The sequence below is a fragment of the Argopecten irradians genome, chromosome 12, assembly GCF_041381155.1.
Source record: "Argopecten irradians isolate NY chromosome 12, Ai_NY, whole genome shotgun sequence".
NCBI lineage: Eukaryota > Metazoa > Mollusca > Bivalvia > Pectinida > Pectinidae > Argopecten > Argopecten irradians.
In genome coordinates this window covers 20289400-20361488 of record NC_091145.1, presented here as the reverse complement: position 1 = coordinate 20361488, position 72089 = coordinate 20289400, and the positions used below count along the sequence as shown (strand labels likewise).

The 72089-nt window shown below is 34.0% G+C and overlaps 5 protein-coding genes and 1 long non-coding RNA gene across 6 annotated transcripts in view; 1 reads left to right on the top strand and 5 right to left on the bottom strand.

The window, feature by feature from the left end:
* The window catches only part of LOC138336855 (uncharacterized), a 7829-nt gene extending 1075 nt beyond the window's left edge, over window positions 1-6754 (bottom strand). The window contains exons 1-7 of the mRNA XM_069286448.1: window positions 5933-6754; window positions 5018-5227; window positions 4468-4629; window positions 2185-2211; window positions 1758-1961; window positions 843-1016; window positions 456-508 (exon numbers count right to left, since the gene is read on the bottom strand). Coding sequence (XP_069142549.1) covers window positions 456-508; window positions 843-1016; window positions 1758-1961; window positions 2185-2211; window positions 4468-4629; window positions 5018-5227; window positions 5933-5987 — 885 coding nt within the window. The 5' untranslated portion in view covers window positions 5988-6754. The remainder of the gene's footprint in view (window positions 1-455; window positions 509-842; window positions 1017-1757; window positions 1962-2184; window positions 2212-4467; window positions 4630-5017; window positions 5228-5932) is intronic.
* A 5723-nt stretch (window positions 6755-12477) lies between these two features.
* Window positions 12478-16733, bottom strand: LOC138304992 (uncharacterized). The gene is made up of 3 exons (XM_069245408.1): window positions 16376-16733; window positions 15995-16093; window positions 12478-15677 (listed from the first exon to the last, which is right to left on the bottom strand). Exons 1-3 carry the CDS (start codon window positions 16731-16733, stop codon window positions 14662-14664), a joined length of 1473 nt encoding a protein of 490 aa, XP_069101509.1. The 3' UTR covers window positions 12478-14661.
* Window positions 15677-19161, bottom strand: LOC138336047 (uncharacterized). Its single transcript, XM_069285320.1, has 2 exons — window positions 18906-19161; window positions 15677-18265 (listed from the first exon to the last, which is right to left on the bottom strand). Exon 2 carries the CDS (start codon window positions 18261-18263, stop codon window positions 17163-17165), a length of 1101 nt encoding a protein of 366 aa, XP_069141421.1. The 5' UTR covers window positions 18264-18265; window positions 18906-19161; the 3' UTR covers window positions 15677-17162.
* A 3253-nt stretch (window positions 19162-22414) lies between these two features.
* On the top strand, window positions 22415-42433 carry LOC138336548 (von Willebrand factor D and EGF domain-containing protein-like). Its single transcript, XM_069286062.1, has 19 exons — window positions 22415-22456; window positions 22619-22831; window positions 26141-26302; window positions 26419-26433; window positions 30121-30368; window positions 30772-30858; window positions 30963-31301; window positions 31733-31818; window positions 32312-32375; window positions 33089-33283; window positions 33600-33856; window positions 34102-34393; window positions 36927-37079; window positions 37633-37816; window positions 38131-38324; window positions 39096-39368; window positions 40227-40351; window positions 41337-41457; window positions 42096-42433. The coding sequence occupies exons 1-18, from the start codon at window positions 22423-22425 to the stop codon at window positions 41341-41343; spliced, it is 2928 nt and encodes a 975-aa protein (XP_069142163.1). The 5' UTR covers window positions 22415-22422; the 3' UTR covers window positions 41344-41457; window positions 42096-42433.
* On the bottom strand, window positions 34576-36726 carry LOC138336967 (uncharacterized). Its single transcript, XR_011210510.1, has 3 exons — window positions 36197-36726; window positions 35512-35596; window positions 34576-35193 (listed from the first exon to the last, which is right to left on the bottom strand). It is a non-coding gene; the product is annotated as an uncharacterized lncRNA (long non-coding RNA).
* Window positions 42434-46729: 4296 nt separating the features above from the next.
* LOC138336045 (protein rolling stone-like) lies at window positions 46730-57010 on the bottom strand. Its single transcript, XM_069285318.1, has 4 exons — window positions 56297-57010; window positions 49966-50188; window positions 48141-48251; window positions 46730-47424 (listed from the first exon to the last, which is right to left on the bottom strand). The coding sequence occupies exons 1-4, from the start codon at window positions 56384-56386 to the stop codon at window positions 46880-46882; spliced, it is 969 nt and encodes a 322-aa protein (XP_069141419.1). The 5' UTR covers window positions 56387-57010; the 3' UTR covers window positions 46730-46879.
* Between the last annotated feature and the right edge of the window lie 15079 nt (window positions 57011-72089).

Here is a 72089-nt window from a genome sequence, read left to right as displayed (position 1 = left end):
ACCATATATTTAATAACACCACTTTGGTGGAACTCATAATCAGTTTTGACTGTATGTTCTATTTTGAGTATTGGTCCAGGTGAGCAAAGCTTAATAATCCGCGAAAAGTCTCATAAAATGTTACATCAAATGGACATCATGTCTTTCAACGAATTCAGTTAGATTACCATTGGGCCCTATTGTGCATATTTGATTGATAGAATGATTAGTAAGCAACGTGGCCGACAGACGGTCATCATAAGTGAAGCCCCCTTTCCCCCTAGAATATATTTCTATCAAATATTTTATTATCTTTATGAATCATTGATAAAGGAACAGATCCTTTGAATACCTCACAATATATTTTGTTGAGAGTTCTTCCTTTCCTCAATGTATCCCAATATTGATATATTGAAGGTTAGGCGAATTCATTTACACGGTTTCACTGTAATTACTGATATTTTCATTTTACTTACGTTGCTGCTTTGCAAGCGGAATCCATTGTTCCGACCAAATGTGATATCGATATCTAAAAAATTAGGATAATCCATTATTAAGTTCTTAATTTGTTGAGGATATTTGCTGTTCATAGATATTTTTCAAGATAGTGTAATTGTCATGCGATTGCTATGTACACCGCGTGTTCCTTCTTCGGATCTGTGCCAGTTGGATTTCCCCCAAAATGGCGACACCCATATGAATGGAACAGCTTATTATTTTCTCTATCTTAAGAACATTACGGATATTAATTTTTCGCCATTGAAAACCCAAATGTACGTTGTTAAAAATAATACCCCAATATTTGAAAGTAGAAAAATAAAACGAAAAAAAAACGGCATTACAATATGGCTAGTTGTACTTACCAGCGTCCCCAAAGCAATACCTCTCCGGACAGGTAGGTCGTGCCTTCAGCTCGTAGACATAATAGGATTTACAGTTGACAACCTTTATCTGGAATCTTTCTCCACAACAATCCTTTTCATTTCTTACACATGCATCTCTGGTCACAATACCGTCGTCTGGTGAAGGATGAGCGTCTAAGCCGGATTTTATAAGAAATAGAAAATCATTAAATCAATTTGACACTGTACAGTTATAAGAAATAGAAAATCATTAAATCAATTTGACACTGTATAGTTTGAGCCCTGCAGGTAGGGCGTTAGAATTGTACCTGCTGCCCCTATTGCATGATCGTAAAAGGCGACTAAATTTAGGATCTTATCTTTTCTTTTCTTCCTAACTGACTTTATCTTTCCTAATACCTTCCTTGGCACCGCCTCACTTTTGGCCTTGCGTTGAGCGTTCGCCCCTGTGAGGAAGGCTCTGGGTTCTGTCCCCTGGCCGAGACACACCAAAGTCTATAAAAGTGGTAGTTTCTGCTCCTGCTTAGCGCTCAGCAAACGGGGAGTGAGACGACTGGTTCGCCCGTTGTCAGTATAATGTGACCGGGTGGGGTGTGTTGCTTGGTGTCTTCGGCGGCATGCTTCAGTGATATAGCACTATAAAAAGGGCAATAGTTCCACTATACAAGAAGACATAACATGAATTTACCGCAGTCTCCCAAAACACGCACCTCGCACAACATACACGCAACACACCGCATACATGGGAGGCCGTCCTTACATGACCATAGCTGTTAATAGGACGTTAAGTAATCAAACAAACAAACAAGTATAGTTATTTGATTTTTCTGAGAAATTTTGACCCGACTCCGCGTAAACGATTTTATTTCTACTTATAGGGCTGTTGATAAGGAAGAAAATGTCTATTGAATGTACCTGAGAGCCAGATTGGAGATTCTGCACCACAGCTTCCGGGGACTGGGCACTGGTCAAACATCTTTAGTCCTGTGTTATCTTTCCCCGGCTTGGATACCTTGTACCATCCACTAATGCTGTCATCACACAGATCTTTCCGTGAACATGTGGTCGACCTATACTTATCACCTTTTAGCTCATCTCTGTCAATAGACTCGCACGGATCTACATAAAGAAATAAATAATGTATTTTCACTCGAAATTCATTTAAGATTGTATTCTACCTTGTAATTGATCAAGATTTTTAATCTAATGATAATGTTTCAGTCTTTTAATTGTCTATGGTGCTTTATATTCTTCAATCAGTTCTTTCTGTAATTTGTAATAATGAATCTTGATAAGAGGTTTAAATTTACACTTTTGTTATAAATGATATGTTGGTACGTACCTGTAGGTGGACAGCGCTCACCCTCACCTGTAATAAAAACAAAATTTGGTGAACGAAGGTCATGATGGCCGATAACTCATATTTAAACTGTTTTAATTGAAGCATGTTTACGAGTAACAATAATAACAAAAGCTAATTCCACTCAAATCAGAGTAAATAATGATTTTGCCGCACGCATATATTACAAGTTCTTTGATTTATTGGTATAATGATGATGAAGCACGTGTAAATTATGTAACCCCGGCGAAGCCGATTTACATACAATTTACACGGGCTCCATTATCATTATACCCTCATAACCTCAACAAAATAAAAATGTATTCCTTATATTTACAGCTTTTCACAGCGACTGTTCACAATGGAATTGCCGCACGTGTTGTACTATCCTTATACACTGATAATGATAATACTAAAAACATGGTTATTGAGTTCATGTCAGTGCAAACTGTAACTATTATTTAATATTTGAAATTATGACACCCATATACGACGAGAAACGAGATTAATGGAACAGCTGGATGACAAAGTGACGAAACACTCAGAATGTAAATATATCTATAAATCAATTAAAGCTGAAATATTATATTTTAACAATTCAATGATATTCCGTATATATTAAAATAGAACACGTAAATATGCGTGCTGAAAAACGTAAATTTACAAGTACATGACATTGTAATTTTACGTCACATGTAATAGAATAGATAAATCTGATCGAAAGCAGAGTGAAATCTAGAACTGGTTGTTTGACATTGCCCAATGTTCACATCTTGACACAAATTATTTAAAATCTAGATCTGGAACTTTTTACGGTTATTCGCACGTTATACAAGGGAAGCACCGAATGAGTAAGTAGAAAAACCACTCACACTCGTGTACATTGTAGTCAATTATTTGCATGGTATGGTTACATACAGACATTTTTGATTACCAACACATATACTTACATGGATTTGTTTCTTACATTGTACATATAACTCGGTTTCTGTTTCTATGCAGTTAGTTGATTACAATTAGATATTTAGTAAAGTGTATTTTTTTTTTTATAATTAATTGCATGATTTTAATATAAATGGGTTTTTTTCAAAACAAAAGCTAATGATCATATGATATAATATTAATGTAGTCTGTAGAAGTTTTCTCATTTTTAGTATGATATATATTTAATAAATTTCCCAATATACGATGAGCATATCTTATGAGCTAATGATTGGACACAATTTTCACAATGATAAATGTTGCAAAGCATAATTGTGCTTAAAGGACATAATCAACTAATGTAATTGTGTCTAATATTTTGTAGCTGTGTAACCTAGAAAATTATTTGCATTTTCAAAAAGTACTGTTTCGAAAACAGTCGCGATAGAAGAAAGATGTCTATAATACATTCGGAAATTTATGATGAAACTGTTGTACAGATTTATAAATATATCAATATCAAATTCACGTAAAGATGCTCCTCCGTCAACAAAGCAAACTAATGTTTAATTTTTGGATACAATTGATGTTTAATCGTGTGTTTTATATGTCTAATTAACAGAATATATATATAATTTGTTTTCTGTTCAATTTGCACCTCTTTCTATATAGGGCATAGTGTCATGGATTTTTTCGGTGTGCAGTTAGTTATTTTTTTAATGACGTAAAATAAGAAGCTTAAACTTTTCAATTATAGTAAAAGTTTTCAGTAAATAAATTTTGTTACTGAATAAAAATACTAATTCGTCTACTCTTGGTTTTAATATGTGAAAAATATCATTCGTCGGCGGTGTAGCATCTTTAATATGCTGTATGAACATTGATTTGAAAGATTATTGTATAATATTTAATTTTTGTTTATATATATATCACTTTCATCCCATAACTATAATTTACCTAATCCTAATAATTTGTCATTCAACATGTCTCCCCAGTACTGCAGAAAGTTGCCTAATCGATTTTTGACATAATTGATATTCTTATACATACGTATTGGTAATATACATCTCCACATTGTGGAAAACATCTAAGCAATTGTGGATAAAAATAAATAATGACGTTATAACTTAATAACTGAAAATTTACTTTTAAAAAGTGACACATTGGTTACTATAATAAGGTAAAGCACTTTACTGCATAGCTCTATACATTGATTTGTTAAATAGTTCTATTATGTTTACACGGATTGTATTTCCCCCAAATATGATAACACACAATTTTTAGAATTTAAAACAACAAAATTAGCATTAAAAAGTAATATTCCAGATGTCTGAGTATTCGGATATCATTATATAAAAATCTTACCAAAGCAGTATGCCATTTCCAGTCCGCGTGTGGTTTGTAGTTTGTAGACATTAAAGGAACTGCAGTTTTTCACCTGTATATTGTATGTATCTGCACAATCTGACTGTAGACCTCTCATACATGCTGTCCTGTTCACTGTTTCACCAACGCTTGGATGTGTACCTTCAACATTACAAATGTAGAATTTAATAATAAATAGATGACTAACATATCTCTCAATATATAAATGTCATTATTAAAAAAATGTTCCATAATTTTCATGAACATTATCAATATTAAAAGTTTTGATACCTGTATATCTCAATGAATGAATTTACAATTTAAAATCTTAACAGCATTTTTTTTATAATTTCATGATAATGTACTCAATATTAATATTTTTTCGAATATCTATTTATCAAAATTAAAAATATTGTAATTTCATAACGCCTATATTAACATTTGTTATATTTTCTTTCATAATTCATTCTTTTTTTCTTTCTTGCTACAATGATATATTGATATATCTCTTTCTCATTAACCTCCATTAATTAGGAAACTTAATACTTACCATTCATCCAGATAGGTAACTTGGTACTACAGCGTGTTAAGTCGACAGGGTGTGTTGCCATACTTAGGGGGCCGCTGTACCCCTCCACTTTGTACCACAGGTTATTTGTGATATACCTATCATTGATAGCCTTCCCTGGTTTATACTCACACTCTGTACCTCTGTATTTCCCTTGGTGGAGAGATACATGATATACGCACGGATCGTAAACTAAAAATAGATAAAAGGAAAAAATATTATTGAACATTACAAACTGGATTCACTTCTTCCTTCAAATAATTTTGGATTACAGTTCCTTACATTAATGCTATATGTAATTTTCATACTCTCGAATCAAGAATTCATCACTAAACGTTACCTACATTTTGAGAATTGTAATACTTACAATTTTTACATATACAAATAAAACTCTTATTGCCAAAATCAATATATTTACGTATAAAGTGCGGTGAAATGAGTACATATGGTCAAACCATAACGTCATGTTGTGATCTACATTTTCATTTCACATTTACATAGTGTTATTAGTAATTGTAAAGTGGCTTTTGTGTTTTCATCTAAAATGCCTAAGGCATAACTTTTACAGTGCATACATTATTTGTTGTAACTTATATTTATAAGGCATTATATATGTTTGTCTGTCCATTTGAATTATGTTCATAGTTTAAAATTTATCAATCCTTATGGTTTTAACGAAAAAATAAAAGTCAAAATTTATGGCACGTTTAAATTTAACTTTCATAACACTTGTTCACCCTAACATAATACGGTAACATAATGACACAATATACAGATATAACTATTAAAAGGTACAGTATGTAGTATTTTACTTGTTACAGTAAACAGGTTATATTCAAATCATTGTGATTCTGTAACTGTTACATTTTATGTGATAACTATGATGATTTTACCTACCTGCATTGGAATAAGAATGCGACACCGAAATGATTATCACCAATAAGGTAATCATGTTCGACCTACTCTCGCTGGCTATCAACGTTAGAATGCGTTTACATGATATGCTTAAACTGCAAATCAACTGATAACAATTCCGTGGCACAGACGTTCTCTGATTGGTCAGAGTTTTTTATAATGGAATACGAATTACTTTCACAAATTATATATGTACTCAAAGAATGACAAAAGTGTGGTATTACTGGTAGCTTGTTTCTTTTTTGCTTTTAACATTATTTTCGATACAAACCGTTAAATTGAACTCAGATGTAGATTATTAAATTCAAATATCAGATGTAAATTATCAAATTCAAATATCCGATGTAGATTATTAAATTTAAATATCAGATGTAGATTATTAAATTTAAATATCAGATGTAGATTATTAAATTTAAATATCAATTCCTGACACAATAGGTTGTTTTCTACTATCAATAAATCGTTTATGGTACGGTTGAATATAAAGGTATATTTTGGGTTTTAACATGTGAAAAATGTTATTTTTCAAGAAAGTAAGGAATTGGAATGAACTATTATCATAATGAAAACATGTTACAAAAGCTACATAGAAATTTCGCGCTTGAATGAATTATTTTCAACAAACAAAATTAACATTGTTTAATAATATGGTCGCACACAGACTAATCTTCTGGCAGATTCAAAGCATGCAAAAAATTTCAAACATGTCTATAAACACCGTCTAAGAGACAAAGAAATATATTTTAATAAGCAAGTATTTTTGATAAATAATGTCAAAAACAATATATCCCCGATGTGTGATGACTTATTTTCCATTGTTCTACTCTTCTTTTCTTCATTTTTTGTGGTTTTAAGTTTTTCCTACAAAATAAAATTAGAAAGTTATGTTCTGTATCATCATTTATGATAGAACACACTTACGCGTGCGGGTAATATTTGTGAAATAATCAATCCCATTTGTTTTACATCTGTATGTGTAATTATAAAACTAGAGTATCTCGTTATATTGGATATGAAATTAAATATTAACATGAAAGGATATATATGTATTTCATGAAGAGCTTTATGTGTGGAAACATTGAGTTGTTAAATCAATAATGTCAGGTGGCACCGCTTTGATCATTTCTTTTCTAATTTTCAGATTTATTAGACTTTAATTGTCATGTACTGTTGTGCAAAGATGGAGTTGAACATTGGTCTTGTTGACCATTTTCGTTACTAAAATATAAATCGACATATTCAAATTAAGTACAAACATGAGCTCTACTTAAACAAAAAATGGATAAAATGAATATATATATATATATATGCCACATTTAGTTGGAAATTATTTATTACTTTGCTGATCTCAACCTAACACCCTTTTTAACTCCACAGCTGGGTATCAACTCGATTTCACCTAAGTCATTGCATTTCACAATTGAAAGACTAAACTTACAAAACATATATATATCATCCAATCGAAAATGTTTAAACAAACAATTAAGTTACACGTCAATGTCTTTCTTATTAATCAGGAAGTTTGCTTCCAAAATTCCATTACTTTTCTGATGCGAGAATAGCTATGGATACACTAACGGCTTATTCATTTCTTTGTTCCGTTGAAGTGGATAAAAAGATTTCAATGACCGTGATGTTTTTATCTTTAATCGATGAGATAGCCTGCTGTTATCATGTTTACACGAACATAAACTTCTGAAAATGTCAAGACCTAATGCCATTGCTACATTATGTAAACTTGATTTTATAATCAAGAGTATTAATTAAGCAACACACTATTACAAGATTGGACATACAGTTGATATGAAGCCCATCCGGAAGGAAGATAAATAGAATGCTGCCCGAGAACTAGCATACTGGAATCATGAACATGAAAAGACACTTTATATAAATGTCTTTTAAATCCTATATATGTTACAGACTTCCCCAAGCGTCTTTGCCATTGTACATTATTGCGTTAACACGAATAAAACAAAAACCATCTGTATATAATCACAAGAATGCAACGAAAAGACTCCATTTCATTTTTATATTATTATAGGCTAGTAGTCAAAAATACATTTGAACGTATTTTTATTAATAACATACTGCCTTAATGTACTCAACACTCACACGTGGAAATATTACAAAATAACTCCTAGATAAGAATAGTTTATTATTAATGTTTCTATTCATTTCTTATTATGTTTGGTCGTTTATCGAGGGTCCACTGTATATCTTATACGCACAATACACACGTAGCTCTGCGAAAAGAGTCGCATGCGTAATATAACCAAGTTTCATAAAGACTTTAAAATTGCTTAGCTTTATTGAATACTTTATTAGTATACTAAGCCTATAGGCAACTAAATGTGTGTCTTATATAAATGAGCTTTACAAAGAAATTTCGCCACACGTTTGACGTCACACGTAGCACGTTTTCAAGTCACCGCTCATATTGTAGCGTTCTGCCGAACATCATGGCTACATTTTGGTAAATTCGGGCTTCGTCTGCCACTTGCCGAAGGGTAGATTGCTGTTATATATTTGTCTACTTTCATTGTCCCCTATAACTGTTCGTATCATATTATGTAATCGTGTTCGTTTTATGTGTCTTGATAAAGGGGCAGATCGCCTCGACAATTTGGCAAGTTTTTTTTGTCCACACGGTTGGAATTACTTCTTTGTCTCATATATACTAAGCCTTTGTTAGTCAAGTAACCAGATCATGGATTTTGCGTCTGAAGTGCATTTAATCTGAAATTATCCCTAAACAAAATTGAACTCATCATAGGAATTTGTGATGAAACTGATATTTAATCATACTGACATCATAATAATCTATTTTCAAAGGTTTTATTTTTGTTGCCGTGGTGATGAATAAGTTAGTCTTTTAACTGGGCCAATATTGCAAAGTTAAATACTTATATTTTACCAAATGCGAAAACGCTGCAACAATTGAAACATACTAATTATGACGCAATTAATTTGATTTAATTTAAACAAGACAAATTATAGCACAATCAAATATGTTGCTTGTAGGTTAGGGCACCATGTGTATATGTTACATGTACTGCTGTAAACCTCATCTGTAATCTTTTCGCTTTCCTTCCTCGGTCGATTAAACGGACAAAATGGACAATAAATTCTTAAATGCGTATTAACGCTCGAAATGAATCTTTACTGTTAACATAATTTATGCAGGAAAGCTGGCATTTGTTCGGTGTTGTAACATCATCTTAGGTCACTGGTATAAATGTTCTTTTGGTATTGTTATTTTTAAGAAACTGGTTTTTTTTGGAATCATAGTGAGCCTTTATGAAAAATGTGTATTGAATAAATATGACAAAATATGCGTCCTTTTTGTTGAGTTAGGACTTTCAAAGATCAAGCACATGCGAAATATATTCACCTCTCAATATTTTTAATAACATCACGATAAAAATGGATTTACGCTAATACAATTCATAACGATTAACGACAGTGTTTGGAATGGCATCTTGGTCAAATAGTTTTTAATTTGTTTACATTATTATTTGTAATGTTACTGATTATAGAACATTATCTATTGGTACGTTCATAAAATTTTATTTGTTTCTCTACCATATTTATTCAGAAAAATCGAATGTCGCTTGACAAGATAATAATCGCTTCACTTATTGTTCAGATTTAACGTCACTGGTTATAACATTCACTCGATTCGATTAAATGACAGTTGTGTGTAGCTTGCCCAGAACAACGAAACCTGGGAGTAGGCATGTACTTAATTCCTGGAAAAATGATAAGGCACTTCCTAGTAACTGTCAAACAACATTTATCCTCAGTAAACACAAAAAATATTAGCATTGATTAAATAATGTTGTTAATGTTGTATACGCGAATATACTGTGAAAGCATACTAAATAATAATAACGTTAATTTAAGGAGAATTTTCGGGGAAGTTAAACTGGCTTAATGTCTTCTATGGTGTTTCAAAACGTTGTACAGCAACACCGCGGTCGAGTTACAATTGGATTGTCAGGTCTTGATCACTGAAATCCGAGGAAAGCCCAATTGCATTTAGCGCAAAGTCACGTGCTTGTTGAAAGTGAGGCTTTGCAAATCATAAACAGAAACACGCGGATTTAAACTATTTTCATAAAATACTAAGCTTAAATATTTTTGGAAGTAAACCATTAAAAAACATATAAATTTAATGTGTGTAAATATATAGTGAGATAAATAGAGCACGAGGTGGTCTATTAATTTTTTACAGCAATCCCGTTAGGTGGCGCTGCTTTGACATTATTTGTCAATTTTCATTTTATTGTCCAAAATGACCTAAAAGTTCGCTACGCACCTCCTCCTTTGCATGTATACAATACCATACGATAATTAATTGAAAGTTTAATTAATGAGAGAATTGCATAAAGAAATAAGTCCATTTATATTAAATATATTCATCCCTGAGGTGTACTTAAACAGAAACCATAGATGAAATCTAGATATATAATTATTTAAGTACTATGTACTTGTGAAATTATGAATTACTTCACTAATTTTTATATAAATACATTTTTGTCATCTCCATATATAGGCATCAATTCGATTTAACCTTGCATTTAACAATTTAAACATTACACTTACCAAAACATGATCCTATCGAAAGTGTTTGTGTGTAAAATTTTCTTTTGATGGGAAACAAACAATTAAGCTACTAGTGAGTGTCACTCTTGTCATTTACCTCCGGTTTGAGATAAGTATGCTTAACTGAAACAATGAAGTAGGTGTCTAACATTGATCCCATTATGCGTGAGTATAAGCTTTCATACATTTTTATAATATAGTTTGATGTTGTTTATAAACAAAGTAACGTTTTTGTTATTAGAAATTATAATATTATTACCTATTCGCTTCCCAGTGACATTTTTAACAATTATAACAACCTTAATGGTTGGATTTGTTCTCTTTACTTTTGATAAAACTCATGGTTAAAGCATCGATTTTCTCAGCTGGGTCATAAAAATGCCTTTTCAACAATATGACATATTTGATGATCTAGCAATGGGATTAGGTCTTGACCTTGTCAGCAGTTCGTGTTCGTTGAAACATTATAACAGCAGGTTGTCTCATACTCACTGAAGTCATTTTATCCGTTTTGACTGTACAAAGAAATGAATAATCCGTTTGTGCTTTTCTCGTATCAGAAAAGGAATTTATGTTTTGAAGCAGAACTTCCTGATTGATAAAAATGACACTTCAAAAGAAACTTTTACACTTAAATTAACACTATCGATAAGATCATATTTATGTTTTGTAAGTGTAATGTTTAAATTGTCAAATGCAAGGTTAAATCGAGTTGATACCAAGATATGGAGATGAAAAGTATTTATGTAACGATCAGCAAAGTTATTCATAATTTCACAAGTACATTGTAAAAAGTTATCTATGTACCTAGATTTCATCCATGTTTAAGCTTGATAAATAGACCTCATGGATGTCTATGTATTTGATATAGAAATTTAAGAAAATAATGATAAAACGTTTAAACAAAAACAAACAAAATACTTAGAAATCGTTTAACCAAGATGCCATTCCAAACACTATCGTTATGAATTGTTTTAGTGTAAACCCGGTTTTATCGTGATATTTTTTTGTGAGAGGTAAATATATTTTGTATGTGTTTGATCTTTCAGGGGCCTAACTGTACAAAGTATGTATCTTTTGATACATTTATTCAAGACTCACTTCCCTTAAAGGCTCACTTCGATTCAGAAAGTTTTTTTTGTAAAACAACAATAATAAAAGAACTATTATATTGATGACCTAAGATGAGATTACAACACCGAACAAATGCAAGATTCCCTGCATAATTCCAAATTTTCCTGCATAATCTATGTTAACAGTAAAGATTCATTTCGACCGGTAATAATCATTTAAGATTTTACTGTCCATTTTGTGTCTTTAATCGACCGAGGTAGGCGACTTAAACAAGTACAGATGCAGTTAACAGCAGTTCGTGCAGCAGCAACAGAATTGATTGTGTTTGCAATATGTGAATAATATTGCAAATATGGATCTTGTTGAAATCAGACTGATTGTTTCAAAATAAGTATGTTTTAAGTATTGCAACATTACTTGCACTTGGTAAGACATATGCTAATTGTTTAACTCACGATAAATTGCAGAGTACTTCAGACGTAAAATCCATGATCTTGTTACTTGAGTAACAAGGGTTCATTATGCTTATAAATATTCAATAAAGCTAAGCGATTTTTAAGTCTTTTTGAAACTTGGTTCTAATAGGAGATTTCAGAAAAGATGGCGATGACGTCACACAAAGGTACATCCGGGCGCTCAAAGGTACAACTCTTATATCTGTACACATAAACATTGTGTGAACACAGCCGCTTGTGATGTTTGTTTACATTTTATTGTAATAAATAGTACGCCAATCCGAGAACTATTGCGTTATTTACATTTCAAAAAGTGTAAATAAAAATATTTTACAATAATATATAAATTTAAACATATAGTATTCATTTATCAAATAGAAGACAAACACAAAATTGATATTTACCACGACTAAATTTTAATTGAAAATATTCAATCAATATTCAATCAATAACAAAACCTACATTTGAATACTTAGCCTTAAATGGTATATTAAACTATATCTGAATACTTTTAACCTACTAAAAAATGGCAGAAGTTGGCCAAGGCTTCAACATGAGAATTAAAAACAGCTAATATTAAAATGGAAACTGGGAACAGGAAATTCCATTAAATAGAAGCTGATGTATATGATAGACTTAGAAATTATATATCGGCATTTTCTGTTGCTCCAAGTGAAACACCGCCTTACACGGAACAATTAATTCCACGACAAAGTTCAGATAATCATTGCTACCGCAATCTGTCACAAACCAATCGCTGATGTCCTGGAATAATTATCACTGCACTTTGGGTCATGCTGAAGCCTCGACGACGAATCTTAACACAGGAAGTGATGAGCTGAAAAATACAAATTAAAAAACCGACAGCAGAAATGCAAGATAACAATCAGCACTCTAGCACTAGATAAACGGGTGGGAAGGGTGGGTTTTTCTCCAAACAATCTATGGGATCAAATATTGTGCGCCTTCCCTGTACGTAAAATGGATTAAAAAGGATTTATCTACCTCCCAATTGGAGAGTTCACAGTTATAGAAGGACAGGGGGCATAACTCTAATGTCTTCATCCGATAAATTGAACTAATTGAGATACCATTAGTTCTTATTATCAAATAGAAGACAAACACAAAATTGATATTTACCACGACTAAATTTTAATTGAAAATATTCAATCAATTTTCAATCAATAACAAAACCTACATTTGAATACTTAGCCTTAAATGGTATATTAAACTATATCTGAATACTTTTAACCTACTAAAAAATGGCAGAAGTTGGCCAAGGCTTCAACATGAGAATTAAAAACAGCTAATATTAAAATGGAAACTGGGAACAGAAAATTCCATTAAATAGAAGCTGATGTATATGATAGACTTAGAAATTATATATCGGCATTTTCTGTTGCTCCAAGTGAAACACCGCCAAATGACAACATTAGATGTTGTCACCGCCAACAGAAATGCGTTACAGTCAGGACAATTCCAAGTAAAATGGTCAAAATATAAATAAATTTGCTGCAAGGGCAAAGCCATATCAAAAATTGGCTCAATAAGAAATGTTAAAATAACAAGATGCACCATACAAATAAGTGCCAAAATAACAAATATGAGGAAGAGCAGATGTCAAAATGAGCCAATTGCTCTGCTGGAAGCGTAACCAAACAAATGTACGCACAAAAGTTATGCAAATCGCATAAAAGAGGACACCGACCCAACCAAAATTTGGGCGTATTAGGGCGACCACAAATAAAACCAGCAATATCAAACTCTTCCTCCAAAATACACAAAATTGCAGCATAGCAAAAACAAAATCAATCAATAAATTTTGTTAACAAATATTCATTTTTTTTTTTTTTTTTTTTTTTTTTTTTTTTTTTTTGTCCTGACTGCAAGCACAAACTTAACTTAACTAAAGCAACCAAGCCCAAGGGCCTAATTCGCCAAAAGGGGGAGAAACTCTTTCTGCGCTAGTTAAAAATGCCTGCAATGCTTGCTGCAAACGATACAAAAACAGATTACTGCCTAGCTGACTCAAATGAACACCATCCGAAAACATAGCTTGGTTCTTATCAGTTATTTCTGGATATCTTATATAACAACCACCTCGCCTAACAATGTAAGATCCAATCTGGCTATTGATTCTCACCGGAATCTGTTTAACGGTAGAATGACTTTGCTCACCCCGCCAATTAACGCGAGGTAAAATGGCTGACCACACCAGTCTAGTGTTAGGGAACATATCCTGTATTTCGTCAATAGCCTTGATCATCATATGCCTTAACTCACATGAATTAACTTGTGCTACATCATTCCCCCCACAATGTATCACTAATAGGGCTGGTGGCTCAACAATTGGTAACAGAAGTTTCAAATGAGCCATTAAATCTCTCCAACGTAATCCCCCTTTTGCATGCCATACAATACTAAAATTGAAACGTCCCATATCCAAGTTGGAGGTTTCTCTGGATGCCCTGGCCTGACAAAAATGCTCGCCTGATGATGGAAGACCCAACTATCCATATGGTAGAACTGGCATCTGCAACTTAAGCTTAAGGTAAGCCATGCGTGCAAAAACCATACTTAAAGAAGCTCGTTAGTAGGAATTCGAATATAATTCTTAAAGGCCCTAGATTCCCAGCGACCCAATTCTTTAATTTTCTCCTCAGAGAAACCTTGCATGGCGGCAAAAGTTGCCGCACCTACTCTAAACGAATGAGACTTGTAACGTTCTGACCTTACCCCCACAGCATTCAAAGACTTTCGTAAAACAGAAGAAAATTGAAATCTAGTAACAGGGGAACTATTTACATGGCAGAAAAACACACCAGGGAGCTGCTTACGTAAAGACAGATATTGTTTCACTAAATACACTGGGCATGTAAGCGACTCATTACTAGTCAAAGAGATAACAACACCCTTTCCCATTTGATCGGTTTTAGAATGAGGGAGCTTTATTTGCACCATATCCTGACTATCACAAACTGAGACATTATGAGCCAACAAAGCATGACCAAAATCAGACTTATTGGCCACCACCAACTCACCAACACGTAGAAAGCCGTAGTATGCCACTGAAAAAAGAGCTGCAAATAATGCTGACTCATAAGATGAACTACAAACCAACGGTAATGTCTGTATTATCTTAACTAACAACTCTGGTGAGATAGGAAGACGGCTATCAACTCTATCATTTAGTCTTGACAAACCACTTATCATTTTCTTAACGATAAAAAACTGGGTAACATCAGCAAAACCATTAAGCTTACACTTAAAACTAATGCCAGACAAATAGGATTTTACTGTTGAAGGCGCCATTTCTTGGGTAGACAAATAAGCTACAAATTCTACAACACTACGCAGGGTGGGCGGCCAGTCACTACCAGCATTACAAGACCTTCGAAAGTCTTCAAAACGGTCCAGTCCTGTATCATAGACCCTCTTCGTGGCCTCTGAAACCGATGCATTCAAAAGTCTGCTAACTTCAGCCTGGACACTAACCGAACAAAAGCCTCTGGGATCACTGATGGTTCCAACGCTGCTTGAGGGGCCAACATACGGAAACGCACCCACTGCTGTCGAGAGATAGCATCGGCAATACCATTATCAAGACCATCAATATGGACAGCTTTACACTGAATGTTGAGAAGCATACAGCGTAGCACGAATGGCCTAATTAACTCCATAACCCTACTAGATCTAGACGTCTTCTTATACTTAGAATAGCAACCAAGGCCTCGTTATCTGTATGCAGCAAAATTTTTTTTTATTCCTCAAATCAGAACCCCAAATAAACAAAGCCATGACAATTGGAATAAGCTCCAGGAATGTAATATCACGAATAACCTCACAATTAGCCCATTCACTGGGCCAGGAGAAAAATGCCCACATCCCTTTGAAAGAATCGCACCCCCACCTTTGGAACAATCGCCACCAGCACTGTCAGTGAAAAGCTGTAACTCACAGTTGTTGATCCAGAACCTCTCTGGAAAACTACAATAACCATTGAACTGATCTAAAAAATGTAACCACATTTGGATATCTTGTTTCATACCACTGGAGACCCTAACAAAGTGATGACACTTGCGAATACCCGACATTGCGTCATAAAAACGCCGAATAAAAGCACGAGCCGACGGGATTGCCCTAACACAAAAATTCAAAACCCCTGTTAATGACTGAAGTTTGCGAAGCGTAACTTTGCTCTTCGAATATACCTCAAGTAATAATTCTCTCAATGAACTCAACTTCTCTTGCGGAATGCGAATTTGCATTAGAATGGAATCTATTTCCAAACCTAGGAAAACTAAAACTGGTGTTGGAAGTACAGTCTTATCTTCTGCAATAGGCACGCCTAACTCTTTACACAATTGTTCAAAGTTGTACATAAGATTGGCACAAACTGAAGTATTTTCCCTACCAGCAAAGAAAAAATCATCTAAGTAATGATCCAGCCCAGCTTCATGCACACCCTGAGTTCTATCCCTGACTAACCATTCTATGATGGAGGAGAACTTCTCAAACAAAGAGCAAGATATAGCACAACCCATTGGTAAACATTTGTCAACAAAATACTGCTCACCTAATTTAAACCCCAATAACTCAAAATCCGAAGGGTCAATAGGTAAAAGTCTGAAAGCTGACTTAATGTCCATCTTGCCCATCAAAGTCTTAGGACCTAGCTTATTAACAATATCAATAATATTATCAAAACTGGTATAATGAACTGTGCACAAGCTCTCATCGATAAAAAAAAGTTAATGCCCTTTCCTAAAGGATAGGATAAATGGTGAATAAGTCGCCAAGTCCCATCTTTCTTTGGAACTAAACCTATAGGGGAGACCCTTAAAGATGGTAAAGGGAGATAATCAAAAGGACCTGCTACCCTGCCAGCCGAAATTTCTTTCCTAATTTTTTGCAAAGCCGCCTCCTCGTTACCAAAAACAGATTTAAGATTCTTGCAAGACATATGGCCACGTGGCCCCTTGTAATGTAAAGAAAAACCTGAACGAAACCCTGAGACAACCGTGTTAACTAACTCCCTATTAGGATGTGACTCAAGATATTTTTCTAAAAGAACATTATTAATTGGCGTTTGGCCGAGAACTCTTAGATTGGAAGCTTCCGCGTGTCTGGTATTTGAGGCCTGAGTTACTGCCAAGTTGTTGAACACCACCTGACCTAAAAGTAGAATTAACACTCGAGTCAGACTGCTGCGCTTTGACACAATTTAACCTCTTGTGACCACCCCCACAAAATAAACACAGGTGACGGAAAAAACATGGGTTCCTGTTGCATGAACCATTATTAAAATCGTAGCACTTTTTGATAATTGCATTAGATTTCACGACATCTGTTTGTTTTTGACCAAACTTATTACCTACAACTACTCCCGAATTACCATACATATAAAGGAGCCACAACTCCTGGTCCACCTGATTCCATGGCAACGAATCGTGACGAGCCTTTTTAAGGCGAAACTGTTCATCATACGATTTCCATGACAGACCCCCAGTTCTCCTGGCCCCTAACCTAACTGTATGCATATACTTCAACAACCCAGAAGTATCCTCAGGATGGGCAGATGAATAGACAGAAATGAATATAGTAAAAGCATCCGTCCACATATCTATGTCATTGATTTTCACACTCTTTTGTTTTTCTTTCATTACTAACTGCCCATTAACAACAGAAAAATGTTTGTCTTCAACGATTGGGGCAGGTTTTGACAAAAGCTGCCCAAGGTCAACAAATTCCTTATTGATTATCTTTTGTCTTAGAGTGCAAGAAACTGAAACGCCCAAATCATCACAAACACTTTGCACTTGATGTAGCATTGGGTTAAAATGGTTCACATCTAATGCAGGAGATTGTAAAGAATTCGAAATTGTTCTATTACCTTCAGGTTGGGGCGTAACGTGCACAGGCTCAATTGCCTGATGAACCGCTTCAACGAGCTGTGGGGCAACCCTGGCTGACACCTGCTCGACAACCGCCTCCAGCTGATCCGCTGATAAAGGACCCTGTTCTCCGTTACCCCCACTGGCTACTGCTGGAGCCGTCACCCTTGCAGTACTGGGGCCACTCTCACTCTGACTGGCTGCACTGGACGCCCTGGAACCACTTCTGTTCCTAGCATAGGGGCTGGTTGAAAGCCTCGAGGGTCGCTTTCCCTTACCACGCATGACTGAAACTCAAATAAGGACATATAGAACAAATCGACAAAATCCGACAAACAAACATGCCATTACATCCTTGGTAACTCGGTATTGAAAAATTTACCTATCAGCGTTAGCATATAAACGCCCGGGTCACCGAGGATGACAATAGATCTAGGCTAACTTAAGTTCACAACACTTATACATGAACAAAGGGGAGCAACTCCCATCAACGAACAATATTAAAACACAATTAAACGAATTATTAAATGAAGACTTTCAGTTCGAAGAAAAAATATCATGATACGACTATAAAAAGTGAATACTCCAAATCACTAATTTATATCCCCGCTAAAGGGAACACCGTTTACTATGCACTAATAGTGCAAAATTACTCACTTCTACAATTAAATAAAATACCGAAATAAATTCCGATATGGGATAATGAAGTAAAAATTCTGGCAAATTATTAGCAATGATGCCAGGAACTAGGCATTGTGTTATATATATATATATATATATATAAATTATCTATAAACTGTATGAGCAACTAGAAACGGGACAACCACGTGTCCGAGGGCAGGATGGCCGCACGTGGTGACCATGCGGTACGCATACGTCTGACCACACAACATATCAAAATCGAACGACATCCGCTTCAATACAAACCAATGCTGTATAACAGTCACACAAAGTATATCTGTATGACTAAATAAACTGTTGACACCACAATTCTTCACCAAATGCCTTTTTTTCTCCAAACAATCTATGGGATCAAATATTGTGCGCCTTCCCTGTACGTAAAATGGATTAAAAAGGATTTATCTACCTCCCAATTGGAGAGTTCACAGTTATAGAAGGACAGGGGGCATAACTCTAATGTCTTCATCCGATAAATTGAACTAATTGAGATACCATTAGTTCTTATTAATTATACACTGTTTATACTCCATTTTCTACCGCTACGAGAAAACACGGTCGCCATTACGTATAAACATTGACAGATATATTGCAAATATCAACTTGAAATTACAAATTAAATTCAAAGTCCCTCAAAATATAATTATAAGCAATTACTGTTTTCGAAGTGTTTCTTGATAAAACACTTTACGATGTGTGATTAGTGCAAAATTAAACATTTGCTTTCGTAGATTACCCCAAGCCCACGGCAGCCATTACAGTACAGCCGAGAATCCGAATTTCGTCCATTTTCAGTGTCATTAAATTACGTATTTTGGTTATTTTTTGTCATCAATTTTGGGATTTAGTTTATAACATACAAATGAGTCAGTTTGTAGGTTCTTTTTATCATATTTTTAAACAAAACTTTGAGTATTTAGGATTCTCGAAGCCGTGCTCAATGTATCGGCATTTACAGTACTACGATCTGTAATTTATATCAATTTAAATGAAGTCTACCTAATATGTATTCCAATTATCTAAAAGTAATACCACTTCAGTTTGAGACTTAACATAGCAGTCCATGGCATAAAAGCGGCTGAAAATGAAATATTGAAAATGAAATCTGCAGCATGAAATTCACCATATTATTTTACGCGATCGGCAGCCATACGTGTACGTGTAAAACAGTAGTTTAATTACTATTCGTAATTTTGTTATGATACAAGAGTATTCCATTAAAACAACATGTACATATTAAATAACGAATATATATCTTAAACAAGTACTTTTTGAGATAAAAGTGTTGGTATTTATAAATATGATTTATTTCCCCAACAATGCTGTGGCCTGCGGTGATCTACCAGCGACGAAGCCATACACGAGCGGCCGTAGTCTGGTCAGGTGGTTCACGTTTTGTTTATATCATATCGTATTGTGAACAGTTTTTCATGTATAACAGAAACATTATACATTGAAATAGATCATACACCTTTTCACAACCTGAATTTATACGTATGAACAAAATCGGGTAGGCCTACGTGTGATGGCCCGGCAGCGCTTCGATAGGTGGCTTCGACACTAAAATTTAGCAATAAACAAATGAAAATATAAAAATGTTAACATCCGTAACCTGTGAAACAATAAGAAACCATTTCAAAATCAGAATTTGCAAGTATGAAAGCGTAAACTTTTGACAAAGTATCGATTATGAAGCAGGGATGTACGTATCTGTTATTGTTTTTATCAGTCGCCATACTGTGTTTGTACCTTTGAGGACCCGGATGTAAACTTTCTGTGACGTCACGCCATCTTTTCTGAAATCTCCTATAATCGACCCTGTATGTACTATATTTCGTAGAGCTACGTATATATTGTGCTTCTAAAATATTGTCAAACGAGAACAATTGGCATTGATCTATAAGCAACAGAATAATATGTACATAAACATATTTTTTGCATACTATCGCATCATAATGTCAAAATGAGTTGCAGTCTTTTCGTTGTATTCTCATATTTATATGCAGCTGCTCTTTGTTATATTCGTGATAACGCAATAGAGTACAATTACGAAGACACTTGGGACTTTCCGTAACATATTTAGGGTTTAAAAGTCATTCATATAACGTTTTCATTTTTTTCAATTCCGGTTAGAGATAAGTAGGCTAAAAATGAAACACTGAAGTAAATGCTTAATTATTGGTAAGTGAGATGACCAGTTGGCAGAAATAGAGAAATGAATCTCCATTTTTAACATAGATAACGCGGAAATTGGAATTAGTTCAGTGTTGTAACCTCATCTCATGTCACTGCTATAAATGCTCTTATATTCTCTTATATAAATTAGTATATCCACCCATGATCTTTTCATTTATTATTGTTATCTTTTGCTTTGCGTTTTTGCTCTGTGTTTTTGTATTTGGATTTGTCTCAGCATATTTGGTAAACCCCTCTCATGCTTTTCTTTATTTACAAAGTGTTTTCTTTGTTTGATAGATATAATGCTATGCCTTGGACACTATGACATTTTATTTGTTTGTCTATGATATTTTTCATGTAATGTTAAATTTCACCATCCGGTAATCATTTCACTTAATTATATTTTTGTTGTTTATGTGACAAGATAGAGAATGCATAAATGCTCTTATCTTACAATTGATAACGACGGTATTTGGAATGAGATCTTGGTCAAGCGTTCTTTAAATGTTTTGTTTTTCTATTTATAATTATTTTTAATGTTACTGATTATAAACCATTATCTATTGGTACGTTCATAAAATTTTATTTGTTTCTCTACCATATTTATTCAGAAAAATCGAATGTCGCTTGACAAGATAATAATCGCTTCACTTAATGTTCAGATTTAACGTCACTGGTTATAACATTCACTCAATTCGATAAAATGACAGTTGTGTGTAGGTTGCCCAAAACAACGAAACCTGTGAATAGGTATGTTCTTAATTCCTAGAAAAATGATAAGGCACTTCCTAGTAACTGACAAACAGCATTTATTCGCAGTAAACACAACATTATTCGCATTGATTAAATAATGTAGCAAATGTTGCCTACGCGAATACATTGTGTAAACATAATAAATATCAAACAGAATGAACCATATAATTGTGGTGATTCAGAGTTTTTATGCTAATTGTTAACTTATGCAAATGAACTCACTTTTCGGATGACTCTAAGACGTGTACCGTTTCAGAAATTTTTCATAAACAATTCAAAATTGATGCAAACCTGTTTTGGTGGAAAACACAAAAATAAACCAAAGCTAGTTGTTGTGTTCCTATACTAAGAACGTAATGTTAAGTTATGTAGTTATAATATTCAAACGGACTTTTGTTGTGGTGGATATGATGTGTTATGAACTAGAAAAAGAGGATTTTGATCAGTATTTACCAATACAAACGTCCATAAATGTCTTACATGGCCAGAGAGGTGAAATGAATAAAGCTAAATATTCTGAAATAATATATAAAACACACATTGACGAAATATTTCAAAACTGTCGTCTTGACTACTTTATGTAGTATGAACTTTCTGTGATGACTACAATATCAACATGAGTCATCTCAAACTAAAAGAAACGAAAGTATACGTTGCCCAAATGAGCAATAATACTTGTGTCCTCTTTATTGGTATTTTAACGAAAGGAGTGGCTTCGATATTGATTTCTATACGTCATCATACAAACGCAATTCATTGGGTATAGTGTTGTGCAATGTAGTATAAAAGACAACTTATCTTTGTAGATACACATTTCAATCGTCACAAATTCAAGATGAGGTTCATCCTGATTTTTGCTTTTGCAACAGGTATAATTTTAATCAAACCATAGATAGCATATCATGTTTTATGAATTTAGTTTACGGAACATGTTCTCTTTTAATTCAAAGTTTGTGATTAATTCATTAATGATGATTGCTTCTGTTAAATACTTTTAGTGAAATAATATTATGGATATTTCACCATTTTAGGGTTTCATCTTGGCGGTGCCGACCCATGCAATAACTATACAGCGTTGCCGTTCGCAGACTTGAGATTTGTGCACAATATGTATAACCCAGCAGATGTCCCAATAAATGATCGGTACTTGACACAAGCCTGGTATCGAGCAGGGGAGGAAGATATGCCAACTTCTCCACCAAAGCTAATGTCATGTGGAACAAAGTTGCCCATCTGGCTCAATGGTAGGGATTTTATTTAATTTCCATATCTTCTATCTATTTTTGCAATATTTATTTTATTTATTGCAATCAATAATACTTGATGTTAATGTGTGATTATTAGAATATTACAAATATTGTTCTTTGAATAATGGAACGGTGTAATAATTATGTTTGATTTGTGTCATTTCATTTTTTTTTAATTTTTAACGTATGTTTAATTATTATGACTATATCTTTTTTTTACTTGTGTTTGATAAATGATTAATGTATCTGACATTCAATCACTTGCTGTCATCTTCTAATCATAGATAGAGACGACCACTTAGCCACGTTTGTTATTGACAGTACTTGCCTTTTTGTAACAGTTATTGAAAATGAATTAATAATGATACTTTGGATGTTATATTTTGACGATTTTGACGAAGGATATATAACTATGTTCAGAAAGCGCAAACAATTGATACACATGCACCAAGGCAGTTAATACTGAATCTCCATTTAATAATGACGACAAAACCTCCCACTTTGAAAATCTATTCTAGTCTGTGGATAGCCACACGGTAAATCACGTGGCCATATAAACAGTTCGATGGGAACAAAAGTTTGCTATTTATTTTTAGGAAAACAGATAACAATTTATACATTATTCCATTCATTATCATTGATGATGCAAAAAAGATTTTCAACAGGGATTGGACACCAGTTTTCCCAAGTTAGTGACATCCTCTTCCGAGTACATAATATTATATAAATACTACCTGCATTAGAGGGTGACCGCGCCAATTATTATACCTCAAGTGAGAATCCTGCATTCTGATTGGTCGAAAGATATTTGGTATTTTACACTATCACACGGCAGGTAACATTAGAACAATAGGAAACAATAGACACGTAATATTAAATAACGGAAGCCATCAAATTTCTATTTAAATAAATTTTGTAGTATATATTGGTATAGCCATATAATAATACGGGCAGCATCAGTTTGTAAATTTTCAAGATTATTGAAATTGGCAACACCGCAATTAACAAATGAACCCGATGTCAGTATTATTAGCAAGATTGGGACAAAGGTTTAGTTAACCTGTTCTCAATTGCGAGAAATTGTTTAAAGGCTCATGAACTTGCTGAATCCTGGCTGAGAGGAACTTGGAACTGGAAGCTCCTGAACTGGCTGAATCACTTGGCTGAGAGGAATTCGAAACTGGAAGGTGACTTGAGCTGTCATTACTGTCCTTGGTTTTCCTCCTTTTTGGCTGTGTAGCCGAAGATTTTTTCATTTCAAAATATTTTTATATTTGATTTAATAGGGATTCGGCAGCAGGCTATGACTATATAAGCCCTCTCGCTGTGGATACATAAATTTACATCTCAAAATCATATAATTACAATTATATGCAATTTTACAGACAATATTGAAATTAAATATATAATTAGGATACACTTGTAAGTAATACTATGATCACACCCCAATAATGAGCAGGTATAAAAAGCATGTTAAGTAGATACATATGTATACCTATGTTATTGTTTATAGTTAAAACGTGGATACTGTATAGCCAGATAATTATAAGTTGAAATTTATAATGGGGTCATATCAGTTCAATATATACAGTTCCTTGATTTAAATCAGTTGATATTGATTTGAATTTAATTTGAATTTGGATCCCTCAATATCACTCCCACACAAGCCATTCCTAGTGACCGGGCAGTACTATAAAGTCCATAGTGTTACCACTAAGTACTGGTCCTAGTCAGGAATGTCCAGAGAAAGAGCCATGCTGAGGGAGTATATTAAAGCATATGCATATATATTAATTATAACATTGGAGAAAATGGGTTTATAATATAATAATATGAGTGTTATAAGGGTTATGTACCCGAAGATGAAGAATATTTCTTCGTTGCTTTGGGCATTTTGCTCATAGAAAAAGAAGGAATCAAATATTATTATTGTAGATAGTTAAAGTCTACACTTAATCAATTTGTATTATATGAATGAATTTTAATGCATGAATTTGAAATTATAATTATTATCCTCATAATGAAAATAAAAATTGATGAACACATATTAATATAACTATTCCTTAATTAGAAGCATTGAAAAAAATTGTAAATGAATTTTAAAATGTGTGAGTGTGTATTCATGTCCTCACCAGGACATACAAGCCGACAAGATCACAGGAAATGCCAGTAGTGCATATCAATTTATCTAATGTAAATAAACCAGCAACAAATGTTTGCGTTTTCAATTATCGTCACAACAAACACGGATTCATCAGTATTTTTATAATAAACAGAATTAATTTTAAAAATTAAAATTAAAATTAACAGCCCCTCATGGCAGGTCTCGAATGTCTCGTTTCATGTTAAAAAGACGACCGATTGTGGAGTTGTTCTGCGTTGTTTATTTCTCTGAGCCGACACTACAGAAAGTCATAAAGAGCTAAAGACCATCCAATAAAATGATTACAAATGACATTCAATATTACGACCAGGCCTAAGTAACGATAAATCCAGCAATACTAGGTGGCACTTAGAATGCGAGATTTACTATAGGAATAAGGCAAGATTAATCGTTTAATCGATAATACTTCATCGATCGTAATAACTGCCGAATAACTATAAATATAATTCGTGCTAAATAAAATAATTTGATGTAATCTATTTCTAATCTTAATGAAGACAGATTTGGGCAACAGCAGGTATGTTAAATAATATATGATGTAACATTACGTGTGACGAGAAGGCTGTGGTATTCAATCATATCAAAAGCCAACATCAACACACTTACGAGCAAGACATTGAGACTAATGTTTGAAATAACAACTGTTTTTAACGGCAGCACAAGTGTAAATGGCAATTTCAGCAAAAACAGATGTAGATGCCGTGGATTTACCACTTGGATTCAATCAGTTCATGTGCTGCCTCCCTTCTTCAAGCATTACCGGAAGTGTGTTCAGGAGAAGATAACTCATGTATTACATTAGTGTCCCGCGTTACCAATATAAAGGAAAGTAGCCTCATGTGTTTGCATGCCTGCTGATAACTTAACGGTTTTTCAAGTATCCAATAAAAGAAAGTGGTATCAAAATAATGTATTTCTTTCGATAGCCCTAAATCCTTTAATAATAAACAATAAAGACGTTTTCATGATAAAGTCACCAGTCTTGATTTCACCGTCTGGGATACTCATGATATTGATTTAAATTGCAGTTTTTGCTGTTGATATATATGACGAAGAAATGATAATGATATGTTAATTTAATCCAGTACCACTTCGTTATATTTATTGGTTCTAATCTCATTTGCATTTTATTGATTATAAAGGAACTATACCACCTGTCTCTGCAAGCGCAGTTTCACGATCAGCGTGTCTTGTCACTGGGCCAAGTTGCACAAAGAAATACTCAGTTAAAGTTAAGAATTGCGGTCGATATCGTGTTTATTTTCTTGGCCAAACCGTTGGATCTGGACAAGCATATTGTTTCGGTAAGGCTTATATACACTACCTTATTGAATTCGGCTTCCTGAATTTGTTGAATGCATATTGATATTGGTAATAATTCCTTATTGGCTTTTGTAATATTATGTTTATTTTTTTCTAGGAGTTGGAGAGTCAGGTAAATATGTCATTTTGTAATATATATGAATTAATGCATTTGATGGTGGGTGTCTTGTGTACTTTTGTGTTGCCAGGATTGATGTTATGACCCTTGTTGCTAAGTATTCATAAATTGACATGGATTTGGTTAAGTGTTCTATTGATCTGATATCCAATGATCTACCAGTTTTCCCCCGCGTCATCACTGTAGCACTGTTCACATTGATGTAGTATACCAAAATTGTTTGGATGTGCCACGTATATATGTATATGGAAAGTCGATATTGACCTTCTTGTTGTTTGAGAGGGGGCTTCTCTGTTTCCGTAGGGATCGAGAATATCGATATCCATATTGCTGTTTTAATGTGTTATACCTCTGAGTTTGATCTTCTTTGTTAATGACTAATCTCTACTAGTGTCAGGTGACTGTCCATCTATTCTCTTGACACTACAACGACAACTTCTCAGTAACACATTCGGCTGCATTCTCGATATTCCAGGGGTTCCGATCACTTACGATCTCTACACCCCTGGAATATCTCATAGTAAAACTGGAGGCAACAGAACAGAACAGGTAACTTAGTCATTTGATGAACATCAAAAGAGCCGTATAACGGTACACCGTGGTTGACTCTGTGGCTTTGATGTTAGGCGTCGCTCTCTCTGTAGTTTTCAAATGAAATATTTGCTAGCCTGTGATTGGTCAAATGTTTTCCGCTGAGCTGCCTTCAATTTCACTATGAGATAGTCCAGGGGTGTAGAAATCGTAAGTGATCGGAAGCTCTGGAGTATCGAGGATGATTCAGCTGTAGAAGACTGCAATACAGAATTCTAAAGCACTTCCAGAAAAAGAGAACAACATCTATAGTTTATCAAAGACAAGATTTTTTACTGTGCATAAAGTATATGTTGTTAATAATATCTATAGAGCATCATAAATATTTTTTCTGTGCTATTGAATGACTTTTGTAGTCAAATTCATCACAACTTGTGGTTTTCACTAATTTTTTGAAGAAAAAAATAACCAAAAAATAACCAATCAATTTTTTCGCCAAGTTAGTGCAGTATAAAGGAGGGCTATCACTTTGGACCGTTTAACGATTATCCGATTTTTTCTGCGCTCATGGTCATTTCAGAGGTCAAAGGTCAAAGGGTGAAAATTCATATTTGTATTGCATAAAGATGCTTCACCGCTGACAAATGGTATTTTTTCACTATCAAAAACAGGAGCAGACGATTTAGTATTTTTCTTCAGTTACAAAAGTTACTTACTTTACACCATTACCACCATTGAAAAGTTTGAGCTTCTTATTTTCTTCTTGTTAAAAATATGAAAAATAATTAATTGCATCCCGAAAAAACTCCGTGGCACAATATCTTATATGGAATGAAGTAATGATTGCGCATGCACCAAAGGCGAAATAAATTAGTTTATGTTAGTTTTTTGTGTTAATTAAGCAACCAATTATTGTTCAAATGATGAATATCATTTATGCTCTGTCGGCGATGGAGCATCTTTAAGTCCTAATTATTTAAATATTAGAATAGAAATAACATTTTTTGCAGGTTTGGCTGTAAATATTAGGTTTGCTAAGTTCAGTTCAGAAAACTGATGAAAAATAGGTCACAGTGACCTAGTTAGCATTTATTCTGTTTTAGCCATAAAAACTTTAATATTTTTGCTGAAAACTAGGATTTTTCAAAGATTTGCTAGCTTGAAATTGATGTTTAGTACTGCATAAGGATCTTGACATGATCTGCTGAAGATGATTACATCCTAGGGTCACATTGGCTAGGTCACGTGCATAAATTCGTTCAATGAATGGTATCATCTGTCCACTAAGCATATGCTGTTTTCCCATGTTTAAAGCAGGATTTTAAATCATTTAGACTTGTTTTATGAGCTTGATTTTTAACAAAGCCTTCACTGAGGTAGAATGTTAGAATTATAAGCAACTATAAATACGCCAATATATTGTTTTTCGTAATGCGCGCTAGAGCATTATGAATTGATTGTTGCCAAACTGGCATCTATATAGACTATAGTTTCTATATAAAGAAGATAGTTTAATGCTTATATTTACATTATTTACTCATTTCGGTGCTCAATGCATAAAACTGTGGTTGGTTAGACCTGCCAATTTTGACGATTATCAGCTGATGTTACTTGGGTAACATTGATGGTGTCATAATGGTCTTGTTTTGGATATGAATTATACCCACATAGACTTCACTTTGACTTGGTTAGTTTGTATAGTAATTGTGACAAGCGAGAATATATTTTTTCTGTATTTTGTACTTCATTAGACAGTTTAAGCTATATGGTTTCTATACATATTTATCATTTCTAAGCGAATAAATAGTCAAGAAATCTAATATCAGATGTGTGATAGGAGTTAACTCTTTCTAAATTGGATATTTTTTTAATCTGTGACATCAGGTGATTTTATTTTCATCAGTCATCCAAACTGCTTTCATAGCGACTACATATATTTGGAAATAGGTTTTTGCTGAACTATTGTGCTCTCAAATAGGCTCTTCCGAAAAACTGTATTACCGAACTATGCTCGAATTTCGAATTGATTTTGAACATTACAAAGAGGGTACATCAGACAGCGTCAGTACCAAATTTGCAGCAAAATTACATTCTGCATGGGCTGCAAGACAAATGTTCAAGCTAAAAATTGTGCATGTTATGTCATGGTCTGCTTTTATTAAAACAAAGAGCAGATAATGCCAAATGCAGCTCGATTTTGTGTTGCGTGTTTGCGAGTATAGGCTCAAATCCCGATGCAGTTTATAAACCTTCTGTAGCAGGTTTTAGTTGTACATGGTGATTCGGTCGCCTTCTAGCTTTGCACTAGGGTGAATTACTCTTTAGCTCAGTCGGTAGAGTGGCGGACCAGTAAATACGGGGTCGCGTGTTCGGGCCAGACTGGCGACACATGCCTCTCGCCCTGTTACATTTGGTGCGGTAGACAACTCTAAGTGAAAGCTATACGAGATTGAGAAGATGGAGAGATAACCAGGGTTGGTTTGTGTTCGGGACGAACACGTTTGAAAGGTTGAGTAGTGTAGCAGATTTTAGTTTTTAGTAAATAGGGTACATATTAATACGGGCCCAGTTGTGTAAAAGGTGATTAGGCTAATGCCAGTTTAACGATTTTCTAATCAAGATTAAATAATTTCTGGTAATACAAATTTCACAAACAAATAAGTGATTCTCAAGAACTTCATTCTTAACCTGCTCGCTGATTTTGATGATATAATCACTTATCATGTGATTAAGCTAATCATCATTTGAACAACCGGACCATGATCGCTTTCTAGCTTCGCGCTTGGGAGTTTCCCTTTAGCTCAGTCGGTAGAGCGGCGGACCAGTAAGTCTGGGGTCGCGGATTCGAGCCCGGCGACTGCACACTACTCTCGCCCTGTTACACTTCTAATCCTATTCTTACTCAGTATAGGAGATGTATGTCTATAAACAATGTCAACGATGGCTGACTATACGCACTTTTAAAGAGCAACCCTTAGCTAATTCTGACTTAAATAGATTTACCATGATAAAGTTTCACTCGCATGAAAAAGAAAATTATTAATATTTGAGGAAATGGAATAAGTTTGCATATTAATTGTATTTGATATTTGACAACAATCAAAGATGGTACAATGTATACTGTATTTTGTTTTTACATTTAAATTGAAGGTGTTAGACCGTCGTATACACCTCTAATAGCTACTGTCATACTAGGCCTTACACCTAAAAACGGAACCGAAGCGAAACGCTATACAGGATACTGCAAGTTTGACAAACGCATCGAAAAACCGGAATTATTTTATCAGGTCACATGGTATGTGAACGACGTTTTTCTGACTTCGATGAGGCCTGTGCATTACATTAGCGTCAGTCACATCATCTTGGATGAAAGCAACTTACTTACCCTTGGAAAGAACGTGTGTACATGGTGTTGATTTGTCATTTTATTCTACTTTTTAAAGATCTAATAAACAAAATTTGTGTTAAAATGATTATTCTAAACTCTTTTCCCTACTTCGATTGTCAAATTTAACTCCCTTTCATTGTAGAAGTGAATATTAAAATCCGTAATAATAAGTTTACGTATGTAATGTAAAGAAATGTTCTAAAACATTGCTGTTGTAATGATTCGTAACAGCTACATTAAAACAAAATTTAACAACATTTTATATGTAGACGTTCTCATACAAAATATACATATATATACATATTTCATTAATATTACAAAGAGAAATATGAAGAGTTTGTTTTCTTTAACGTTATATCATATTACTTGTTAAATAGTTCAAAAATGGGTATGACCTGTATTTTTGTTTAAAGGTGTCTTGTTCAGTGAGAGCAAGAACAACGGCAAGAGGTCCTCCAGGCTTATCTGTGAGAAGTGAAGAGGTTTTCATAGGGATAAAGGTAATTTTGTTTCAGGAGTATACCTTGTTCACATTTGAACTGTTTTGTTATTTTACAAGAAAACAATACTTCATACTTCAATAGTTCATCTGATTATGTTTAAGGTTTTGACTCCGTTCATCACCATTTTTAGAGGACAAACCGGTGTTATACGCCTTCAACCTACAGCTCCAATCGGATGTTATCGTGGACAAAAATGTGAACTTAATATAAATTTGATGGAAATAAACCATGATGGATGCTATGGTATTACAACATTAGAAAATACCTTTTGTGGTACCACGATTTCAACACAAAATACAAGTGCTGTTTTAGAAATAGAAGTAGCAAATGAAGAGGACGACAGACGTGAAAGGATGGACAGAATCTTCGATGTCAATTTACAAACAGACCTTTATCCTTTTCATCAACTGTGGTCATACTATAAGCTTCCTGTGATCAAGGTAAAACATAGCTAGAATTCACGATGAATATTTTCGCTGCATTTGTAACCATAATTTAGAAAGGCAACTAATTTACATAAATGTATTCATTTTGACAAGTTGCTCAAGATTTCCTCCTCCACGTTTCTAACCTGACACGTTTTTAATTACTCTGGCTGTTAAAATGATATATATCATATAAATATATTATATCAAAATTACATATGTATACCATATATACCTTGCAATTAAGAATCTTTGCTGATTACGAAGATATAGTTAAGGGCTAAAGTAGAGAAGCAACTGCTACATTTATAGCCTCTGATGTTTTTTGACCAGTTGGCACCATTAAGAGCCTTACGGAAGTCATCAAAATATTAATTTCGTTTCGAAATTATAGAGCAAACATTTTTGTTAAGATAGCGTAAATAACTTTTTCTTTATCTATTGAGATTCATGTACGAAATAGACCTGATGACTTACCCCCTGGTGTATGTTCGGCCCACAATGATCCGCATATGATGACATTTGATCAAAGGTAACGTAATCAACAACCTTTGTTAATGGTTTATTTAATCCTCAGACGAAAATTTGCTAATTTGTCTATTCATTTGTTCTAGCACATGATTCCAAAGTCGGATTTACGCGACTTTAATGTAGGCTTATTACAACTATAAAAAATATTTAATGAACTTAGGTTAGTGTCCTTCTTAAATCTTAATAATCTGGAAACCAGTCTATACCCGTAAGATGTGCTTGTCCCGGTGACATCCTTTGATTGAAAACATATGTGGATCTTTTAAAACAACATTTCAATCGATGTTGTGATTGGTACTGTAAACGTACTTACTTTTTCCCAATCAAATTTTAGCACAAAAACAATATTAAGCATAATTCGTGCATTCTAAATTTTGTACATACTGGCTGTATAAATTATATACAGAAATAAAATTAACGCAGTCATATTTTTAGTCACAAGCGCTAAAATCAGAACGCTTACAGTATTTTTTCGTCTTGATTTTCCTTTAAAGACCATACGACATACAATATTCGGGGGACTTTATAATGTACAAACACGCTGACTACCCAATACAGGTTTGTAATGTATTACTTACGCTTTTAAATATAGAAATATCCAATCATCTGCTTACCAGATAAATTTCGATTGTTATCTTTCTGTCAAATCATTATTAGTTATGTAAAAATAGTAAGATTGTGAATGTAAATTTTACTGTGATTCGTAATTAATTTGTTTTCACCATTGCTTATAAAATATTCACTTTTTACATGGATTTAATCCCATTTCTCAACTATCTGCCAAGGAATATTGTCATCATGACATGAAGCTCATCTTTATTGTGTAACTTGATTCTTTTATATTCGAAATGTTTTTGTTTTTGTTAATTTTTAACGGAAGAAATCCTTCCAAAATACACTTTTATTAACTACCAATCCATCCTAAATTCCTTGTGGTCCTCACATTAGGTTCTGTCAATGGCTCACATCAAAGCGCTTATGTATAAAGCAGACGTTCAACGAAAGTCACAAACGGAAGTTCAGCACAGTTTATGCAATATTGAATGTAGTAATTCAATACAGTTTTTAACAAGACAATATGTCGCATTGATTATTAAGCATAATATTATCCACAACCATTAAGTGTGATTTACTGATTAAAATATTTGGCATTCTTTCTTTGTTTTCCGAACAAAATTAATTATAGATCGATTAAACATATACATCCTTTGTAATTTTCATTATAATAGTTTCAATGTTCTTATCCATCATGACTGCATCTTTTAATGAAGGTACAAACCAAATTTAGACCTTGTAACTTCGCTACCTGGGGTATACATGGAGGAAAACCTTACTGTGTTTGGGGTGTAGCCGTACAAACTGGAAGGGATGTGTTTGTAATTGACAAAAAGCACGGTTATGCAGACTTCAGGGTTTGCAAAGATGCAGGTATTGAGGTTTGGAGAAAGGGAACGACACGGTACAGGGTAAATATGCGATTTCAGATATTATTGAACCGAATGCTTCTTGAGGCCATGATTAATTAACGTCACTGTAACTTGGGTTTTCAAAATAGTTTGTGATGCACTTCTTTATTTTATCGTTGTCCAGAAATGTTTTATCGTTGTCCAGAAACGTTGTCCAAAAACCTTTCAATATATAAATTGCATATAGATTGATCCCAGTCTGGTTTGTATACTTAATAAATAATCAATGGTAACGGTCGAAGTCCTAAATAATCAATAGCTCACTGTGAAGTGTCGATATTTCCATTTGATGTTTCAAGCTTTGAGTTTATTTAAGATTTACACTCCTATCGGGACCAGAATTGATGTGAACGTTGTCGGTCCACGTCTAACAGCGGAAATCTACCCATCAGTAAGAGACAAACAGAAGACCGAAGGACTTTGTGGGACATTGAATAATGACTGTCCCGATGACTTCAAAAAGAGTGACAACACCTATTTTCGTTCCAGCGATACAGCAAAACGTTGCGCTGCTTTGAAACATATGGACTACGACTACGATTTCCAACCAAAACCTTTCTCGGACTCATGGTTGTAAGTATATGAATTCCAACAAATAGGTATAATCCATCGATTTTCAAACATCTTCTTTAAACTGCTATTGTCTTATACAATACCAGAACATAGCTTGCAGAGATTAACCTGTAAATTGGATGGTATGGCAACAGATTTCTCCTCATAACACATTGCATCCGATTTATAAATCACAAACTTCCAACCACTTCAAAATATTAACAATATCCAAATTTATTGCAAATTAATGATTTTCTTCTTTTAAGAGTCAGTCGTGTCCCAGGCGCTGTAAACTTGTTTGATCCTCATCTGAATGTGACTTCACTTAAGCCATGGATCAAAGCAATTAGGCGCTGCATATGCACCACAACGGATAGCAAAGAGACGACAAAGATAAATTGCACTGCCGGTATGGTTTCCACATGTCCAAGACTAACCAGAGGAGAAAGCAAAGTCGACACTTGTAAAGTTCACATAAACACAGACAATACTCGATTCAAGCGAAGTACGCAACTAACCCGCAGTAAAAGAGATTTATACCATCGGAACAAAAGGAAGGTCAGTATATGTAAAAATGTCATTTGTGATTTGGTTTGAAGTAATGAACTATAAAGTAAGTAAGCACGAATTGCTAAGGTGTATTCTGTTTTGGCAATATTAAAACCATTCAATCGGATGGTGTCAGACAGGCCATGAAACGGTGTGAAAATAAGAATCTAAATCGGATTACAAATAAAATATTTTATAGAGAGCAACCAACTAAATGATTTTACATAGACCACAGTGTTAAACTTTGTTAAAGTTTTGTACTGTATTATTAAAACAAAGAAATATTAGTTAGGTATTGTGTTCTATAATTAAAGTCTAGGTTCTCATATAACACTAGATAGAAAAAAAGTTTGGGTCCTTCTGCTCAAACTCCAACCAGGGTAGCTTTATTGAAATCAGGCGCATTTTGCACTAAAATATCCGGAAATTCTAATGTTTTTACCTATTCATTATCAAAATTGATATTTTGAACCTAAATCTCAATATGAATTTCCAAATTGATATTATGGTTATCTAGGAATAATTACCTGTCAGAAAACATTTTTACTTTTGAAATTCATAATTAGCCAGCCAATCAGCGGCCGGGTTAAAATTCTATCCTGGGCTCAATCTTGTATACACAGGGGCCATTTCGAAGGTCTTTTTTTATTTAGTTGGTTGATCCCTATAGCAGAAATTAAAATTCTAATACTCACCTATGATGTAAAGTGTATTTCGGCTGTATGTCAAATCTGTAATATTAACTTAATCGGTCAAGTGGTTTGTCCAGGACAGGGCTTCACCTTCGGACAGTCACCCGCGGAGTAATTCTGAAAACATGAAATGTTGAACTTACACACTGTGTTGATTAATTGCAAATTATGTATTAAATATTGAAATAGTATTAATGTTGTTTAAGTTAATTATTGGTTACATCATTAAACTTTCTGAATATAATGAAAAAATAGGAAAAGTCCCCAGCCAAGGGGAGATAATCCATTACATAATCAGGTACCCCTATAATATAGAAAATGTCAAGATTTTGGAAGAAAACCAGATATACCAAACCTTTTTCACATTCAAATTTACCAGGAACATGGTTCCAGAGCCTTTCTGTTTAAAATAAACAAATTAAACAAAGATCAAACCTGTAATGAGCACGAAAGATGCATGTCTTTGTCCATGACTGGAATCTGTGCAACCAACACATATTTCCGGAAATCTTGAATGACCCTGAAACACCATTAATATGTTTCATTAAAGGAAAAAATATTCACAAAATGGTATTTTTCATCATTATAACATAAAATGCATACTTTTAATAAACTAATTAGCCCTAATATTACAATTAATCAGTACAATTAGTTAAATTAGCTTACCTGAGATGACTCCCCCCCCACCCCCCCCCCCCCTCCCACCAATGATACCTGGCAGGTCTAAATACCACACCCCAAACTAGACATTATGTAATACCATGTAATTGTCTCCCCTTAATGTTACCAATTTCAAATGTATAAGCTGTAACTTATGTTTTATACCTTTATGGCTCTCGGCACTCCAATATGGCAGAGATGACTGACCCCCCAATTCCTGGTTCACCTAAACTGGAACATGCATACAGTTCTGTGAACTAAATTCTGACAACTGAGGAGACCATGCACCGCGCACCCATGTGATCGTACCCATCTGATGTTAAACGCACATGTCACACGTTTACAGCCGTGCTAATTACCTGAATCTACGTTATATGTACCATTAACTTACTGGCCAATTCTAAATAAACTGCATGCATAGTCACAGTGACACATATTATTCTAAAACTTGGCGACTTACCTTTGTATCCATGGACTCACTCGGCTCCAGTGACTGACTCTTATACTTCCGGTTGCGTTCGCTATAGAGAGCAACCAACTAAATGATTTTACATAGACCACAGTGTTAAACTTTGTTAAAGTTTTGTACTGTATTATTAAAACAAAGAAATATTAGTTAGGTATTGTGTTCTATAATTAAAGTCTAGGTTCTCATATAACACTAGATAGAAAAAAAAGTTTGGGTCCTTCTGCTCAAACTCCAACCAGGGTAGCTTTATTGAAATCAGGCGCATTTTGCACTAAAATATCCGGAAATTCTAATGTTTTTACCTATTCATTATCAAAATTGATATTTTGAACCTAAATCTCAATATGAATTTCCAAATTGATATTATGGTTATCTAGGAATAATTACCTGTCAGAAAACATTTTTACTTTTGAAATTCATAATTAGCCAGCCAATCAGCGGCCGGGTTAAAATTCTATCCTGGGCTCAATCTTGTATACACAGGGGCCATTTCGAAGGTCTTTTTTTATTTAGTTGGTTGATCCCTTTACTCACAAAATGTATGAAATCGACTTCAAACTGGTTTGTTACTCCTTCATCTTAAAAAAAGCTTATTATGATCTTATTCTTTGCACTGCCATCGTGTTATTTTATAAACCATGTAGCTAAAGGAACAAATCCTAAAATTTAATTGTGTTGTTTCTGCTAACATTTAGTTAATAAGATTTTTTTTAAACCGTAGTCAAAACCAGCCGATGAGGTTCACATGACAGAAGCACAGGCCCGAAGTCATTGCGAATCTGCTCTTGGAAACTCCAAGTTATTCCAGTTATGTGGCAATGTACCAAACGTGAATCCACATCATTCTGTCCAGATGTGTATTATGGATATCATGGTAAGAGTTTCACAAGTTGATAGCAACTCAAGAATAAAGAAATGATATTGCTTCGAAGTTCTTATTAAATGAATAATTTTAAAATAACATTTCTGTAAGTGTATTAAAAATTGATAAAACCCATGGTTCTAAAGCCTGTATTCCAGATATAAGTGCAATATTTGGTCTTTGGTATTATGAAATATAATCTGGCGGAGAAAACCTTAAATTCATAACCGTGGCTGCCGGGGTTACATAATTTACACGGGCTCCATTATCATTATACCCTCATGACCTCAACAAAATAAAAATATATTCCTTAAATATATGATCACATATGGCAGAATGATCTACAGTTAGGTGACAGTAAAATATCTCATATCAAATGGGTAGTCGTGTGTGCATTTGTATTTCAAAATTCATTGAGCGGTTTTATAATCATTAAGGAAAATAATATCTATTGTCGAGTTAAAGAATTGCTCCAAATGCTTGATGATTTTTTTATATAGAAAAGTAAAAATAGTTCAATTTGATAAAAATGTAAACTTAATATTTTTAATATTCATTACATTAGCTGTCTAATTCAACTGTTTTCACCGATTCCTCGCGAGAGGCTTTACAAGGTAGTTGTTTGGCAGAATTAGAACTCAATACGACCTTGGAGACAGAAGGCGTACCCGGACATCCCTCAATTGCTTCAGCCATCAAAGAAATAGCATGTCCTGGGAATTGTTCAGATTCGGGTATATGTGTTAATGGTAAATATACTTTACACCTTGTTAAATCTTTTAGTTAAAATATCAAATTGACATTATATGCATACACTATACATGATTTTCATTCATCATTTTGTATTCCTGTTAACAGGTAAAATTGTCTATTTTCTAATGATTGATTTTTATGATGTTACGTCTTATTAACAGACATTGTCATTTTTTCAAATTCTAATAAAGGTTATAAACATTGCCTATATGCGTATGTATTTATGTAATATGTTATTAAGATTACTATGAAGATTGAAGTGATTCCAAGAAGTTCGTCCGTACATTGAGAACGAATTTATGTCTTCTAGGAACCTGTAAATGTGATGATGGATTCGGGGGACCAGACTGCTCAATAGACCTCAGTATATACCTCCATTGTTTGAGGAACTTCAGGATGGTGGCATGTGTGACAAACAGGGCTGGGAATGTGATGCTGCTATGGCAAAAGGTGATGATTTTTTTGGCCGAAGGACATCTTAAGTGTAATATGACTCCATTCTGGGTAAGAGAATATTCCTTATTTTGAGAGACAATGTTTTAACAACACAGGCAGACATGATGATTGGTTGAAGACATTTTGAATATCTTATTTCCATTCATCTAAAAAAAAACAACCAACCTCGTAAATGGAAAATAATATCACTTGTGAATACAATATGTACATTAATTCAGATTTAAAATGCACGCTTCCTATAAAAATGAACATATCTGGCGTTGAAACCACTTTATTGAAGTCACAATATCCGTATATATCGGATTTATTTCGCGATTTAGAAGAATTTTGAAAAAGAAAATCCTGTTGTAAATCATGCAGAGATAGGACTCAATCGAAGTCAAGATAGGCAATAATTATTCGGAAAACTTTGATAAAATTTAAATTAAATATTGAACATAGCTAAGTGTAAGCCGACATTGTAACATTGTTGCCAAGAACGCCATGTGACTACCGTAACTACGTGACGTCTTTCTGGACTCTCTCAAGAACGGGTCATGAACTTTCCGACTTTCGGCAAAGATCGTTGCTTCTACGGTGACTAATTTTGAATGAAGGCATGTTTACAAGCAACGACTTTTAATGGCTTCTGTACCAAAGTTGAAATGATGAAACCATTATAGATATTCTTGATATAGCTGAATTGTAACTACATCCACTAAGCTAGTTACGTATATTGTGACTTTAAGAAACTATTTATTGCAATATGTATTAGATAACTAACCATTGTTATTTTTTTAATCGAATTCAAAAGTGTGAATAATAATATGTTTTAATCAGTATGATATCGAAGGAGTAACCCATGGAGAAATTGGAACTATTGTGACTGCCGATATCCAAACCTTCATGAACCTTTTCTGTCCATTGACCTTGACAAGACGGAAGAGGGATACCTCGGGACACCACGCCGACAACACCACTTTCATAGAAGGATACCACGTGTCCCTCAGTAACGACGGAATCCACTTTAGTGACGTACATACCTTGTTTATATTCGACTCCAAGTGCCAGACACCGGTATCGGACGGAACAAAGCAAGTGTTTGTTCTGAAGGTACATAATATGATTTATTGTAGTTAATGCGGTGAATAACTTTTTTTTTCATTTGTAATGATGGTCTGCACAAAATGACAGAATTAACATTTTAAAGCAGTTTAATGCTTGGATTTACGTTTGAAATGTGCCTATATCTTTTCTTGTTTATAATTAATAAACAGAAATATATCGTAAAAGATAATAAAGTCATTTTAACCTATTATGATTGATTGCTCGACAATTATTATTTTATTCTGGAATGAAGTATTGCCGATCAAAACACTTGCCATAGATACAAAGGACATTGTATATATACTCAAGTTAAAAGCATTTTCACGTTTGATTTCGCTAGATCTTTAAAAAAATCAATAATGGGCACTGTATACTAAATCTAATTCAATAGGACAAAATAAAATTTTTATACAAATACAGCTGTATCTAGTTATTAAAGTAAAATTTCGTGTCAGGTGTTCTTACTTACTTATCTGTAAACTTTGTCATTGACTATTACATCATCTAAATCAGGTAAGTCCCGGCTTTATCATCAGATTCATCTGTTGTTTACAATAAGTCCAAATTTTAAAATGATTATATTAATCATCTGCCTGAATTTGCGCTCAAAAGGTCAAGTTCAAAAGTCACTGATGCTAAGAATAGATATCTTTTAAATTATTCATTTATTTTTTAATGTTTATTTTATTTATTTATTTATTTATTTATTTGAGTGGGGGTTTGGTTTCCAGACAATACCTTGAGAACATATTGGCGGAGTTTAAATTTCATAAAATGTCAGTATAACGTTTGTTTGGATTAAGTCTTCATTTTAAACAAACTGATAACGATAATCGTTTTCTTTATTTCTAAACTTGTTCATAGGAAGGCTATTGTTTCATAAACAACCAATGTGTAGATGAGAATGACATTAACCCTGCGGATGTATGTCAGACCTGTAATCCAGCGGTGTCGGCTTATAAGTGGTCTAAAAAGGACAGCGATGGCAGGTAAATTTTCATATCACTTTAAAAGATTCCTTTGGTTCTTCTTGTTGATTATATTTTGAATGTGAAATATATGCACGACATTGCATAAAGAGGTTTATTCAGTTAAAACATTTAAGAGCTAATATTTTAAAAGAATAATTATCTTTCTGAGGCATATCAAATGATGTAATCATCGATAATTAAAATATGTGTTTTTCTCGTTTTGGAATTATGTAACCCTGTGATATATTTCTTTATTTGACAGTATGTATGTTTTCGTGATGTTTTGCTAACTACATTGTACATATTTCGTTATTTGACAGTATGTAACCCTGTGGTACATTTCGTTATTTGACAATATGTAACCCTGTGGTACATTTCGTTATTTGACAGTATGTAACCCTGTGATATATTTCGTTATTTGACAGCATGTAACCCTGTGATATATTTCGTTATTTGACAGTATGTAACCCTGTGGTACATTTCGTATGACAGTATGTAACACTGTGGTATATTTCGTTATTTGACAGTATGTAACACTGTGGTATATTTCGTTTGACAGTATGTAACCCTGTGGTACATTTCGTTATTTGACAGAATGTAACCCTGTGGTACATTTCGTTATTTGACAATATGTAACCCTGTGGTACATTTCGTTATTTGACAGTATGTAACACTGTGGTATATTTCGTATGACAGTATGTAACACTGTGGTACATTTCGTTATTTGACAGTATGTAACACTGTGGTATATTTCGTTATGACAGTATGTAACACTGTGGTATATTTCGTTATTTGACAGTATGTAACACTGTGGTACATTTCGTTATTTGACAGTATGTAACACTGTGGTACATTTCGTTATTTGACAGTATGTAACACTGTGGTATATTTCGTTATTTGACAGTATGTAACACTGTGGTATATTTCGTTATTTGACAGTATGTAACACTGTGGTATATTTCGTTTGACAGTATGTAACCCTGTATTATATTTCGTTTGACAGTATGTAACCCTGTGGTACACGAGGAGGAGAGTAATTACCTCTGGGTCATTGGTCTAGTGGCAGGTGTAACAGCGGCAGGCGTCGTGATAGGGCTCATCATATGGAGGATCAAAGTCCGCAAGTCAGTATCACATTAGTAATTAAATATATTCACAATCACAATCACAAAACTTGAAATAATCCAAGTATGTGTGTTATGTGTGCTTGAAAATGTAGATACACTTTTGATTAACACGACAGTCTACAGACTCAAGAGAGTGATTGAGTTATGTAAGTTCGGCTTACAGAGGTTCAATCAGTATCTTTGTTATTTTGTTATAAACGTAAACAAAAATATCGAAAATCGTGAAAACAAATCCATACTACATAGGTCATTAATAAATACATGTCTTATAAAATAAATCTGTTTAAGGTAATTGGAGTCTTGTACTATAGAGTCCTCCAGTCTTTCTTTTCCTGTGAGCAGCGCATTGCTATTAACGTCAATAGATTATTTTATTTAATAGTAAAGCTACATGTATCAAATCGTTTTGAGAAAGAGTAATTTTCTCACCTTAATTGAAATAACGGTCATTAAGCTTATTGTTATACGTCAGTGATGTTCACTGTCCAATGTAACTATGATAGGGATAGGAAAGACCGATATCGAAACTGAAAAAGTGAATAAATCAACCTATGATATAATTATGAATTTGATTTATAATAATCCAATTGTCTTGAGATAATACCACCTACATTTGGTTCTGTTTTCATTTTCAGAGTAAAACGAGTGAGCGATTCCACTGTATTCACCGACACAGTGAGAGGACGACCATCAACCTCTTACAGTCCACCAACTTAGCATTGCACACAATAACAATTGTAGTACGTTTTTAGTTTGCTTGACCTAATGTATTATAGCTTTTATTTATCCAGAATTCTGTTACCATACCTGTTACTAGCTGAGTGAATTGTTGTAGTTATTTCAAATTAAGGTATAAAATCAAAATATAAAAATAAAAGATGTTATGAAGTTGACTAATGAAGATTTACAGAAATCTTTATTAATTCTTTCTTTTTATATTTATCCACATACACTGTCTGAAATATGTTTCATATTAAAATAGTTATTTGTCATTACGAAGTTTTTATCCACATGCATTCATTATAATTATACCGAAATGAAGCAATAAACAAATAAATAAAATTACATCATACAATTGTTCCTCGTTTTTTATTTGTGAATTTGTTTTATTTCCATTTAACGGATGGATCCATTTACAATATTGAATAGACTTGAAGAGTTATCTCTCTTCTGCCTACATTTTCAAAGAAGTCTGATAAGTTTTTCCATATCTTATAACGACCATTATAACCTATGTTTGGTAAGTGAATATTTGTACAGTTTTTATCATACAGAAATATCTTTCATTGAAACAGATACACTCCACATCAGTTATATTGATATGCAGTGTTCTCTCTACCAGTTGATTATTTTTATGGTATTCATAAACAGATGGAGTAGCAATAAATATCCTGTACAGTGGAAGATATCTCTGTATGATGAAAAATGTACAAATATTCACTTTTGAAGCAACCAATTTCGTTTCAAATTGACTCGTCAATGGTAGAGGACATCATTCCAAAATGCGAAGCTGTACATACCTTGTATTGTTTTTCATCTGAAATATGCAAACTTAATATAGGAAGACTTTAAGGCGGACAAAAATATGCTTTCATACAGATTTTCTTTTATCAAATTTCCATCTTGGAGTTATTCAAGATTGGTCAATTCAAAATTCCTTATACATCTGGTGAATGGTTGTGTGTTTTGGGAGACTGTGGTATATGTTCGTTATGTCCTCCTCCAATATCGAGTGATTGTGGACAGTTTAAAGGCGCTACTTCACTGAAGTATACTGAGAAAGGCCAAACCGATCGTTCCATTCCCTATATGTAGAATACTAAGCAGGGGCAGTAACTTCCCTTTGACAGACTTTGGTTCATCTACCGTATACCAGCGGATATAATTCAGAGTCTTCCTCATATGAAAACATTCAGATTGGAGGTCAAATCTGTGGTAGCATCAAGGCAGACAACAAGAAAAATAAGATAAATTAGACGATAACATCTCAAGTTTAGTCAACATTCAAACAATGAAGGCAGTAATTGTACATGAAATGCCCTACAAAAGACGAAAGCAAAATTCATACAAAATGTTTGAAATCTTATATGATATTCATCTGGTAGTGTACTGGTATTGTTATATATATTCCTTTCTACTTTATGTTATTTGTATGTTATGCTAATGAACATGGACTATTATATTATGATCATATACCCGAAAATGCTTTAACATAAAATGTTTAAAAGCCACACTCTGTAAACGTTTATGTCCATTTAAAGTATGTCTTTTTCTGATTTCATATCTTTCACGTTAGATGAATTGAATTACAAATTTGCCAGTTTACATATACCACGCGTGCCTACCTTTATGGTATGTATTTGATCGAAGTCATTTATAAAGCAATAATATACAGGTGTAACAATAGACAGGTATTTCTGTGATGATCTCTTTGTGATGTATCACGTTGTGCACCAGAAAACATAATATTGCTATGTTTTGTAAGTTGATAACTTAAATATACAATCAAGTGAATACTTGGCGACTAAGAAATTTTTAATCAGTTTTAGTTCATGAAATACAAGACCACTGCTTTCATTTACTTACTTGGTATTCAATGACGTTTATATGTAATTGTTAGATTGACATCCAATGGATTTTATTAAAGCGACTTCGCGTCTTTCTCCATTTTATCATGCGACCTATGCTCATACCAATCATTTAAATGCTACAATTATACGGGTTTGAACTCTGGATAATGAAACGATGATATCAATAACCTACCCTGAAACTAAACGCACATAAATACGTGTTTATATCGTTTTATGGTTCATTACGAATATGAAAGGACTTATGTCCTTCAATAAGTTATTATTTAACGTCGTGTAGTCAGACGTATCAGTTACATTGTTTTGTTATAAATATTAATACATAACGTCTGGATTAAATATCGACTATATCTGTTGGTTGAATATGCTCATCCATCAATGGGCTAAAACTGCAATATCATATTCACTTTTTGGCTCCCATCTCACAAATATCACGATAACTCTACTTGCGAATGAATTTAACTTCATTAACTTTCGTATATATGAATTTTTGAACTATGCGAACATAAAGTGGAGGAATTCCAAATATCTGAATAAGAAAATTTGGACAATTTCCAAGGTCTATATCACCTTCATGACTTGATTGTTTGAAAATTACTTAATGATAAGCTATTAACCTTTTCATAAGATTCCAATTTTCAATGGTTATCAACTACCTACTTAAACATATAAAAACACCTTTTCACAGTGATTTGGTATAATTTAATTTTGAAGAGAAGAAAAACGAAAAATACACGTTGAAAATAATTTCATGACATTCATTTTAAATATTTGACCGGTAAGTTAAGCGTTAAGCCTCATTATCTACTTTCGAATAATTTTATATGACCATGTTTTACTTCATGCAAACAAACATAATCCTCAGAGCAGAACAAGGTGCATTAAAATCGGCTCATCTGTAAACTGCTTAATTTACAATGACTAAACACGCTTGACACACTTACACGGTCGCGAAAGATGAATCGGCATTAAAAAGAAGGAGCAACGTCAGTATCTACTAAATGTACATATTAACATTTCCTAAATACACTAATGTATTTAATATTGATTAACAATTTATTTTAGAATCCCTAAACAAATGTTATAGACGAACCGTTAAAGGACATAGATCAGTATTTTCCCACAAAAACATATTTTAATAAAGGATACCAATATCACATTCCCTAGAAATTTATTCGAAAAGGAAACATTATCGTTTAATACTATATTATTGGGAACACTTTTACAATTTTAAGTTAGTAGAGTGAGAAGACGTACGTACAAAACTTGGTTCATAGATTAAGGACGCAACAGTAGAAAGCAGTCAAGAATTTCACATGTTATTTGTAAAGAATAAGCTCACTGAGGTGATATTATCCTCATCTAATACTCATTTGATATCATAAACTGGCCCGATTTTGACCTTTTTATGTCGGTTGTCGTCGATGAAAGGAGAAAGCTTACTCTTTAGGAGCTTCAGACTAAATTCTCACATCTTATTAGGTTCGATACGTTTCTATGTTTTGTTCATTTTCTGTATTTTGCTTAGTTTCATTTTGTGAACAGTCAGGGCCCGTTGTTCAAAGGATGATTAATTTCATCTTGATTTGAAAATTGTCGTTAAACTGTAATTGGCCTGATCACTATTTGACAAACTGGGCCCAGCTATTCAATTGTGGTAACATCTATATCAGGATGTTTCTACTGTCTCGGTTACTGGGTTGGGGTTTTCACGTGTTGATTAAAAATATCCATATTCATTAACGTGCTTTCCTATGTATACTCTTGTTTAAGTATAGATACAAAGAAACAATATATTTTTTAAGTTCTAAACCATGTATTGTTGTACGTATCAAGGCGTAAAGATCTCGTCCACCGAATTTGTATGGATGATTAATCTTGTAGGTATCTTTGATGTGGATGATTACATAGAAACTATTGTCTGTGCGGGTCACTAGGGCTGTGGGTGAAAAAACACGGTAACCTGGCCTATAATTTCACCACAGACTACACAGGATTAAATTCCTGTTAAATACGGCGTACCTTACACCCATTTATTTAAATTCTTATATACCCCGAGCTTTAAATCCACGGGGTTCGCATGTACTTATTGAAAACGTTTCATTAGCTATGTTGAATTTTTCACACTCCTTTTGTCTGCTTTGAAACAATATGTTTGTTTATATGATGATATGTCAATACCTTAAAGCATAACGACGGTATTGTATCCATGTTTACATGTAGATGAAGCTAGGTTAAGGTTTTGTGTTTATGCTGTAATGTGTTCGTGGATTCAACTTTAGATGATATATATCCTTTCGTTGTACAGAGCTATCTTCCCTTGAGCGCAGGGAACAATTATTGGGTCATTGGTTTGTGAAAGCGTCATTTTCTTAAATTTGTGAAGTCTTCTTGACGATAAGTCGGATCAACCAATCAATAATGGGCCTGAATGACAAATCAGTGGAATATATATGCTTATAAACCAACTGTTTGATGTGAGATAGTCAAAATGTACGAAAAATTGGTATCAATGAACACTTGAGAAATCAAATGGCGGAAATAACCCAACTGAAATTGATTACGAGAAATAGGTGCATCGACGCGAATGGATGTCCTCAAATTTAATTTGATACTGCTGTGTTGTTGTGTTGAAACTGCATTATCTCCATGTCTTGATGATATCTACAAAAACTACCACCAATGGATCAACAAATAATTTATTTTTAAGAACAAAACACGGTCGAACTGACCATATGCCAAGACTTTAACAAGAAGTCAATGTTGTCAGTTCAAATATAACAGAAACAAGGAGGAAATCGTTTGTAAGTTAATCAAAGAGAGAACGGTAACTATGGATCCGGTTCTGTTGGGTTGTTAACAAAGCCAAGAACTGGAGATGGAGCGATGGAGACGTTGATTGACCTTTGAGTAGTTCCAGGTGTAAAATGTAAGTTAAATGTCTCATTATCCTTCGTAAGATCATCTACAGTCACTATCCTTGGCGATTCGTCTTTCACACATTCCTTATCCTCATCTTTCGAACACTCCTCCTCCACAGGCTTCACTGTTGACATGATACCAGTACAAAACTGCTTAGCAAATGATGTCCTTGCTTTGTAAATACCAAAAAAGCACAAGTGCGATAAAGGAACGGCTATCAATAGAACCGGAAGTGTCATTGCTATTGCCGATCCGGGTTTATCCCAGTCCAACATTTCATATATTAGTCCTCCTCCTGCCTTTTGATAGATAACGGAGAATATGACGTAGATGAAGGCCACGATGAATGGTTGATAAAAGTGCCACAGGCGAATGGGCGTGGCGGTGAAACAAATGTTGAATAAAACACATATGAAGTTTAAAGCATGCTTACTGATGCTTTCCGCATTAACAGCTGGAATTAAAGCAGAAATATTTTATAGTGATGTTGTATATATATAGGATATATTAGATGCTGAAATAATTAATTATCAAACAGTGATCTTGACTTATTGTTAGACATTATTATTATATTGTAAAAAGTACGACAGTGTACGAAGATCTAATTTTAATTAGATTGACCATTTCTCCCTACAATTTTAAAACCATTTTTTATTATTTTTATGAAATATATATTATGATTGCAAACATTTCAAAAATTAGATCGTTCACATATATAGATCGAATTCCTCCGTCTATTAAAACACTTTTTTTATAAAGCGTCGAACTCGGGACCAGGTTTTTGGGACACCCCGTAGATCACGGATATTAACGTAGTATTGATAAATAGTGGATATACTTGTGATATTAGATAAGACTACAAATAAGTATATCAACATCGATATACAGTGCATCTTTGACATAAATACGCATATATTCATTTATGAATATTGTATTGTGAATAACGGATTAGAAGAGTTGTTGAAAAAAAAGTTTAAAATTAACAAAACATACTTAAAACTAACAGGTTTATTAACGATTAATTCAAATTTTTGTAAACGATTGATAGAAAACGCTATTCGGCATTTTTTCATTATTTACCTTCCTGCACGTTATCATAACAATGCAAAGAAAAATTAACTATAACTTAAGCATCTAATGACATCACACAATATGACTTGACCTACTTACATGAACCAATCAGCAACCAGTACATCAGTGTGATGATGACGGCGAGAGTGTTACTGGTGTTGTACAGAACCCAGATGACCTTCAAATACCAAGGCATTGCGTCATGGCCACCTGCCGAATAACAAAATATTATTATTATATGCTCATTTTTGTTCCTCTGCAGCTCTAACAACAGGAGGACCTTACTTAACTTGAACATTCAAACACAGGTACAATATCATTAATTTGGTTTGTTAAACTTAATCTCGTGCTAACGGCTACGAACTTTTAAGGATGGCTTCACCTGTTTGTGACCAATGTGTTGATATTGTGAATGTCTGTGTTTATAGAGACTGTGATATAGCTATGTTGCTTCTTCGTGTAATGTTGGCAATCCATTTTATCTATTACTTAAAATTTACAAAACAAATTATTGGTGTGTCTTTTAAAATAAAACCAAAGGAGGAGTGTCAATTTGGGCCCTCTGGTGGCCATGACCGATAAGCATTATTTTATGTTTACAGATACCCGGGGTTTAGGACATCATGATATGACATATGATTAAGGACAGGTCGGAGTCCCTTGTGAGTTATTGGGAGTTAAATAGGAGGGGCATCATGAATCATAATGCATTTATATGATGAAAGCAAAACATTTTGGAAAATATATAACTTAGGGTCAAAAAAGGTCACAGTGACCTAATTTTGTTAAATGTCGATTATTCAAGAATAAAGTTTATCTGGTGCCATAATATACCAGAAAAAATGTTAAATATATTATATTAGGCTATATTATATTAGAGATCTACCCCACTGTTTACTGTAGGCTGCAGTCACATGTTTTTCATATATTAAGTTTTTATTGTGTGGATTAATGCATTATGTATTAATATTAAAACAAATTTGTCTGTCGATGTTCAAATAAAATACTTGACACATTGATTTTATCTCGTGTACAATATATCTGTCTATCGAATGAACCTGACGACCCTTTACATAAACATAAAACCGGTTAGCAAAGGGAAGTTATGGGAATATTAAATATTCATGTAGAATTATGGCGCTTCCGACAATAAATACGCTGATGTTGCATACTGTTTGGTCTCTGTTAATATATTGTTATACCCTGATTACCTTCATGTAAATGTAAATATCTTCTTTTCAACAGTTTATGATACAATTCATTACGATATCCTTAAACAATATTTGGCATCGTGGTGTAATTGTTAACTTATAATTACATTTACGCTATAAATACTTTGTTATATTTTTATTCCTCTCTAAACACATTCTTCCATCGTCTTTAAATCCTTAACAGGTTGCATCAATTTTACCATTATTTCTGTATAGGTGTACATTATGATATTGCCTTCTAGATAAAAGCGAATCATCGTCAATCATTATCTCACATATTTATATTTGTGATGATGATACAGTACTCTTTAAAATGGTTTGAACTAGATCTTTGGCGGAGGCAGTGATTAAAATGTATATAACATTCTATGTTACAAACTAGCAAAAGGAATAAACACAATCATGTAAACAAAGGATTATTCTAAACATAATACATGTACAGTAGTTAAAAACAAAGACATCAATAAGATGTATGCTTACTTTTTTATATTTTAACCAATTAGAGAATTCGTTCCAATGTTCGAATATTATTTTATGTTCACTACGACGACATGAAAGCAGATTTAGGATGACAAAGCATGTGTGATAGAATAGTGAGAGATATCTGTATCAGTCGCTGGGAAGTACTGAGTTTGTTTATAATGCTCTTTGAGAGTTCCTTTTCAACCCGATTGGAATGAAGCCACTAATCCCCTACTAAACTGACCACTGACCTTTGATGAGATCCCTGCGACGGAGATGGACATACATTGCGGCCACAGTGTCAAGCCACTGGTAACTGACCAGGCACAAATAACCCCAATTGGTCAAGAATTTGAAGTAGCGACCTTCATCATGTTCGTCTGTAGCGGCTATGTAGATGTCCACTATAATCCAGGCTAGATGATAGAGTGACCATACCAATGACCATATCGGGTACAGGTGTACTGGCCCAAACTAAAACGAATAAATGAAAATAAAAAATATAGATGAAAATAAAAAAATATTGATGAAAATAAAAAAATATTGATGAATATAAAAATATAGATGAAAATGAAAATAACGAATATAGACAAAAATAAAAAATGATCATGTGTGTGATGATCAGAAGGAAAATGCATTGTGCTTTCATTACTATCGTTTATATTACAGTGCTATCTTACTGGAACATACTCTGGCATGCAGGACGCCGAGCTGATCACATCACGAAAATAACCACCGGTTATCAATACACAAGGTTTCGTTTCTAATATAAGTATATATATATATATATATACATAATAATGTATAATAATTCTAAGAAAGGAATATATATATTGTTATTTACATGTAGTTTTAAATATAAAAAATGTGGGGAAAAAAGAAAACAATTGATTTAAAAGATTTGTCCATCGATATGACGAACCGTGGCATCGTTATGTCGCCTTCGTAAAGCAGTTAACTGTTAAAAGATGTATAAACTGGGTCAGTATTAAACTAAAACACGACAGTTATAACGAACTTCTGGGGACCAACGGATTTACTTCGTTATAAGCATTGTTCGTTATTCACACAATACAGATATATTAAAGGAACCTTGACGAGGAATGGAAATTACTACATTATAACCAGGGATTCGTTATAAACGCTTTTATTGTATATAACAGTAAACATATACTAATTTTATATTATAGATAAAATATGTGGTGAGGGCAAATCTTATCTCATCATAGTAAATGAATTACAAGAAGAGCAACCTTTTGATAGATTCCTATTTCTGACAAGAAGTAAAGAATTCACTCATCAAGAACGAAGAACAGGGAGTTTGTTAAATGTTAAATTAAAGAGAGGGCAAAAGGATAAGGTCTATTATTTTAGACACTTTATTGCTGGAAGCACCTTACCATCGATGATTTAACAGAGAACACCCATTTGTACATTGAGTAGAAATAGGATAATACGCAGAGAAGTCCACAACAATCCACTTAAAAACTTTCGAACATGTAATGACATCCTATCCATTTTAGTTCAGGTTCAGTACAGTGTCATGAAATAGGAAGAGAGTAAGTTCCAAAAAAGGAAAGTGAAATTGCATGTTTATATGCATATATTTATAATACGAATAAGTTTAGTCAAAGGCAAAATAAGTGGAACATTTATTTAACATGAGTAATCCGTGTAAAATACAAAAACATATTTCTCTTGCTACCGAAAGCCTTTACAAACAGGTTTGATATCGTGATTAATTAAAATGTCTAACAAAAAGAAAAATTGTCGTGTTCAAGTAAGCTATCTGAGACATCAAATCCAGGTCGTTACATTTATGTTATTACGTTACGTGATTTCGTAATGGAGCCTGTGGGAGAGGTCAGATTGGAGACAGTCGATTGTTAACCCCAGGTAACTTAATGGCCTGGCTGGTACACAAGCTATTATACTTAACATTTTTATAGACTTGCACTCAGACAAGATACGTGAGACAGCTGTATTTGTATAGTTCAACATCATCAAAAAAGTATAAAAAAGATAAATTTAACCAAGTATAAAATGCCTAGAACGAAAGTAGACAGTGTAGATACATAATATCTATACGTTGAAAAAATATCAAACAATTATTTAAGGAATCTATATATTTACACACAGTCACACCCCGAGTTTCAATGGAAGGACAGAATAAACGGCGACACAGCGAAATTTCAAATTATGCTTCACCATGACCATGCTGCATGTTCTTTACTATTTATCTTACCCTTATACCCACAAAATTTAAATGCGAAACATAAACCTAAGCAACATTATACAACAACAAAAGCCACTCTCAATTTTAAAACTGAAAAACAAGCAGCAAATCATGATACAATAAGGAATGTACAAGGTCTCTAATTTCTTTATGACATTATTTTGGCATTTACTGCTAGCATAGTTTCATAGCTACTTTAAATTGCTTGTTCACTCTTACTTCCTTCTATTAAAACATTATTACGTTCCGGATCGTAAAATAGAAGAGTAAAGTTTATTCTCAACAATATCGGGTAACGTGTGAAAAGAATAGCCGACATTGTATACTTGTTGTCATTCAAATCAGGTTAAATCTTATTTCTATATACGTAAACGTTACGAGATGTTGAATTATCTAATTGTTATAACTTTCATGAAAATGATTTTTAACGTGTGTTATCAAATTATCATGCACATTTACCCTTTGCAACTATCATGCATTAATTAACGAAATTATGATTGTCTCTTTCTTCTAAATTGAAATTAATTCTGACGTGGTTAAACAATTCGTTCAGTGTCTCTCCGATTTATAGAAGGTCAAGGGACATATGTTACACTTGTAATACCCTGGTTTATCCCTCCTTACAAAACCTAAACTACCCTAGATATTTATTTGGAGTAAACTATCTGCACATGAATCTTATAATGAACATAAAGATGAAGAAAGGTGTTTTTTCCAATGACTAAAGATACATGCATGGCGACACAATGAAAACGGCGGATGGAGAAAAGTTAATTAACATTTCATAGCTTTTTTGACTGGGAGTTAATTTTGATTATCGGATAAAGCTTCTTTATGTTCCTTTAAAATTGCAATAATAAAATTTGATATTGTAACGTTATGATTTTTGAAAATAAAATATTTTTCATTTCAAAGGCGATTAGAATTGAGCATGTTCAACATTTTAAAAGTTATAAGAAATAATATAAAAAGTTGTTCCTTATAAACCCCAATTTAGATAAAAACCTTCCTTTTTCCAATGACTAAAGATACATGCATGGCGACACAATGAAAACGGCGGATGGAGAAAAGTTAATTAACATTTCATAGCTTTTTTTGACTGGGAGTTAATTTTGATTATCGGATAAAGCTTCTTTATGTTCCTTTAAAATTGCAATAATAAATTTGATATTGGAACGTTATGATTTTTGAAAATGAAATATTTTTCATTTCAAAGGCGATTAGAATTGAGCATGTTCAACATTTTAAAAGTTATAAGAAATAATATAAAAAGTTGTTCCTTATAAACCCCAATTTAGATAAAAACCTTCCTTTTTCCAATGACTAAAGATACATGCATGGCGACACAATGAAAACGGCGGATGGAGAAAAGTTAATTAACATTTCATAGCTTTTTTTGACTGGGAGTTAATTTTGATTATCGGATAAAGCTTCTTTATGTTCCTTTAAAATTGCAATAATAAAATTTGATATTGGAACGTTATGATTTTTGAAAATGAAATATTTTTCATTCCAAAGGCGATTAGAATTGAGCATGTTCAACATTTTAAAAGTTATAAGAAATAATATAAAAAGTTGTTCCTTATAAACCCAATTTAGATAAATACCTTCCTGTGTTATCTTCTTACTAGTTTTAATATAAAAGTTTCATACCATTAACATTTTAAAACTTAGAATAAGGAAGACAGCTGTGTATCGGCGCAGGTGCTAATTGTTCGTTCTCAAAGGTGTAAATGTCTTATGTGATCCAACCCATTGTAATTATTGATATCTCGTACAATATCATTTCCGATAAAAATTTAGTTTTGTTTTGTTTTATGTCCTATAAACGTCATTTAAGATGACCTCTCTTGTATAAAATGTGTGTGTAAATGTCTATGTGTATGTTTTTGGAGGCTGTGGTATGTCCTTTTTATGTGTAATAATGAAACACATACCTTTTGTATAGTGCTACCTCACTGAATCGTATGTTTTGACTGAAGAAAATTTTTTAGTTTTTTGAATTACAATTGTAAAAACCAATTTCATTTTTACCTCACACAACTGTTATAACTGCTGAAAGAGTTCAGAAGGTGATGATGTCCCCAGAATGCTACCTATCTTACAGCTTGAAAATGTTTCCATTATATACCTCATATAAAAGTTTGCATGTCGTAAACAAAAACCGCATGGAAAATATACCTTGTTTAATTGTATTAGGTACATAATTTCTATAACATTAAATAGATGTTGTGTGTCTCGATCAGAAGTTTCTAAAATATATCTTACCAAGTTTCACTAGTATGTTTGATTTATTTCTTCCTGAAAGACATGATCAACTCCACAGAACAGTTTCATTAACATTCCTTATCCAAAAACATCTCCGTCTGCCTATGGACAATTTTAAGTGAACATAATCCTTACAATTAAGGAATGATAATGAAACTTAGCCGAGATACAGTAAAATTACACATTTTTGTAATGCGTTAGACTGCAAAGTTCAATAAATGTTCTTAATAACTTATAGATTCAGTACAGTAGAGTAACAGCTGTATTTTATATATTGAGAACAACAAGATACATGTATGTGTGTATATGTACATCAGAAACATTGCCTGCAGACATACATATTATCTGACATCTATATTTCAGAAGGACCGTGACTTACAATAATAGCACACATAATAAAACACTAATTTTTCTATTGTATTTTAGCTAATGACATTATAACCTGATCCAATATGCAGAACGAGATGCACATCTCACCGGCTTGTCGTCACACTCCGACTTAGGATTAGAATATTGTCTAATTACAATACACTACATTCGGGCACAATGACAATGTCAGAAGTTCATTCACATATCGGAACATCGCTGGTCTATATCTATCATAAATACACGCCCTTATCAATGGGTTTGTTTCTTGGATGAATGGGTTTGTCATATCTCAAAGTAGAGTTTGACTTAATAAATGTTGACATTATGTACCCACCATTGTAGCAAACTGTTTTGATACATGAAAAAAAAAATTAGATTATTATTTTTATCTAAGTTCAACTTAATTTAATGACGATTGATATGTATATGTATAATATAATTGTATATTTAGTTACAAAATTATAAATATCACCCGCGTTTATTACGTCAGTGTATATTGTTTTGACCAGAAAGGATAATATAACGTGAACTCTTAAATATTTGATTTATTTCTAAGGAAAAAATATCGATATTCGTATAAATAAGGAGATTTGAGATTAAATGAAATGTTTATGTCTGTTTTGTTTGAGTGTTTATCCAATCAAATGAAATATACAATGGTAAAATATTCGTGAACATTTCTTAAATGTGAGATAAATAAATCAAAGGTTTCACAAAACCTTAATAATCTACAATAACACATCAAAAACATTTACAGTAAATATCCTGTAAATTTCAAAACCCTTTTTTCAATATGTTTTATTAAGTCTACTTTACCTGATATTTAGACTTTCACATCATTAATATCAATGATGTCTCCTAGATATCAATGTGTCTTTTGAAAATATAAAATATATTTATGTTAATATAATAATTGTTATAAAGATGATTACCCGACGACTATAAAAGTCTGATCAATCGTGATACAATTTATGTGGTAACCAAATACGGGATTACATCAAAGAATTAAGCTGGCACAATTACCTGATGTTAATGTCAATGTTAATTAAAACCATGACTAGGATAATTTTGAACGAATCGAATTGTGCTTTATCATGTTTTAAATTGGCATTGGTATAGATTATAGATATTTATAACTGCAGTCTTTTGTTGTTCAAAGAAGCACAATCAAAGACATGAGCACTGATCATATATGCATATACCACCTTCGGCTCGATCCTTGTCGACAATAATGACATATAATTATTCAGCATTTTGTAAGCCTAAGGTAATTTATTTCTATTTTTCATTTTCTGTTTCAGTATAAGTATATAGATATAATTGTATGACTTAATAGTTATAGCGTTCTCAATAACAAAATTAAAAAAAATAGATAACTTTTTCAATTTTGTTTTTATTATTTTTAATTTTGTATGTATGAATATCATGCATTAAATGAATGAACAGTAAATCTAAACATTCTATTGTAATACAGTCAAAACTGCTTTAGCGATCACCTGTTTATTAATGCCACTTTATGAGGGTCCCAAATGGATATTTACAACTCAATGCAACCTATGTGTAAAGACCACTACGCTGGAAACACAACTTTTCCTTTTCCATTGGATAGCCTTTATAGGACAAATATTGTATGCAGAAAAACAGAGTAAGTTATAGAATTCCAATAGTGTCCTCAAACACATGTTAAAAAAGATAAGTACAATACATACCTGTAACGTAACGAATAGGTGTGGTTCCGGGTGTGTCATCATTATATTAGAAACCGAAAACTCGGATTTTATTTTTTCCTTAAATCCCATTTTAAATTGATGACGTAATATCAACAAAGTAATATGTCTTCCTTAATGAAACATTATTTTATCCATCTACATAATCTTTGGATCCATATCCATATTAATAGTCAAGGGGTCAGCAGTTGAATGAAGATGCATGTTGCTTTCTTCGACATTTTTATAACATGTTGGACCCTTAATTCATCCGGCGTAATTCAATGAAGTTGCTGAATTGTTTCCTAATGCTGATGCGTAGTGACCTTCCACTTCTGGTAAGTTTCACCCGAATTACAGAAATCAGTTTCACATGTGGTAACCATGGCATTAACACACCCACGTGTCAGGCAGTGGTCTCCTCTCCATGTTCACCTGTCGTCTGCTGACAAAATTACCCGGGTGTCTGTCTTCCTCAAGTGTTGTGCCTAATACCCATTCACACTGGGTGTGTACCGTGTATATAAAGCTACCTAACGTGGGTCCTTGATAACTAGTGGAATGTTCTCACATTTATCATGTAGCTTTCAATACGAATGCACCTGTCATTGTTATGTTGAGATATATGAACATAATTGTTTAGGTTTATATATTATATACACGTGCTTACACAAACCCGATATTTAATTATAGGTACACACGCACGTATATCAGTTACCGACTAAAGGCGGGTATGAGTGGCGTTCTATATACTACCGGGACAGAGCGAAGACACCGGTTAATATTCATTCTTATGAAGATTCCCAGATTTAACAAGCGTTACCTCTGCGGTATGGTGATCACACAGCTGAAATCTATACCCCCATTGTAGTTATATCTCTCATGCAATTTCCCTGTATAATTCAGTTAAAGTGTTCTTGATAAAATCTTGGTTGCTGTCTAATATTCAACCATGTGTCGATTTTATGATCAATGAACCCCGTAACACACATTTATAATGACCATAAGTTGCATTAATCGACAAAGAAAAACCAAGCACCATTTTCATTTTCCCAAACAATTTTGGGGACAAAATATATGATTTTGTGTATTTATCTGATTGCCACGGCAAAGGCTTCCTTTCACCGGAAATCTACAAAGGATGTGAACTTCCCAAAATATTTGTGAATAACAACGACATAAATAAAAGGTATATATTCAAATGGGAGTTACTATCATATAACCTTCTGTCATGAACTTCTAGTATTGTTCATTTGCGATACGTCAAAATTCAAAAGACTGTCACACATACATGTATATGACACAGAAATTTCTATAGTTTTGTGAGATCTGAACAGATTGTTTGTTTGTATAATAACATATAGCCACCCATGGTGCAATTGTTATGAATGTGTACTCCTTTAAGCGTGCCGCGGATTAGTCTCCTTCGACTACTGCCCTGTACTTTAGGATAGCTTTGGAATGATAAAGATCTTACTACAGTATTATCTTCTATTATGTGCTGAAGTCCCCTTTTCTCTATCTCGGTTAATCTCAATAATCATGAATGGTTTCTTTTAAAATGTGTGAAGATGGAACCTATAGTTTATGTCACAGGGTGTTTCACTACAACAGGCGAGGAAAAGGCGACTAATCCTGGACTCCTGCTGGTTGGAAATGCTACTTACGTTTAAGGGATAATGACAAACCGTACAATTTCCCCTGTATGTGATATACCAATAATACTGGCCTACCTGCTGGTCGGGGTGGTTATCTAAGATTTAGAGATAATGACTGGCTAAGGAGTGATACACATATCAGTAGCATTAAGTGTTAATCATTCGAAGTGGATATATGTTGAACCCTAACCTTTCTAGTTCTTTCTCGTCCTGATTTTTTTTCTCTCCGTTTACCAGTTTCTTTCATACTCCTCACATAACATGCACTTTGTTATTTATTTTAAACTGTGCCTTCAGCTGTACTTTTAGGGTATATTATTTGTATGTCTCACTTTATTGTTCCGTTCACGTAATAACTTGTTTACTCGATCATACAAGGAAATAAATACATTAATCATTTAACTACATAAACCTTCAATCGTTACTTATGATTATCGAGTTACAATTTTCATTAGCAATAATTTTTCCTATTTTCTGCAACAACGAAGTGGTTCTAGATTAAGATAAGATTAGGTTTTCTTTGGTCTATTACATTTAACGTCCTATTAATAACCAGGACAACCTCCTATGTGTGCAATATGTATGAGAATGTAAATGGCTGAATGTCTCTATGTTTTGGGAGGTAAATTCGTGTAATATGGAGCAACAAGCAAACCAGTCGTCCCACTCCATTTATCATGAGTGCTAAGCAGAAGCAAAAGACCGGTGGTAAAATGTATTTGAATAGGACTTCGATTAAAGATAAAAAAAATACGATTGGTTTACTATACATGTATATGTCCCCGAAAACAGACCTAGACAAAGATGCGCATGTCTGGGGTTTCCCCATTTTTCTCGGCTATAAGGCATAATTGACATTTTCTGACAATAGATATATCTGGTTTAGATCGGATTTATTCTGACCTTTAAAACAGACATCCTAACTCTAACTAACAGACATACATGTATCCGAAGTATATAAGACATTAGCAAGCCCTTATATATAATATTTTGCTTTTGTTACGTATTTGCTGTTCTCCTTTTCACTCGTATGTACTGTGTCCATATTAAACTGATTAACACCGATGTTGTTAAAACGTTCACTAAGCAATGAGGCACGTGCTAGCTGGGGTGGTTAGAGATAATGAGTGGCTAGAGAATTCGCTCTATTCTAGATACACGTATCAGTAACATTAAGCGTTAATCGTTCAAGGTGGATATGTTGATCCCTACATTAAGGCAGTTAACCTTCTTGTTCTTTCTCTTCCTGGTTTGCTTTCTTCGTTTACCAGTTTCTTTCATACACCTCACATAACATGCACTTTGTTATTTATTTTAAACTGTGCCTTCAGCTGTACTTTTAGGGTATATTATTTTGTCTGTTTCACTTTATTGTTCCGTTCACGTAATAACTTGTTTACTCGATCATACAAGGAAATGAATACATTTAACCTTTAACTACACAAACCTTCAATAGTAACTTATGGTTATCGAGTTACAATTTCCATTAGCAATAAAGTTTCCGTTTTTCTACAACAACGAAGTGATTCCAGATTAAGATAAAATTAGGTTTTATTTGCTTTATTACACGGCCTCCTATGTATGCGATATGTTGAGTTATGTGAATGGATGTCTGTCTGTATGTTTTGGGAGGCTGTGGTATATTCGTGTAATAGTAGAACAACGAGCAAACCAGTCGTCCTACTCAATTTGTCCTGAGCGCTAAGTAGGAGCAAAATACTGATGGGAAAATGTATTTGTGTAGGACTTCGACTAAAGATAGAGAGAATATGATTGGTTTACTATACATGTAGATATCTCTTCACTCCAAAACAGGTTGAAATATTCTTAAAACACATCTGATGTAGCCTGAGATTACACTGTCGCTGACACTAGACTTGGACATAGATTCATGTCGTGTGTTTCCCGATTTTCCTCGGCTATGAAGCAAGATTTAGATTTTCTGACAATAGTTACTCTGTTTAGATCGGATTTATTCTGACATTGAAAACAGACATTCTAACAGGCATATCCGAATTATATCAGGTATTATCAAGCTACTTTTCACTCGTATGTACTTTTTCCATATCTTACTGATTAACACCGATGTTGTTAAAACTATTACTAATCACTATAGCACGTGCCAGCTTCCTCGATTATTTATATGGCGTGACCTTTAACACGGTTTCATATATCTGTGTCAATTTATATCCAGAGATGAATTCACGATCTCGTTAATCTGTCAATGGTGTTTTATATCTCAAATGACAATACATGTTTAGCTAAGCTAATAATCACAATTCATCTCCCTTACGCAACCTTTCAAATTTACATAATGATAAAACCTAAGGTAAAGGATGACAATGCACAGTTACCATACCTACTTTATATTACAACTATGTAAATAGTTTATTGAATGGCTACTTCACCTTTCTTGCATTAACATTTTGTGGTAAATTCCAGAAATACATATATCTCATTTATTCTATTAGTACGCAAATTCTAGAAATATAGACATCTTATTTAGCCCATTAGTACAATTATTCGATAAATCATCCTGCTTTGTGATGAATTGAATATTTAGAAAAGCTTTGTCAGTAACTATCAGACCGTATACCATCTGTTTTACGGACTCATACCTGTGGTTAAATGCCTTAATGACCAAAAATAACACCTGTAGCGAAAATAATTAGACGTAATTTCAGCATAAATTACGTACGTTTTGAGCCGTAACACAAAGAACGTGAAATATTAATTTAACAAAAAATGACATCCAGGTATTGACGCTAGGCTCAGCAAGGATGTATTTTTCTTTGTGTGAAATTTTGGCATACTTTTACAAAAATTCAAATAAGATATGTCTATAACACGGTGTTTATATATTTAACTGTGTGGTTTCATACGGTTATATACAGACCGATTACATATTTTATAAATGTGTAAACGAAGTAATATAAATAAAAAAGAAAATAAATAACCGTGATACACTGAAGATATGAGACCAGCGATAGACAACTTTTTGTGATTCATTTTAAAATCTATAAAAGTGATAGAAACTGTTTTCTTTTGTCATTTATCAAAATGATAAATAAATAACATATTTTAGTTTCATACAGAGTGTGGTTTTATGTATGAAGTTATTCCAAGTTGAGTACATCCTTTATTCGATGTAGTGCTAAAATGCTTTAATTGTTGATAAGGGGTTTATTTAGGTCAGAAGGGCGAAAAAGTCGCACTTAAGAACACAGGGACCTGGCACGATTTTTTTAAACTAACAGTTTACATATATATATATTATAGTATCAAGGGTATGAACTCGGCGTAGCTCACTGACTTTAACCGTCACCGCCATGTTCATTTTTCTCTCGGAACGCTTCTGGACTTTACATATCGTGACTACATTATGCAAATTATGTAGTGTTGTGCTTGTGGGTAAACACGAGAAGCGTTCCGAAGAGCAAATGAACATGGCGGTGACGGTTAAAGTAAGTGAGCTACACGATGTTTAAATGGAGTTTCTACAAAGTACGGGTCATGACACCTCCAAAGAAGATTGTGGATGAACACAGTTATGGGTACTGTTTACCACCACAAGCGTAGATTTTGTGATTTTGGCTTGGTTTTTGAGGTACCCATTAGAGCCGAGACGACATTTCGACCGGACAGGGAAATGTCTACATAGCACATTTTTCGTAAATTTCCCGATTCATCAAGCCATAACGTCGTCAATACTTGGCCAATTTTGTTCATCAAGCACTCAATGGAAAGATAAATTATTTCTCTTTAAGGTAAGATATTCGTCAATGCTGTATATAACCCATTTATCAAAATAATCACGGTTTAAAAAAAATAGGTGCGTTTTTCTCGACCGCCGAGTTCATACCCTTGATACTATAATATATATATATGTATACTGTTAGTTTAAAAAAATCGTGCCAGGTCCCTGTGCTTAAGAAAGTCACATTCTTGCAAACATTAGAATCTTCAATGACTACCTAAAATAATGCATATATGCATGTAATGATGTTTTGTCGTCGAAATACATTCAGTAACTGTATATTTGTTTAATTTCGTGGTGAGAAATCTCTCGTTTTTCCATTAATACATAAGTATTATGGAGAGAATTGTTGCGGTACTGCCAATTTCTAAAATTGATAAACTATACATTTTATCTTACTCATTATTGTTTCATTATACTAGCAGGTAATTAAGCTCGCGTGAATCACATTGACTGTGAATACAGCGAAATATATCAACTCACGAATAAAAGCATGACAACCATTATAAAAAGTACCTATGCATCCGTCTTAACCTTCATTAAAACATGGCTGTGATGTCATCTATTGTTATAGCTTGAGGTATAGTCGGAGCAAAGTCTACTTTTATCGTCTACTACTGTTACAATAGTTACCTTTTTCTGTGGAATAGTTTTTGAACTATTCCACGGGAAAAGGTAACTATTCCACAGTTGAAGGTAAATGAAAAGACCGGTGAACATTGCTTAGTATGTAGTCAACAAGAGGCCCATGGGCCTTAACGGTCACCTGAGTTAGAATATATAATGAAACAAATAATAAAACAAATTAAAGTCATAAAAACACTATATGCTTTATTGCTGGGCCTTGAAGTTGGTCAGTGATTTATAAATTTGACCTTTTTAGACTATGAAGAGTATTTGCTTCCATCAAACCTGTGAACTTAAAGGTATTTTTTGAAATTTTAATCAATTTGACCCTGTTTGGTCCTGCCCCTCTGGTCCCCCAGGGGGTCATCGAGGACGGATATGGATGTTAAAATGCTATATCTTATGCTAATAATTCTAATCAAGTTTGACTAATTTCCTACGAAAATTGGGCAAATAATGTTCACAAATATGTTTTTCCTATATAAACTAAAGTAAACTTGACCCCTCCCCAGGGGGTAACGTGAGACCCCAAGGTCATATAATTCACAGTTTTTATAAAACACCTGAAGACCTTTCCATCTATAATTATTTGATTCTACTATATCCAGAATTTTAGAAGATTTTTGAACTTTTAGCCTATTTGACCCTTTTTTAGCCCCGCCCCTCTGCCCCCAGGGGGTCGGCCAGGACCAATGTGGATATGATATTAAAATGCTATCTCAGGCTAATAATTCTTACCAAGTTTGACTCATTTCCTATGAAAATTGAGCAAAAAATGCACATTAATGTGTTTTTCCTATATAAACTATAGTAAACTTGACCCCCTCCCCAAGGGAAAACAGGAGATCCCAGGGTCATATAATTTACATTTTTTATAAACAAACTTTAAGACCTTTTCATCTATAAAGTGTATTTGATTATACTATTTCCAGAATTTTTAAAAGAATATTTTTGAAGTTTTAGCCTATTTGACCTTTTTTGGCCCCGCCCCTCTGCCCCCATGGGGTCGGCCTGGACCAATATGGATATGATATTAAAATGCTATCTCAGGCTAATAATTCTAACCAAGTTTGACTCGTTTCCAATGAAAACTGAGCAAAAAATGCTCATAAATGTGTTTTCCCTATATAAACTATACCGTAGTAAACTTGACCCCCTCCCCAGGGGGAAATGTGAGACCCCAGGGTCATATAATTCACAATTTGTAAAGGACCTTAAGACCTTTCTATTTATGAAAAGTATTTGTTTCTACCACTTCCAGAATTTCAGAAGAAGATTTTTGAAGTTTTAGCCTATTTGACCCTTTTTTAGCCCCGCCCCTCTGCCCTCATGGGGGTCGGCCAGAACCAATGTGGATATGATATTAAAATGCTATCTCAGGCTAATAATTCTAACCAAGTTTGACTCGTTTCCAATGAAAATTGAGCAAAAAATGCTCATAAATGTGTTTTCCCTATATAAACTATACCGTAGTAAACTTGACCCCCTCCCCAGGGGGAAATGTGAGACCCCAGGGTCATATAATTCACAATTTGTAAAGGACCTTAAGACCTTTCTATTTATGAAAAGTATTTGTTTCTACCACTTCCAGAATTTCAGAAGAAGATTTTTGAAGTTTTAGCCTATTTGACCCCTTTTGACCCCGCCCCTAAGGCCCCTGGGGGTCAGTCGTAGAAAATTTGTTAATAGGATTAAATGGCCATCTCATACTGATAATTCTGACAACATTTGACTCATTTCCTATTACAAATGACCAAATAATGCGCAAAAATGTGTTTTCTCAATATAAAGTATAAGTAAACTTACCCCCCCCCCCCCCCCCCCCCCCCCCCCCCCCCCCCCCCCCCCCCCCCCCCCCCCCCCCTTAACCCCCTCCCCAGGGGGAAACTAGAGACCCCAGGGTCATCTATGAAGAGTATTTGATTCTACCACATCTGTGAGTAGAGAAGAAGATTTTTGAAATTTTACTCAATTTTACCCCTTTTGGCCCCTCCCACAGCCCCCTGGAGGGTGGGGACAATGCCTTAGAAGGTTTGTGCAAAATTTCATTAAAATTGCTTCAGCAGTTTTGGAGAAGTCTAAAATGTAAATTGTTTACGGACATACGACGGACGAAACGACACGACGCACGACGCACGACGCAACGGATAAGAAACTTATCTTATCCAGAAAGGCTCACGGCTTTAGGCCTTCAAATACTTGCATACAGAAAACTCAAGGCGGGTATTGTTGAAACCTTTAATAATGACAGTATATATCAGCAACAGAATCACGTTAAGACATTTCTACCCTGAACGTACAGTAGGAAACTAACTATAAAATATATTCCAGTAATTTTTATATGTATTCACGCTCTGTAAACTTTTTAAATCATTCTGGTGAATCAAATGATCTTTGTACCTTGTGCTTATATCATTAGGTGTTTTGCCTGTGTATTATGCGAAAATGCCTAATAATATAGGCAGGTTTAGCGGACTAGCCATCAAAGTATCGAATTCTGTACTCTTGATGTCCAGAATTTTTTTAAGTGTCACAGTTATTAACCTCATAAAATCATGCGATAGAGAAACTTTGTAGTTTTAAATAAAGACAATAGATACTACCACACCAATACACACCAATACGTCACTTAACGATTCATGTTGTAAATCCGCTTTTAATAAAAAAAAAACAAAAAAACAAAAACAGACGGTGTATATATATATTTATCTAAATATATCGTAATCAATAGGTGCCAAACGGCCTAGTTAATGACATGTAGTAGGAGCGGGAATAATCATGGCCAGACTGATGTACTAGCAGTACTACAACTTGAGCAACTCATCCCGATTACTAAAACACAGGTCTTTTTTCGATCCATATAACGATTTTGATAACTGACGACTTTTCAAATGCTTGCTATTTTTCCGTGCAAAGTATTGTCACTTAAACAGCAGCAGTTTGATATATCCTAAGAAAACTGTGAACTTGATTTACTGAACATTTATTTGCCTAGGACACATTTGCGCCGTTCAGGCTTTTTTTCAGTAGTGCGTTTTGATATTTTGTTATCTGAAGAGTAACGTGAGGTGAGAGGGGATGCGTCAATTACGTGGCACGCAATGGTGACACGCATGAACAGTACGTCGCGCACGTGACACACAAGCTTGACGTGGGTTTTTTAAGAAACCTTTTATATTATATATATATATTGCTCCTGAAAGGTAGTGGGCTTTTAAAGAAAACTCGACATTTTCCACTCTTTAAAATCAAGATATTAAACCATCGTTCAAAGCAGCGGATGGATGTGGCTCGTACGTGATTATAGAAAATGTAGTCTCGATCGATCTCTCTCAACTGGCGGAACTTGTTTCTTTGGCTCAGTCGGTAGAGCCTTAGTTTTTAGTTTTCGGTTCGATTCCTGGACGGGACAGACAATAATGTATATTTTTCTGTTCACCTAGAACAATTAAAAAGTCAGGCAAGTGGTTAAAGCGAGACAACTCCTGCTATTATAACACCAATCTTAAATGAACTAACCACAACTTCATAAAAAACATCCAACCAGATCTACAGGTGTTCTCTTTCGATGATAACAGCAGATATATAAATGATAATTAAAGTACCATTATGTTTGGATAGCATAAATGACCCACTAATAACTAAAAATCAATATCCGTAATAATTTTATCTTCATTTATATAAATTGTTCAAATCTCCACAGATTTGACAGAAATGCATCAATCTATAAATTTATGAAAATAAAACAGGAAAATGTGTTTACCTGCATGAAAATATCCTTAGACTGCACCAGTTAGAACAGTTCTGCTTTTATCAATTTTTTTCTGTGTTCAACTTCAACATTTCAAACATAAAAAACTACTACTTCTTTAAACCTTTTACATACACATACTTCTTCCTTTCAACTTTAATACTAAGGGCGAAGGCAGTATAATGCCCTAAGACTGGCACGTGTACTACTAAGTACTGAGCTAGAAGATTTAATTACTTTGAGTGGTTTTAATATCGTCAGTCTTGAAGATCCCTCTAAAATAAGATGAAGTCTCACGCATAAGTCTGTTAACGTTGCTACCAATATATTCGTTGATATAAAACAATGTATCCAGTCCATAGCAAGGAGCTTATGGCCTTAAACATTCCAAATGATCAGGTCACGATGCTACTAGGTTGCAGCATCCGCACATGTTTATAACCTCCTTCGACACGTACAGTCGGGTAATGCTACCATCAGGAGACAACCTAGCGAAGTTTTACAAAAAAATCACAGACAAGAAATTGATCGTCTGTCAAAAGGTCACATTTTAACAAATATTCTTCACAAAAGCATAGTGTTTAACCCACCAGGAGAAACACATAGGAACTGGTATTTAGATAGTTTTGTAGAAAACGTTGAGCTAAGAGGAAACAGCGATTGAGAAAAGAAAATATTTCGAGGAACTGAATAAGCTGCGTCGACAAGAAAAACTTTTCAATAAGCCACATCGCCAAGATAATAAAGGATCCTGAAAATGAGATGATTTCGTTGCATCTATTAAGCCTACATCGAAAGAAAAAGTGGGGATTTTGTATATCAGATATTATTTCCTGAAACTCCTGAAGAAAAAAATCCTGAACACCATAAATACCGCATTGCTAACAGCAACAGAGATGCGGAGAGGGAAATAATTCATTAAAGTGATTATGCCCGCTTTACCAGCAGAAACACAGATGGTGAGAGTGAGACATATCTTGGAACTCTAGAATCCGATGTTTCCTGAGAGAGCTTAAATCTGCATCGCCAACAGAAACAGAGATGCTAAAAATGAGATGATTTCATTGAACACACAAATCCAATTCGACATAAGTATTGAGAAGGTTTAAACTGGTGTGATTTTATAAACCCAATACACTTACATCAACGAGGTAAACAGCGATGTTATGCATAATATAATTCCTTAAATTCCTGAAGAAAAACACAACCCCTGGAACACCATAAATACCGAATCGTCAACAGCAACAGAGATGATGAGAGGGAAATAATTCATTAAACTGATTATGCGCGGTTTACCAGCATGAACACAGATGATGAAAGTGAGACATATATCTATGAAAACTGTAGGATCCGATATTTTCTTAGAGTGCTTTATTCCGCATCGCCACCAGAAAACAAAGATATTAAAATAAGATGATTTCATTGAATACACAAGTCCGATTCGACATAAGAATTAGGGAGGTTTAAACTGATGTGATTTCATCAAGCTCATTACACATGCATCCCTAGGGCAAACAGCGATGTTATGAATGATACATTCCTTGTAACTCCTTAAGATCGCATCACCAGCAGAAACAGAAATACTGAGAATGAGATGGTTTCGTTGAACAGGCTATGCCCGCATTGACAGCAGAAACACGGATGATGAAAGTGAGATATTTCTTGGAAATCCATAATCTTATATTTTCTGAAACTCCTTAAATCCGCATCGCCATGGGAAGCATCCATGTTGTGAAAAATATATTGTCTTAAATTCCTGAAATACACATCGCCAACAGAAACAGAGACGCTGGAAATGAGATGATTACATTGAATTTGTTTTGGGCCACATTTACTGGAGGAGAAACGACCATGATGTAAATAAGACATTTCTTTGGAACTCCTTATAGATAAAACGGTATTTTCTGGAACTGCATTAAGACCACATCGCAAACAGAAACAGAGATGCTGAGAGTGAGCTGATTTAGTAGAACTAGCTATGCGGCATTGCTAAGAAAAGCATATATTTGTATAGATAATTAAACGAAACAGATAATGTTTCGAAATACAGGTGAAGAATGTTCATCAAATTGTGACGATAAGGAATTTGGTGTTTTATAGCATTTTCAACTTTACTGACCATAAGGAATGAGTGTGACCACCCAAAAGTAGCAGAGGCGGCTTAACTACTTCTAAACTATGAACTTCGTGGATATAAAAGACCGCATCCAGTCCATAGCAAGGAGCTTATGGCCTCAAACATTACAAATGATCAGGTCACGAGGCTACTAGGTTGCAGCATCCGCACATGTTTATAACCTCCTTCGACACGTACAGTCGGGTAATGCTACCATCAGGAGACAACCTAGCGAAGTTTTACAAAAATATCACAGACAAGAAATTGATCGTCTGTCAAAAGGTCACATTTTAACAAGTATTCTTCACAAAAGCATAGTGTTTAACCCACCAGGAGAAACACATAGGAACTGGTATTTAGATGATTTTGTAGAAAACGTTGAGCTAAGAGGAAACAGCGATTGAGAAAAGAAATCATTTCGAGGAACTCAATAAGCCGCATCGACAAGAAAAACTTTTCAATAAGCCACATCGCCAAGAGAATAAAGGATCCTGAAAATGAGATGATTTCGTTGCATCTGTTAAGCCCACATCGAAAGAAAAAGTGGGGATGTTGTATATCAGATATTATTTCCTGAAACTCAGTAAGAAAAAAATCCTGAACACCATAAATACCGCATTGCTAACAGCAACAGAGATGCGGAGAGGGAAATAATTCATTAAAGTGATTATGCCGGCTTTACCAGCAGAAACACAGATGGTGAGAGTGAGAATATCTTGGAACTTTAGAATCCGATGTTTCCTGAGAGAGCTTAAATCTCCATCGCCAACAGAAACAGAGATGCTAAAAATGAGATGATTTCATTGAACACACAAATCCAATTCGACATAAGTATTGAGAAGGTTTAAACTGGTGTGATTTCATAAACCCCAATACACTTACATCAACGAGGTAAACAGCGATGTTATGCATAATATAATTCCTTAAATTCCTGAAGAAAAAAACCCTGGAACACCATAAATACCGAATCGCCAACAGCAACAGAGATGATGAGAGGGAAATACTTCATCAAACTGATTATGCGCGGTTTACCAGCAGGAACACAGATGATGAAAGTGAGACATATATCTATGGGAACTGTAGGATCCGATATTTTCTTAGAGTGCTTTATTCCGCATCGCCACCAGAAAACAAAGATATTAAAATAAGATGATTTCATTTAATACACAAGTCCGATTCGACATAAGAATTAGGGAGGTTTAAACTGATGTGATTTCATAAAGCTCATTACACATGCATCCCTAGGGCAAACAGCGATGTTATGAATGATAAATTCCCTGTAACTCCTTAAGATCGCATCACCAGCAGAAACAGAAATACTGAGAATGAGATGGTTTCGTTGAACAGGCTATGCCCGCATTGACAGCAGAAACACGGATGATGAAAGTGAGATATTTCTTGGAAATCCATAATCTTATATTTTCTGAAACTCCTTAAATCCGTATCGCCATGGGAAGCATCCATGTTGTGAAAAATATATTGTCTTAAATTCCTGAAATACACATCGCCAACAGAAACAGAGACGCTGGAAATGAGATGATTACATTGAATTTGTTTGGGCCACATTTACAGGAGAAACGACCATGATGTAAATAAGACATTTCTTTGGAACTCCTTATAGATAAAACGGTATTTTCTGGAACTGCATTAAGACCACATCGCAAACAGAAACAGAGATGCTGAGAGTGAGCTGATTTAGTAGAACTGGCTATGCCGGCATTGCTAAGAAAAGCATATATTTGTATAGATAATTAAACGAAACAGATAATGTTTCGAAACAAAGTTGAAGAATGTTCATCAAATTGTGACAAAAAGGAATTGGTGTTTTATAGCATTTTCAACTTTACTGACCATAAGGAATGAGTGTGACCACCCAAAAGTAGCAGAGGCGGCTTAACTACTTCTAAACTATGAACTTCGTGGATATAAAAGACCGCATCCAGTCCATAGCAAGGAGCTTATGGCCTCAAACATTACAAATGATCAGGTCACGAGGCTACTAGGTTGCAGCATCCGCACATGTTTATAACCTCCTTCGACACGTACAGTCGGGTAATGCTACCATCAGGAGACAACCTAGCGAAGTTTTACAAAAATATCACAGACAAGAAATTGATCGTCTGTCAAAAGGTCACATTTTAACAAGTATTCTTCACAAAAGCATATTGTTTAACCCACCAGGCGAAACACATAGGAACTGGTACTTAGATGATTTTGTAGAAAACGTTGAGCTAAGAGTAAACAGCGATTGAGAAAAGAAATCATTTCGAGGAACTCAATAAGCCGCATCGACAGGGAAAACTCTTCAATAAGCCACATCGCCAAGAGAATAAAGGATCCTGAAAATGAGATGATTTCGTTGCATCTGTTGAGCCCACATCGAAAGAAAAAGTGGGGATGTTGTATATCAGATATTATTTCCTGAAACTCAGTAAGAAAAAAATCCTGAACACCATAAATACCGCATTGCTAACAGCAACAGAGATGCGGAGAGGGAAATAATTCATTAAAGTGATTATGCCGGCTTTACCAGCAGAAACACAGATGGTGAGAGTGAGAATATCTTGGAACTTTAGAATCCGATGTTTCCTGAGAGAGCTTAAATCTCCATCGCCAACAGAAACAGAGATGCTAAAAAATGAGATGATTTCATTGAACACACAAATCCAATTCGACATAAGTATTGAGAAGGTTTAAACTGGTGTGATTTCATAAACCCCAATACACTTACATCAACGAGGTAAACAGCGATGTTATGCATAATATAATTCCTTAAATTCCTGAAGAAAAAAACAACCCCTGGAACACCATAAATACCGAATCGCCAACAGCAACAGAGATGATGAGAGGGAAATAATTCATCAAACTGATTATGCGCGGTTTACCAGCAGGAACACAGATGATGAAAGTGAGACATATATCTATGGGAACTGTAGGATCCGATATTTTCTTAGAGTGCTTTATTCCGCATCGCCACCAGAAAACAAAGATATTAAAATAAGATGATTTCATTGAATACACAAGTCCGATTCGACATAAGAATTAGGGAGGTTTAAACTGATGTGATTTCATCAAGCTCATTACACATGCATCCCTAGGGCAAACAGCGATGTTATGAATGATAAATTCCCTGTAACTCCTTAAGATCGCATCACCAGCAGAAACAGAAATACTGAGAATGAGATGGTTTCGTTGAACAGGCTATGCCCGCATTGACAGCAGAAACACGGATGATGAAAGTGAGATATTTCTTGGAAATCCATAATCTTATATTTTCTGAAACTCCTTATATCCGCATCGCCATGGGAAGCATCCATGTTGTGAAAAATATATTGTCTTAAATTCCTGAAATACACATCGCCAACAGAAACAGAGACGCTGGAAATGAGATGATTACATTGAATCTGTTTGGGCCACATTTACAGGAGAAACGACCATGATGTAAATAAGACATTTCTTTGGAACTCCTTATAGAGAAAACGGTATTTTCTGGAACTGGAACTCCATTAAGACCACATCGCAAACAGAAACAGAGATGCTGAGAGTGAGCTGATTTAGTAGAACTGGCTATGCCGGCATTGCTAAGAAAAGCATATATTTGTATACTCAATTAAACGAAACAGATAATGTTTCGAAACAAAGTTGAAGAATGTTCATCAAATTGTGACAAAAAGGAATTGGTGTTTTATAGCATTTTCAACTTTACTGACCATAAGGAATGAGTGTGACCACCCAAAAGTAGCAGAGGCGGCTTAACTACTTCTAAACTATGAACTTCGTGGATATAAAAGACCGCATCCAGTCCATAGCAAGGAGCTTATGGCCTCAAACATTACAAATGATCAGGTCACGAGGCTACTAGGTTGCAGCATCCGCACATGTTTATA

Excerpts from the sequence above, each read along its gene's own strand:
- LOC138304992 (XM_069245408.1), bottom strand. The coding sequence starts at position 16,733 with ATGGACATTAAGTCAGCTTTCAGACTTTTACCTATTGACCCTTCGGAT. Across the intron at positions 16,094-16,375 it reads ACCAGTTTTAGTTTTCCTAG|ATCAGTTCAATGGTTATTGT; the intron begins GTTTGGAAATAG and ends TACATTTTTTAG. Across the intron at positions 15,678-15,994 it reads TGGTGGCGATTGTTCCAAAG|ATTGCCGATGCTATCTCTCG; the intron begins GTGGGGGTGCGA and ends CTTGATAATGGT.
- LOC138336047 (XM_069285320.1), bottom strand. The coding sequence starts at position 18,263 with ATGCGTGGTAAGGGAAAGCGACCCTCGAGGCTTTCAACCAGCCCCTAT.
- LOC138336548 (XM_069286062.1), top strand. The coding sequence starts at position 22,423 with ATGAGGTTCATCCTGATTTTTGCTTTTGCAACAG. Across the intron at positions 22,457-22,618 it reads GATTTTTGCTTTTGCAACAG|GGTTTCATCTTGGCGGTGCC; the intron begins GTATAATTTTAA and ends TCACCATTTTAG. Across the intron at positions 31,302-31,732 it reads ATAAGCTTCCTGTGATCAAG|ATTCATGTACGAAATAGACC; the intron begins GTAAAACATAGC and ends TTATCTATTGAG.
- LOC138336045 (XM_069285318.1), bottom strand. The coding sequence starts at position 56,386 with ATGGGATTTAAGGAAAAAATAAAATCCGAGTTTTCGGTTTCTAATATA. Across the intron at positions 48,252-49,965 it reads TCGCAGGGATCTCATCAAAG|GTGGCCATGACGCAATGCCT; the intron begins GTCAGTGGTCAG and ends GTTATTCGGCAG. Across the intron at positions 47,425-48,140 it reads CTGGTTGCTGATTGGTTCAT|CTGTTAATGCGGAAAGCATC; the intron begins GTAAGTAGGTCA and ends CTTTAATTCCAG.